This window comes from Linepithema humile, chromosome 5 (genome assembly GCF_040581485.1).
Source record: "Linepithema humile isolate Giens D197 chromosome 5, Lhum_UNIL_v1.0, whole genome shotgun sequence".
Lineage (NCBI taxonomy): Eukaryota > Metazoa > Arthropoda > Insecta > Hymenoptera > Formicidae > Linepithema > Linepithema humile.
The window spans coordinates 11,346,300-11,410,012 of NC_090132.1; the positions used below are offsets into that span (position 1 = coordinate 11,346,300).

The 63,713-nt window shown below is 38.8% G+C and overlaps 5 protein-coding genes across 8 annotated transcripts in view; 2 read left to right on the plus strand and 3 right to left on the minus strand.

The window, feature by feature from the left end:
• Positions 1–39, plus strand: part of LOC136996872 (uncharacterized) — a 13,314-nt gene extending 13,275 nt beyond the window's left edge. For all 4 annotated transcript variants that reach the window (XM_067355311.1, XM_067355314.1, XM_067355315.1 and 1 more), the window contains one exon: positions 1–39. This exon is cut by the window's left edge and continues 1,120 nt beyond it. The gene's annotated coding sequence lies outside the window, so the exon portion shown is untranslated.
• A 30,406-nt stretch (positions 40–30,445) lies between these two features.
• LOC105675230 (uncharacterized) lies at positions 30,446–31,372 on the minus strand. The gene is made up of 2 exons (XM_067355575.1): positions 31,013–31,372; positions 30,446–30,790 (listed from the first exon to the last, which is right to left on the minus strand). Exons 1-2 carry the CDS (start codon positions 31,370–31,372, stop codon positions 30,446–30,448), a joined length of 705 nt encoding a protein of 234 aa, XP_067211676.1.
• Positions 31,373–33,745: 2,373 nt separating this feature from the next.
• LOC105675228 (uncharacterized) lies at positions 33,746–34,393 on the minus strand. The gene has a single exon (XM_012372222.1). The coding sequence runs from the start codon at positions 34,391–34,393 to the stop codon at positions 33,746–33,748; it is 648 nt and encodes a 215-aa protein (XP_012227645.1).
• An 8,355-nt stretch (positions 34,394–42,748) lies between these two features.
• On the minus strand, positions 42,749–44,904 carry LOC137000034 (zinc finger BED domain-containing protein 4-like). The gene is made up of 2 exons (XM_067355576.1): positions 44,824–44,904; positions 42,749–44,720 (listed from the first exon to the last, which is right to left on the minus strand). Exons 1-2 carry the CDS (start codon positions 44,902–44,904, stop codon positions 42,894–42,896), a joined length of 1,908 nt encoding a protein of 635 aa, XP_067211677.1. The 3' UTR covers positions 42,749–42,893.
• An 8,325-nt stretch (positions 44,905–53,229) lies between these two features.
• On the plus strand, positions 53,230–60,363 carry LOC137000035 (uncharacterized). The gene is made up of 6 exons (XM_067355577.1): positions 53,230–54,334; positions 54,553–54,804; positions 55,082–55,581; positions 55,900–56,608; positions 57,404–58,623; positions 60,337–60,363. Exons 1-6 carry the CDS (start codon positions 53,230–53,232, stop codon positions 60,361–60,363), a joined length of 3,813 nt encoding a protein of 1,270 aa, XP_067211678.1.
• Positions 60,364–63,713: the final 3,350 nt, after the last annotated feature.

Consider the following 63,713-nt stretch of genomic DNA (forward strand, 5'->3'; position numbering starts at 1 on the left):
AAACATTTACTGAAAGGTTTATAAAAGAATTTTGGAAGCATTACTGATAGATTAAAAACCGAACATATAATTATTTTAAAAACATTTTTTGAAAGATTTTTTAAACAATTTATAACATACTTATAAAAATGTTTAAAGAATGGTTTTTAGAATGTTTCCAGATATTTTTTTGAAAGCTTTTACAAACTGCTTGTATAAATCTTTTTTAAAATGTTTCTATACACTTTGAAAAAACGTCTTTGAAACATTTATTGAAAGGTTTATAAAAGATTTTGGGAAACATTACTAATGGATTAAAAAACGGACATATAATCATTTTAAAAACATTTTTTGAAAGGTTTTTCAAACAATTTATAACATACTTATAAAAATGTTTAAAGAATGGTTTTTAGAACGTTTCCAGATATTTTTTTAAAAGCTTTTACATACTGCTTTAAAAAAAGGTTTTTTTAAATGTTTCTGTACACTTTGAAGGAATGTTTTTAAAATGTTTATGGAAAGGTTTATAAAAGATTTTTGAAAACATTACTGATAGATTCAAAAACGGACATTTAAACATTTTAGAAATATTTTTTTGAAAGCTTTTTTAAAGGTTTCAATCCTTTCATGAAACCTTTCAGAAACCTTATAGAAACCTTTCGTGCTGTGTGGGTTGTCACCTCACTCATTCGACGACCATACTACTGCGGTTACGCGTGTACGCGACGTGTCGTGCTTCGTCGGAACTTTGCTGGGGATAAAAACCCGCGGCGCCTTGTGTGCCGCCTTTATTTATACGGATCAGTATTCGAAACACAATGAGACTTGAACAATACTGGTCCATTGTATTACCAAAATGCTGATCTGTTTAACCTACTTTAGACGCAAGTGACACTCGGGCTTCTAAGAACGAGTGCTCGCGTCAGCGCCTAATTGTTTAATAATTAAATAACTTTTGTCACATGATTCTCGAGAAGTGGCCTCGATTAATGGCCTTCTAAATGTTTATTATTGTTATTGCTTAATTAACCTATACTTATAGCGTTGTGGTCTTTCGACACACAACATCCCTCCCCCGTTAAAAGGAGAAAACGGAGGTACGATGTTTTCGTTTGTTTAGTGCAATTATTTTAGTAGTAACCTGAGTAGTGCATGTTATAATGATTTACAATTTTACGCATTCCGGAGTTGCGAGAGTTTTCGAGTTTTCCTTTTTCTTTTCGCTAAAACAATTACCATTCCTATTAATATGGTTAACACAATAATTACGATGGCTACAGAACTAGTGACCATAGGATAAATAAATATTGGCTTTTTGAATTGCACAACATTACTTTCTTCTAATTCCTTGTTAATTTCTTTTAGTTCTCTTTCTAATTCCATGAGTTTCTTAGGGCTCTGAATAATTTTCTTTAAAAACACTTGTATTGGGGCCAGAAAAACTCTTAATAAGAGTTGATAAGTTTTTAAAAACACATGTGGACCATTTAAACGGCGTAATAAAGTTAGCCGAAGCAGCAGGACAAAATAAAAAAGTGCTAGAAATATTGGAAAACAGCGGCGACTGGCAGCCTGAAAATGAACGTGCAGATTTGCCAAATTTTGAAAAGATTCCGCTACCAGCATGCCCTCTTTGCTCAAAAGGAGACGAACCTGGAGGCGCCCATACGTGCACGGTATATATTAAAACTATATATATAATACCGATTAAAAATATAGTGTTACCTTTTTCAAAAACCTTATAACAAAGTTAAGTAAGTATTGAAGAAACCAAGTATGATAAATAAAAAAATAAAATATAATAATTAGTATTACAAAGTCTCTGTACAGTTTCATCTTTAAATTATTTTTTATTTTATGCTATTTTTCATGCAATAATTCAATTCATTGTGAAAATTTGTATTGTTTGGGAAACGTCTCATACTTTTACAATATTAAACTAAAAAATGCACGTGTATCCGGTGGAACGGCGAGGGTTTAAAAGTGCAAATTAATAAAACTCTATTGCTTCAATATTGTATTGTACGGTATTGTACGTATTTTTAATGAAGTCAAAGTATTATTTAATCTCAAAAAATAACCTTTTCAAAAAAAAAGGTAAAGAAAAAGGCGCCAAGTACACGCTCTTGTCACAATCAAAACAAAACAGTATTGTTTTACATTTTTTTTAAATTGCCGTATATATTAAACCTATCAAAAAACCTGTCGTATATATTACCCTTTCAAAAAAAGCTGTCGTACATATTAAAACCTTTCAACAAGTAATGCTGTTGTGTATATTAAAACTATAAAAAAATATGATATCAGGAAATGACGCCAAGTGGGATTAAAGAACTATGAAAAAAGTTGCACACTATTTCTATAAAACTCTTCTATAAAACTTTTGTACATAAAGCTGTCGTATATATTAAAAAAAAGATCTAAAAAAATGCTGTCGTACATATATTATTATATTGCATACTATTATTCACCATATTTTACATATACTATACTATATATATTATATATATTATTACATATACTATACGATATATATTATTTATAATATTACATATACTATATATATTATAAAAAATTAAATTCATAAATAAAAAGAATAAAAAAAATATTTTACCAAAAAAAATTTTTAAATATTAAAAAAATTTAATTAAAATAAAAAAATATTTATTAAAAAACGCAAAAAAACTTGGCGTTGCTACAGTAAACTACATGTTAACTTACATGATGTCAACTTATTACATTATGTCAATTAATCGTCAATTGTTATATTATTACTAATTTTTTTGCTTTATAATATTTTGAGGTGTAGCAACGCCAAGTTTTTTTGCGTTTTTTAATAAATATTTTTTTATTTTAATTAAATTTTTTTAATATTTAAAAATTTTTTTTGGTAAAATATTTTTTTAATTTTTTTTATTTATGAATTTAATTTTTTATAATATATATAGTATATGTAATATTATAAATAATATATATCGTATAGTATATGTAATAATATATATAATATATATAGTATAGTATATGTAAAATATGGTGAAATATAGTATGCAATATAATAATATATGTACGACAGCATTTTTTTAGATTTTTTTTTAAATATATACGACAGCTTTATGTACAAAAGTTTTATAGAAGAGTTTTATAGAAATAGTGTACAACTTTTTTCATAGTTCTTTAATCCCACTTGGCGTCATTTCCTGATATCATATTTTTTGATAGGTTTAATATATACGGCAATTTTTAAAAAATGTAAAACAATACTGTTTTGTTTTGGTTGTGACAAGAGCGTGTACTTGGCGCCTTTTTCTTTACCTTTTTTTTTGAAAAGGTTATTTTTTGAAATATTATTTTTTTTTTTTAGTAATTTGTTTTGATTGTGACAAGAGCGTGTACTTGGCACCTTTATTTTACCTTTTTTTTTAAAAAAGGTAATTGATAGATATTTTTTTTTTAATGATATATATACGACAATGTTTTTTAAAGCTAAAATAATTAAATATCAGTTAGATTTTGCTAAAGACGGCCCATCATCACCCCCGTCGTACTTTCAGTATACAGCATACGACGGTCCTCTTTAATTAATTAAGTTACAAAAATACAAAATTCTATAAATATCATATTGTTTCTAGGCCATTGTGTTTTTCTAATTTAAGCATCATCAGCTTCAATCCAATCATTTTCTTCTCTATACAGGATGTCTCATTTAACTTGAGACAACTAAATATTTCGAAAAATAAGCATTGTACGAAAAAATGTCCCAAATAAACTTTTAATATTATCAAGGGGGACGTCTGTCTGTATAAAAATTCTCGCCTCCACCGCCCCTTGAGGGTGGGGCGGGTGGCAACTTTGAAATTTTAAATGGAAACCCCTTTTTTTTATTACAGATTCGGATTCCTTGGAAAAAAATACGTAAGTTTTGTCCGAGACATTTTTTGGAATCGTGATAGATGGCGCTGTAATCAGTGAAAATTAGTTTTTGCCATTTTCTCTCACCATCGGGGTGCTTTATTTCGGTGAGTTCCCTCGCCTCTCACTGTTCAATTACAATAAATGCTCGAAATGATGACTTTCCATTTTGATGCATTTATTAACTCGAGCTTGGAATGCTTGTACACATATAGAAAGTGTATCTGGCGTTATTTGTGCGCAAGCATATCTAATACGTTCCACCATGTTTTCTCGAGTATTTGGTACTTTTGTATACACTTTTTCTTTAAGGTTGTAACATGGGTTAAACCCATGTTACTAATCGCGTGATCGGCCGCAATGATCGTCCGCGCATCGGGCCGCCGGCCGCAACACGTCATCGGAATGCGGCCGCCGAGTGGGGCGAGCGGGTATATAAGGCCGTCGCTCCGGCCAGTAGAGACCTTACCCGGTCTGCAGTGAGCACGCTGCAGACCTTCCGAGCCATCAGGGCGCACTCTGACTTGGCTCTTCCTTTCCTAAAAGGAGCAGGGAGCAGTGCTGCCAGAAACGAGCGGCAGCATCACACAAATACAACCGAGAACCGATGACGTCACCCTATCCGTGTGAGCTCGACCCGGTCGACCAATGGAAGAGAACGCACGTCCCCCTTCCACCGAGCCGACGCAACAGACGATAAATGCTAAGAAGTAAGTGTTTCTAAGGCAAGTGGCTGGAATATGAAAAATCCCGTGTTCGAGATTTGCTTCTCGCAACTTTCTTTTCTTTTTTCCGCATTTGTTTCTAACAGTGTAAATTATCAAATAATCTTTTTTTTGCTTAAAAAATAATAGTTTATATTTATTAATAATATTCGCATATGTTAAAATTAACAATTTTTGAAATAATTCAGATTTGCTATTGTCAATAGAAAAATAAAATTATTTTGCAATATTGTAATAAAGTGTAAATTTAACATATGCTATGTTCTTGCCACTCGTCTTATTCGTTTAGCCATGCTTGCTTTGACATTTATGTCTATCGACTCGAAAGATTTTACATACCTGTAAAACTTTTATTTATTATTTCCCAACTTACAATTATTTTACAATTATTAAATTATTTCCCAACTTACAATTAGTCACTCGCGTCCTGATATTTTTTTTCCCGTTCAATAATTTTCTATTCATACATTCGGAGAATCCGAATAGTGACATCAATAATGTACTTAATTTTCGTACACTCTAGTATCTCAATCCGAGATCGGTGTACATTTTAACGTCTCAAATGTAGACGAATTATTTCTATATGAAAAATAATTAAAATTTTCACACCAACAATCTATGATATATGCTCCATATGCCATATTATATTTTATTCCATTTTCAATCATTTATTTTAAACTACTGCATATTAGCAAAAGTTACTGTACTATGGAGATTAGTGGAGGAGACGGTAACATATAATATAAATGCAGTCAGATTTATTGTACTCTTGTTAGTATTATTAAAATATTGTAAAAATAATGTATTATTAGTTTATTAGTAATTATAATAGTATTATTAATAGTGGTCTTCCACACCACCTTCGAGGTTCCACTAACGGCGCGTTAGGTTTTTTTAGTGGACCTTCGCCAGAAGCCCTATTATACCACATTTCATTATTCTTTCTATATTTTTTTTATACATATGTGATGTCATTTGCAGACAAGATACTCTTTTTATTCTTGTCATTTACAAGTGTGGTGTCATTTGCAGACAAGATACTCTTTTTACGCTTGTCATTTACAAGTGATGTCATTTGCAGACAAATAACTTATTACACCTCTGTAATAAAATTAGCAGTTACTTTTTTGTGTTATATAAAAAATACTATTTATTTGTAACATTATTATTGCGTATCATTAGATATTGAGGGACCAGCTATATCATCAACGTCTGTAGCATGTAGATTAAGACAACTTTTATGTTTTTTAGGACATGTAGAATATAATTTATTCGATGACATGAGAGACAAATGTTTTTCATTAATCTCCATCTCTAAAATAGATTCTTGTCTTGCGTTGAAAGCTGATTTTAAAACGCAAATGGCATTTACAGAGACGGATAAAAGGCTATTTTGTTTTTTCGTTTTTATATCTGATAAAATTGAAAATATTTTTTCTGGATCGGCATTAGAATTTGGAAGTGATCTAATAGAATTTATAAGGGATTTAAGATTTGGATATTTTACAAGATCTCTGGAGCTTTTACTTTGTAAAATCTGTTTCCACATGTCATCAAAACTTAATTTTTTAAGATTTGTTTTTTCTGTTTCTGTAAAATTGAGATGTACAATAAACCATTTTTTTTTTAAACCATTTTCGTCAAAACCACCGAGAGTTTGAACGATAAAAAAACGTCATTGAATAATGTTTCTCGGTCAAAATCAAATAAAACAACGTCTGAATCAAAAACTTTCAATTTTGACAAAAATTTGTCATTAATTGGTAATCTTTTATTAATTTCCTCGGCAGCTGTCACATAAAATTGCAAACAATTTTCTCAAACATTTGCAACTATGTCTAACAAGGAAAGGGACCCAAGTGTCCTTCTCCGATTTTGACGAGCTTTAAATATGTTGTAAAGTAGCTCAAAATAAGAGACACGTATTTTTTTTTTATGTGCTTTCTCGCACGTTTAGGGTTGAAACAACCCCTACAAGCTAAAACGGTTTTTTTGGTTTTGACTGAATATCGTCAAAACTGTAAGAGATATCAAAAAATGTTTCGAATAAAAGTTGCATGGTCTTTTATGAGCTTTATAACCGCGTAGCTCGATTTTTAAAAAATTTTATATTTTTTAATTTACCCTCACCTTTTCTTATTATTTTTACAAATTTCAAAATTTTTGTTATGACAAAAGTTGTAGCATTTTTTACGCTGAATACAACCATATATGATTTTATTATGTTTCGAAATCGCATCTTTCAGAAATGAGCTGTCAATGTCGCACTATATGCGTCGCGCTGCGATATATGCATATATATGCATAACGCATCGTTTGTGCCGCTTGTGTAATCGATGTTTGTTGCACATGTGTAATTGATAAGACGAATAAAATTAGAAATAAAGATTAGCATGTTATGAAGTATTCGGAAAAATGTTCTGATCAAAGAACAAAGTAAAGTTGTTGCCAAGGCATCTCCTCTATATTACACTTTTATAGTCGCATTTCGAGTACATTTATAGCGCAGCGCGTTGTCATATCCCGTCAGTGCATATTACGCTTTAAAGTTGTGCGCTTGTTAGTGATTACAAAAAAACAATATATAAAACAGCATCACACAAAGAACAGCAAATTCACTATAAAGTAAGTATTATTTTTTTGTACACAAATAAGGAGAAATATTTAATTGTTATATTTTTCAGAATGGTTCAATTAAATCCATTTAACGTAATAATGTTAGTATACGTAACTTTTTCGGCCCTTAATCTATCAACAAGTCCGATAACATCTGAAGAACGAGAAATGGCACATAAAATAGAATCTATGCTGAAAGAAATGCGCGATGAGAGATACAAAATGGAAGTAGAAGAATCTTTAGATTATGAAAACGATAACGATATTCCAACAGCAGAGCAATTCGAACTAGGAGATAAAAAGGAAGAAGGTGAGCTATGGACGCAAATCCTAAAGTTATATGTACTACAGATGGACGTATTCCGTATGAATATAAAAAAAATGCAGTCGAATTTTGGAAAAGCAGTACAACAAGGCCAAGAACATTAGAAGGAGTAAAACAAAGATTTCGGAAAGTATATTCATTACGTCAATTACGACAATGGGAAATTCAAGTGAATCAAGGTGGCAGTAGATTCGAAAAATTAAAACAAATTTTGGAATATACATTAAATAATTTTCATACAGCTCTTGAAAATAGAATTATTGTTCACGACGCTGATTTAGCTCGATGGGCTATTCGGGCACAGGAAAATTTAAATGTACCAGAATTTACAGCTTTATCGCGATAGATACGAAAATTTAAAATAATACATAATATTGTATCTCGTAAAATAACAAAATTTATAAGAAAAACATCTATATTGTCTAACATCAATTTTGAAGAAAAATGTAACACATTTATTGAAAACGTTAAATATCAAATAATAGAATATGGAGTTGAAAATATTTACAACAGTGATCAAAGCGGATTCCAATTAGAACTTCATGCCGGTCGTACATTGGCATATAAAGGAACAAAAAAGATTGAATCTGCAGTACAATCCGTATCGGCAACTACGCATAGCTATACTATACAACCTACTGTTTCAGCCGATGGTAGATTATTATCGCCTCTTTTTATTGTACTGAAAGAAGTTAGTAGAACATTTGGTCCCAGAGTGCAAGAAACAATGTTTAAGGCACCTAATATTTTTGTTACGGCTTCGAAATCCGGAAAATTAACAGTGCATTATTTTAAAATTTGGTTGCAAGACGTACTTTTTCCAAAATCTGTTTTACTACTAGATTCATGGACTAAACTTTGGTCATTGTCCAAATATTATTCAAGAATCTAAACCAGAATCCACAGAAGATATTATTTTGTTGACTATACCAGCTGGAACAACAGGAAAAATACAACCATTGGATGTATATGGTTTTCGTTTGTGGAAGAATTTTATTAGACACTTTTCTGATACTGTAATGCTTTTAGGTCTGGAAGTCAATCTGCATGCAAGAAACACCATTTTAAAATTACAGTCATTGACTCAATTTTCATCGCCAAGATTCAGAAATTTATTGAAATACGCATGGTATAAAAGCGGGTACGTAATAAATAAGCCCGAAGAATGCGAAACACCAGTGGAATTTTGTTTCCATAAACAGTCAAAACCAACATGCGATATTTCTGGCGCACCTGCAATAATTACTTGCGCATGGTGCAAAAAGTCACTTTGTATAAATCACTTTTTTCACGAACATCACCTTTGTGATACGTTTGTTCCATAAATTCATCTGTTTTTAATATATGTTAATATATGTATTATATTCAATATATGTAGTATGTTATTGTTGAAGGTAAAGTTGTAATTGTTTCGATATATATTATTATAAAAGAAATAAAATAATAAACAAACAAATGTTTCTAGTATTGATTAATAGAAAAACTTGAAATAAATTGGATTTTTTTGCATTACCATTGAAAAACAATAAATTGCATTTTAATTGTAAGATTTTTATTTATTTATTTCTCTTTCGATATAATCCACTCTTAAAAAAGGGATGAAAAATCGATACTCGAATGTATCAAAAGTATTGTTGACGCTTATCCGCGACGCTGATTGGTTATCTCGATTATTCTGACAGTTTGATAGTTTAAGAGCAAAGATTATTTTGACGGTTATTTAAAATTTTAAAAATTTTATTAAAATATTTAGATTTCATAATTATTAAATTATTATAATAAGTGCACGGGCGCAGCGCGCGCTTGTATTGTTCTAGTATAACTATAAAAGTGTAATATAGAGAAGATGCCTTGGCAACAACTTTAGTGAACTTTGTTCTTTGATCAGAACATTTTTCCGAATACTTCATAACATGCTAATCTTTATTTCTAATTTTATTCGTCTTATCAATTACACATGTGCAACAAACATCGATTACACAAGCGGCACAAACGATGCGTTATGCATATATATGCATATATCGCAGCGCGACGCATATAGTGCGACATTGACAGCTCATTTCTGAAAGATGCGATTTCGAAACATAATAAAATCATATATGGTTGTATTCAGCGTAAAAAATGCTACAACTTTTGTCATAACAAAAATTTTGAAATTTGTAAAAATAATAAGAAAAGGTGAGGGTAAATTAAAAAATATAAAATTTTTTAAAAATCGAGCTACGCGGTTATAAAGCTCATAAAAGACCATGCAACTTTTATTCGAAACATTTTTTGATATCTCTTACAGTTTTGACGATATTCAGTCAAAACCAAAAAAACCGTTTTAGCTTGTAGGGGTTGTTTCAACCCTAAACGTGCGAGAAAGCACATAAAAAAAAAATACGTGTCTCTTATTTTGAGCTACTTTACAACATATTTAAAGCTCGTCAAAATCGAAGGGGGACACTTGGGTCCCTTTCCTTGTAAGTATCCGTTCTTTGTCATTTCGTCGAGGTATTCTTCGCATTCTAATCCTAAATTTATTTCATTTAAAGATTTTTGATTATTTTTGTCAGAAAATTGAATATTATTGCATACGTTTTTTAAAAACTTAGGTTTTAGAAAGTGTTTACAAACTGTGGTTAGAAACTCTACTGATTTATAAATACAAATAGCAAAATACAAATAAAAACATAGAAAACATCCAACAAGAGCAGCAACAGCCGGAGGAACAAACAAGTGGTAAATTATTTTTTTCTTTTATTTTTTGTAACTAAATAATTAATTTATATGCGTGATTGTTTTATTTAATATAGTACTTATCTGTAAATATCCTTATTTTTTAGAAAAAAGAAGAGGAGGCGGAAAGTCTCGCGTTCGTTGGTATCACCAGCGAGGTGGAAGAAATGAATGGAGAGGCAGAGGTGGATGAGGAGGCAGAAGTGGATGGAGCGGCAGAGGTGGACGGGATGGCAGAGGTGGATGGGGTGGCAGAGGTGGGTGGGGACAGAAAGGTTGGCCAGGGCGGAAGAGGCCCTATTATAATAAAAAAATATTATATAAATAAATAAGATATTAAATAGATATACAAATAATTTTATATATTAATTTAATATTAATATTAATTTTATTTTTTTAACAATGAAACTTTTATTTTTTAATATCTTTTTTCTATTTTTTATTTATATTTTTATTATTTTTTAACTATCTTTGAATTTTTTATTTATATTTTTATTATTTTTTAACTATATTTTTATTTTATATTTTTTATTATTGATTTATTATTATTATTAATAATAATTTTTTTAATCTAATTTATGTGATAACATTGTAATAATATATTGACTAGTCATATTGTGATAATTTTATATTAAGATTTATTCTACATATACAGGGTGTCCCATTATAAAACATCCACGCAAATTACTCCGAAGATAAGGGTGATAACAAAAAATGACCTTAACAAACGTTGTAGGATTAAAAAGGAGCCAACTGAGGGTGACCTTGACTTTGACCTCGCAGTTGATTTTCAAGGTTATTTGAAGGTCAGAGTAATTTTTTAAAATGAAAACTCCTATTTTTGATTCTAAAATCTAATAGCTGGTGTCAAGAGCTTTTCAAAACACTATAATGAAGTTATTTTTTATTAAGTACTTTTTGAGTTATGAGGCTTGTAAATTACAGTATTTTGACATAAAATACAAAATATCTTGTAAAACATTCAATTTTTGGGAATCTTACCTTAATACTTTTATGCATAAAATAATGAGACGAATCAATTGGTATAAAGAAAACACAGTTGCTTAAAAAAAAAATATGTAATTTGCAACTGCATACTTTTTTTTAAAACCAATGTGTTTTCTTTATACCAATTGATCCGTCTCATTATTTTATGCATAAAAGTATTAAGGTAAAATTCCCAAAAATTGAATGTTTTACAAGATATTTTGTATTTTATGTCAAAATACTGTAATTTACAAGCCTCATAACTCGAAAAGTACTTAATAAAAAATAACTTTATTATAGTGTTTTGAAAAGCTCTTGACACCAGCTATTAGATTTTGGAATAAAAAATAGGGGTTTCCATTTAAAAAAATTACTCTGACCTTCAAATAACCTTGAAAATCAACTGCGAGGTCAAAGTCAAGGTCACCCTCAGTTGGCCCCCTTTTAATCCTACAACGTTTGTTAAGGTCATTTTTTGCTATCACCCTTATCTTCGGAGTAATTTGCGTGGATGTTTTATAATGGGACACCCTGTATATTAAATAAAATTTAAAATAAAATCAATTATCTCGTGCTAACTCTCTATCCCGTCACATATTTATAGATAAATAAAATGTTACTAACATGTCTGCAAATGACATCACATATGTATAAAAAAAATATAGAAAGAATAATGAAATGTGGTATAATAGGGCTCCTGGCAAAGGTCAACTAAAAAAACCTAACGCGCCGTTAGTGGAACCTCGAAGGTGGTGTGGAAGACCACTATTAATAATACTATTATAATTACTAATAAACTAATAATACATTATTTTTACAATATTTTAATAATACTAACAAGAGTACAATAAATCTGACTGCATTTATATTATATGTTACCGTCTCCTCCACTAATCTCCATAGTACAGTAACTTTTGCTAATATTCAGTAGTTTAAAATAAATGATTGAAATAGGAATAAAATATAATATGGCATATGGAGCATATATCATAGATTGTTGGTGTGAAAATTTTAATTATTTTTTATATAGAAATAATTCGTCTACATTTGAGACGTTAAAATGTACACCGATCTCAGATTAAGATACTAGAGTGTACGAAAATTAAGTACATTATTGATGTCACTATTCGGATTCTCCGAATGTACGAATAGAAAATTATTGAACGGGAGAAAAAATATCAGGACGCGAGTGACTAATTGTAAGTTGGGAAATAATTAAAAGTTTTACAGGTATGTAAAATCTTTCGAGTCGATAGACATAAATGTCAAAGCAAGCACGGCTAAACGAATAAGACGAGTGGCAAGAACATAGCATATGTTAAATTTACACTTTGTTACAATATTGCAAAATAATTTCATTTTTCTATTGACAATAGCAAATCTGAATTATTTCAAAATTTGTTAATTTTAACATATGCGAATATTATTAATAAATATAAACTATTATTTTTTAAGCAAAAAAAAGATTATTTGATAATTTACACTGTTAGAAACAAATGCGGAAAAAAGAAAAGAAAGTTGCGAGAAGCAAATCTCGAACACGGGATTTTTCATATTCCAGCCACTTGCCTTAGAAACACTTACTTCTTAGCATTTATCGTCTGTTGCGTCGGCTCGGTGGAAGGGAGACGTGCGTTCTCTTCCATTGGTCGACCGGGTCGAGCTCACACGGATAGGGTGACGTCATCGGTTCTCGGTTGTATTTGTGTGATGCTGCCGCTCGTTTCTGGCAGCACTGGCAGGGAGCACTCTGTCTCCGCCGGGTGCACTCGGCATCCTTACTCTTTTCGTTCCTCCAGGAGCAGGGAGCACTCTGTCTCCGCCGGGCGCACTCGGCATCCGTATACCGTTCACCGTCCCTCTCAAGGCAGGGAGCACTCTGTCTTCGTCGGGAGCACTCGACATCCCGTACACACCGTCCGTTCCTCCGTAGGTTTAAGTATTATTTAGTTCGCGCTTCTTAGTTTAGATTCTCTAGTTTGTATTCATTTAGGTTTTCCTTCACTAGTTTATTTTCCGCTAGCATGTATTCTTTCTAGCTTGTATTAAATAGTTTATATTCTTTCGCGGTAAATTCTGTTCTCACTCTGGCGTTACGCTTGCGCACCGCTCTCGCTTACAACCGCACTCGCTTGCTTTATAACTACCGCTTGCTCTTCATAATAATTACTGTGTGAAATGTATCACTAACTCTTTGCATAAAAATATATTTATTTTTACCTCCTAATCTGGTCTAAGTTTATTGGTGTCTCCCCGTCTGACCGCTTATACCGAATCCTGGCACCGGCGAGCTATTCCGCGCTTAACAATAGAATCGCGAGATAAAAACGCACCGTTACAAGGTAACATAAAATTATTTCAACTTTCAAAATTATTTCAAAATTATTTCAACTTTCTTCTCTAAAGATAAATAATCCATTATTTATTTGCTGAAATAAAGAACGCGTCCGTAAAAAAACAAGTAGCTAGCGTACCAAAACTATGAGGCATCTACATATATAGTAAATTTCTGAAATATTGAAAATACTGAAAAGGAGAAACAAAATAAATAAAAGAAATTAAGTCAGAACAATTCTTCAATAACTGGATTCTTTAAATTTCAAGCCAAGTAAATTTCAGTAATACGTACGCTAGCTTGTTTTTTCGGACGCGTTCTTTATTTCAGCAAATAAATAATGGATTATTTATCTTTAGAGAAGAAAGTTGAAATAATTTTGAAATAATTTTGAAAGTTGAAATAATTTTATGTTACCTTAAAGAAAAAGTGTATACAAAAGTACCAAATACTCGAGAAAACATGGTGGAACGTATTAGATATGCTTGCGCACAAATAACGCCAGATACACTTTCTACATGTGTACAAGCATTCCAAGCTCGAGTTAATAAATGCATCGAAATGAGTCATCATTTCGAGCATTTATTGTAATTGAACAGTGAGAGGCGAGGGAACTCACCGAAATAAAGCACCCCGATGGTGAGAAAAAATGGCAAAAACTAATTTTCACTGATTACAGCGCCATCTATCACGATTCGAAAAAATGTCTCGGACAAAACTTACGTATTTTTTTCCAAGGAATTCGAATCTGCAATAAAAAATGGGGGTTCCCATTTGAAATTTCAAAGTTGCCACCCGCCCCACCCCCAAGGGGCGGTGGCGGCGGGTTAATTTTTACACAGGCAGACGTCCCCCTTGATAATATTAAAAGTTTATTTGGGACATTTTTTCATACAATGTTTATTTTTCGAAATATTTAGTTGTCTCAAGTTAAATGGGACACCCTGTATATATTACAATGTTTATAATTATCCATTTCATTTAGTCTCTATTAAGCCCTGACCTATTATCATCTCTTTCAGTTTAATAAATAGTTTAATTATAGTTGTTATAAATAGAATTACAAACTCGTATTACATAGTTAAATTAAATTTGCAATTTATAAGTGGCATTCAAAAACGATATTCAAATATGTTGTGGAGATTCGTAATGCGCGCGGATTAGTCTACTATATAGATATGTGTAATTGAGAAGCCGCAGCGATCATTAACGCTACTAGGCGGCGCGTCATGTAGCACCGTCGGAAGGAGCACACTTGTTCCTTAACGTGCGGATCACTTCTTACCTTACCCTCACTGAGGAAATACACAGTTTATATATTACAAGGTCTTACAGTTATTACAAGCCTCAGAAAAACCCACACAGTTACAACAAGTGGCGACGAGGATCGGATAAGTAATTATACGAAAGGGAACGTGTGAGCCGTCGGCAGATTACGATACAGTAATCGGAAACACAAACCACGTGGCGAGCAAGGAAATTATTTTTTTTTTTTTTTCTTTTCCGGCCAATGGTCAAGTTAAAGGAAGAAGCACAGAGGGTGAGCATAGAAATTATATAAAACAAAAATGCCATTGCCCGAAGGGCCGGGGACAGCTGGAAGTTCCAGCGCACTGCGTATACCCGCAACGGCAGTACCAAATTCGTTGACGATAGAACCATTCGATAACGGAAATACCACGTGGCGAAGATGGCTGCAAAGATTGCAAGGAGCCTTTATAATTTTCAATATTAGAGGTGAAGAACGAGTGCCCTATCTTTTACATTACGTGGGACCAATAGCATTCGATATTTTGTGTGATCGACTTGACCCAGAAGACCCTTTTCGGCAAACTTTCGAAAGACTCACTAATACATTGGAGGAATTTTACGATCCTCCACCACTGGAAATTGCTGAAAATTTTCGGTTTCATCAACGTCGACAGGAGGGTAACGAGAATGTGCAACAGTTTGCTGCCGCATTACATAAACTCAGTATCCACTGTAAATTTGGTGAATATCTAAAAACTGCACTACGAAATCAATTGGTGTTTGGGTTATCCAGTAAGAAGATTCAAACGCGACTATTAGAAAAAAAGGACTTGACGTACGAGGAGGCATTGAAAGTAGCTACAACAATGGAACTTTCGGAGAAGAGTTCAGCGTCGCTTCAGGTAGCGCCGGCCCAGCCTACAGCGCAGGTGGATGTCGTCCGAGCAGGAACGAAGCAGCAGCGAAAGACGGGAGCGAATAAGCTACGGAATTCACAAAAAGGGAAGTCTACTAACAATTCTAATAATTTTCGTTATAATTCAGCGCCGAAATACCGTTCTAATGTAAACCATGCAGGAAATTCAAATTACGCGAAAAATAATCAAACAATATGTTATAGATGCGGCAGAGGTCACTTAGCCTCACAATGTACACTAAGCAGAGAAGTTTGTTGTTCTGGATGTGGTGGAAAAGGGCATCTGAAACGAGTATGTTTCAAAACAAAAGAGCAAACAAATCAATTAGAGGAAATACTCCAGCTTGAGCATCCACAGTTTCGGAATAAATTCTACCGCACACTACAAGTAAATGGCAGGTCAGTTAAGTTTGAAATAGACAGCGGCTCAGCGGTGTCCGTGATGAATCGGTATGATGCACGTCGGTACTTTCCAGGTTCGATCATTTATCCTACAAATTTAAACTTAATCGCGTATTGTAAAACAGTTATAAAAATAATTGGATATATTACGGTAGCGATCGAAGACGAGCGAAATAAGCGCAAATTGAATATCTATATCACAGAGGTAGATAGGGAACCACTTTTAGGGAGAGAGTGGATTCGCCAACTCTCCGTTCCCGGAGATGTACTCGGGTTCCTGAATTGCAATGCTATAGACAATATAAATCAGAAAAAGTTTAACTTAAAACATGTATTAGAAAAATACAAAGATTTACGTTCTAAGGATTGGGCGAAAATAATAGGAGTACAGGCAAAACTAAAGTTAATTCCAAAGGCAACACCCGTATTCCTTAAGGCAAGAGCCGTGCCTTTTAAATTAATCTCTCCGTTAGACGAAGAATTAGATGAATTATCGCGGGCCGGAGTACTTACAAAAATCGAAACGTCGGAATGGGCAACTCCAATTGTACCAATTTTGAAATCTGACGGACGAATACGAATATGCGGTGATTACAAAGTTACAGTCAATCCCAAGCTAGTGGTCGATGAGCATCCGCTCCCGACAATTAACGAAATATTAGCAAAGCTGGCAGGTGGGAAAAAGTTTTCAAAAATAGATTTACGTCAAGCTTATCTACAAATGGAGGTAGATTTGAAAAGTAATGAGATATTAACCTTAAATACACACCGTGGATTATATAAAGTAAATCGATTAATGTATGGAATTGCTTCTGCACCTGCTATTTGGCAGAGAACAATGGAAAATATATTACAAGGAATTCCAGGAACGGCAGTATTTCTCGATGATATTGTTGTTACAGGCGATACAGAGATAATGCATTTACAAAGATTAGATTTAGTCTTACAGCGTTTACAAAATTATAATATAAGAATAAATTTAGAAAAATCGAAGTTCATGATGGATGAAATACAGTACTGTGGATTTACATTACGCGAAGAAGGTATACTCAAAGAAAAATCAAAAATGGAAGCTATAAGAAAAATGCCGCGTCCCCGAAATGTTTGGGAAGTTAGAGCATTTATAGGAATGGTTAATTATTACGGTAGATTTATACGAAATTTAAGCTCAATACTTCAACCATTAAATACACTGTTACACGTGAACGTTCCGTTTATTTGGGGAAGAGCACAAGAGCAAGCATTTATGAATGCAAAACAAGCTTTTCTAAGCAATGAAATCTTGGCACATTATAATCCGAAATTACCTTTAATTCTGGCAACAGATGCGAGTCCTTACGGAATAGGAGCCGTCCTATCACAATTATATCCCGATGGTACGGAAAAAGTAATACAATACGCGTCACAGACTTTGTCAGCAACACAACCAGAACACAAGACAGATCGAAACTTAGTAGATATAAGGGAAGATATACGTCGTTCGGCGAGAACACGTAAACCTCCGTCACGTTACGGGGACTTCCTAGAACCCTAAAGAAAGAATTATAATGTTAAGAGAATATTTTCCATTTATTGTAACCGCAACGTAGAAAGTAAGCTTCTCCTTGAAGGGAAGGTGTTGTGGAGATTCGTAATGCGCGCGGATTAGTCTACTATATAGATATGTGTAATTGAGAAGCCGCAGCGATCATTAACGCTACTAGGCGGCGCGTCATGTAGCACCGTCGGAAGGAGCACACTTGTTCCTTAACGTGCGGATCACTTCTTACCTTACCCTTACTGAGGAAATACACAGTTTATATATTACAAGGTCTTACAGTTATTACAAGCCTCAGAAAAACCCACACAGTTACAACAAAATACATTGAGTACATGAGTTAGATAATTAATTAAATATGTTAGTACGTATTATTCATTTGATTAGTTATTTAAAAACAATATACTACATATTATTATTTTTAACATGTTCACAATTTATACTGACAATAAGGACAATGAAAAATAGAAACTAGCAGATATTACATTATATTACCACGATTTGGCCGTTCTGCACATGCGCGACGTCTGTAGCCTGCGTACGGGATATATGTATAGGTATAACGCTTGCGCACAACGCACAGAGTCTGTTCTAGAGTGAGAAACAAATATCATCCGCACCGTAATATTTTTCGAAACTCTCAAGCACAATCAGCAATGTAGGAGTATTACATGTATTTTATTTCACACACGTATACGCTGTGTGGCCAGATTTGAGACACAAACAGCAGCAGCAGCAGCAGGAATGGAAGGATTACCGCATATATGCGCAAGTCACATTGTACATGTGAGCTCCGCACTTCGCATGTCATGGCTTGCGCATGCGTTGCCGGCGATACATGCCGATATGTGTACATCTGAGATACTAGCCATCTATCGGCAAGAATTTATAAAGTACATCCGACGACTGAAATAATTTTCATAGTTTTCATGACATTTCGACTTTAGACTTTAATATCTTTATTTATACAGCATATAGAGCAAAAACAAGCATACTTTTATTATATATTTTGGGTATGCGCTATCGATTAAGCCAATTTTTAAGTCGATCGGCTCAGCATTACTGAGATCCGATAATCTCGGCTTGTCTCAACTCTCGGTCTCGCGTAAAGAGACACGGTCGGTCTTGCGCTGCGCGTGAACTTGGCGCGAGACACTGCCGTGTCTCTTGATTAATCTAAATGTTTCATAATTATTACTAATGTAAAAGATCAAAACATAATTGACATTTTTATTTGTATGTAAGTTGCGAATTCAGCGACTTAACTAAGGAGGTAAATTTGTAGGTTAATTGAATAACAACCCGTGTGGATGCAGTTTAGAACTGTAATTAAAAACATATTTACAAACTTATAAACTAACCAAATAACTCTAGGTATCTTTATTTACAAACCTGAATCAACACAATTGTCGAAATTCAGAATAAACAATAATTAAACTTATTTAAACAAAGGTTTACTCGAGCGAGTCATTCAGCTGCGAATCTCAACTTAACCTCTCTGCCCACGGCTGTCCCATGATACTCGTCACTGTAGGTTATCTGACGTCTGCGTCAGATGACTAAGTTTGGCGCCAGTATTCAAACTTACATGTATATATTTGTTCATAAAGTATTTGTATCTTTATATAAAGTAATACTAAAAACAGAGATCTTTTAATATGAGGCAATGCGAGGGATACATTAGTTACGTTAGTTTTACATTGGATTTTATGTGCTTAGTTTTAGTGAACAAATTTGTATAAATACTATGCTTATATAAAGTGATAAAATGTAATAGTGATATATTTGTATCATATATTTCACTATAGGTATGTGGAAAGCCTGTCCTTGCATTGGATTTCTGTTCATTGACTATTGATGGTGAAAATGAAGGCTATGGTCAGAAGCATTTGTGCTTGCAATGCCATACCCAAGAAAATGTAAATTATATTATTGTCTCACAAGATTTTGAAGATTGGGGTGGTCAAATTTCAGCTGCACAAAAATCAAATAAGCCGAAAGGTATATATTTGTAAAATAGTTATGCACAGAATGCGCTCCTGTTGCATTCGAAATTTATAGACATACCCATTCTAAAGAATGGCGGAGATGTGCAGCTGAAAGACGTAAAAAATAAGCGGGTGATGGTAACATTGCAAAACACGTGTAGTTTTGATAGCTTCTTTCAACTGTTCTTGTGTGCGTCATTTGATTACAAGGAACTTGTTGATGAACTTGACAATCACCAATGCAATAATTTCTTTAATATGGTGATGTACGTGAACAGAAAAGGAATTAATAAATCAGCATATAAGCAAAGATGCGATATTTTATATGAAATATTTGAAAAGACCGAACCAAAATTAGGCTGTTCGTCACTGTTATGCAATACAACAATTGGGCACATAAGTCGCCAAATTTTGAAAAGCCACAGCCCCACATTTATAGAGCGAACTGGTATATGCGATCAACATTGCATCAATGAACAACACACATTTGCGGTACTTTCTGTACGACTAGCATCATTAATGCACAAGTCTTTTAATAAGGAAATCATAGAAGATATTTGCTTCTCAAAGAGAATGTAAAACCGCAGGATGTGCTGGATCCATCAAAAAAGAACTGAGCTTACAAGGTAATAACTCATTAAATAGAAGTTAAAAGATTATTATCATACGAGTAAAATTTGTTTATATTTATGTGCGATATCTCTTGGTGGTGCTTGATATCTAAGACTCTGATAAAGATGGCAAAATATGTGCATCTATAAATTGCACTAGTACTTTTTAAATCTTTTCTTGAACTCTCTCACGCTGTAGATACACAAATTATTTCATTGAATTTAAAAACCCATACTTAATAGTCGGCGATTAAATATTAGTGATAATAGAATTAAGTAAAAATAATATTTTGTTATATAAAAATGTATTTGAAACATAATGTGTTTCAAAAAACTTTTCTATAACAAAATATTATTTTTACTTAATTCTATTATTGCCAATCGATTTACCATTAAATTTTAACCAGAAGAACACTTAACATTATTATTTGATTTTTTTAAGATTATTTGATTTTTTTTATTTAAACTTAAAAACTATTCTCTTTACCTATCTAGGTGAGTATATATTATTTGAAATATACAGCGATGAATTGGAGAATAATGAAATAACGCTTATAAGATTGCCGACGACGTTATCGTTGTCAATGACAAAACATGAGTACAAGCTCCATGGCATAGTGGCAATGAAATTACCAGCAATTATCACCCGCAGAAGTAATGACGAAAACATAGCGCATTACACTGCCATATGTTACAGGCAAGGAACCTGGGTAGAATATGATGACATAGCGAAATCACCTAAAAAATTAAATAATAACAAAAAATTCTTTCCACATTTAATAATGTATGTCAAAAATGAGATAAAGGATATTTGAAGGCTTATCATTTCTTGTCATAAAACCCTAACCATTAAACCCTTAAAAATATTAGTAAACTTAAGGTTGGAGCACTTAATTCGCGAGTGGTATATATCTTAAAAGCACCTAATTCACGCGTAGTTATTGCGTATTTTATAAATTTTTTATGCCATTATTTAAAGTACTTCTCTCTTAGCATCACCAGCCTCAAGGATGGATTTTTGATTAAGGGGTGGAGCACTTTATTCGCTGGTGATATATTTATAAAGCTCTTAATTAATACCTATTTTTTGTATATGAATTAATTTTTTATTCCAATTATTTATAGCACTTTTCTCTTAGTACCAATATCGTTGAGGGCTGGTTTTGAACGAAGAGGTGGAGGTACGACTCCATGAGCTTTGTCATTCAAAAGCACTTAAAAAGCACCTAATTATTGAATCCTTTTGGTTTATTTTGGGTTCTTCCTTCAGCGATATTAGTTGAATGCGCTGCTAGCTTACGTTAAGCTGGCAGTACAACTGCATAATTTAAATTTCTGGAAAACGGGAAGAGCACCTAATTTTTAATAGGGCACCTAATTAGCACCTAATTCTTATATTATTGTTTTTCAATTTCGACAACCTTGTTCTGCCAACTTGATAGACGTCATATTGTGCACTAAACTAAAGGGAAAGGTCATGCTCGATTTCCAGACGCGAAACATACAAACGTTCGCAGAACTGAAGCAAGAACTCGAGGTATGCTATACGACCCGTAAAAGCATTGCTCACCTGCAGCTAGAGTTTAACACACTCAAGCAAAAGCCGGGGGAAGGCGCTCAAGCATATGGCCTGCGAGTGGATCAGCTCGCAATAAAACTTTATGAGTCAACGATCGAAGGCAAGGGACACACCGTGACCGAAAAGAACACGATTAAGGGAACGATACAAGGCCAGGCCCTGCAAAATTTTCAATTAGGATTGCAGGAGGACATAAAAATAATAGTCCGATCGCGGAACTACAGCAATCTGCAAGAGGCGATAGCAGTGGCTGCCTCAGAAGAAAAAATAAGAGGCCCAAACGTGATGAATAAGCCTAGTTACAAAGCGGTAGGTACCACGCGAGAAAAACCACCGCAATGTGCAAAATGTGGCAAATGGGGCCACCACGGACGCGAATGCCGCACAAGTCGCTTCGCTAACCGATTTAACTTACCCAAGGCAGACGGACAAAGAGTAAACGCCCTTGAAAGATATTGCAAGCATTGCAAAAAGGCAGGACACTTGCGCGACGAGTGTTGGCTGCTAAACGGCTGATCCGAAAAAGGGGCCAACTCAAATAATGTACATACGTCCAAGAGCCATTAAATACACTAAAAGTGATAAGGGCAAGGGCGACGATAGCGACAACGAGAGCGAGGTCACTGCCAAGAGAACAGCTTGACCAGCAAAAACTCCACAAGTCGCGCATATTGATAAAATAGCGCAAACAAACACGGATTTGGATCTGATTAAAATCCCTGTTAAAGAAGTAAAAGGAGAAATATCTACCATGCTGGTGGATACCGGTGCTACATTAACATTAATAAAGTTAAAACATCTGAAGGGAGAAACGCTAATCTATGACGAAAAAATCACATTAATTGGCGCTACCGGAAGAAAAACTTTGGGCCTTGCGCACTAGTGCACTGGCACGTTTATTTGCCATCAGATCGCCCAACCAAACCGGTGCCCCGTAAAGGGCCACCGATCAGACGGTGTTCATGTACAGGTGCCCTACTTTGGCACCTGGATAATTGAAGGCAATATATTCATGCGCAACAAGCGCATAAGACACAAGATACATGTGGTGAAAGATATTTCCCCATAACGCATGAAGGAATTCTGGGCGCAGATTTTTTTAAACGGTATGTGACGCATTGGGAGTACCCCACTAAGCGATTAATCATAGGAGAAACTACGTTCAAGATGTTTCCTTATAAGAAAATAATATTGGCACCACGAAGTGAAACAGTCGTGCAAGCCACGACAAGCGAAAACGCTCTAGGAGTCGTGCATGTATTAGAGATACGACCAGGGGTGATCATCGGCGGCTGTTTAGTAAACGCTAGTGACTATAGCTGTCCCGTAAGCGTAATAAACACCACCGACGAAGAGATCGAAATACAAGCTCCACGTCGATATTGAGCCTATAGAAAATAAGGTGGAAGCACAAATCTTAACCACCGGAAAATGCGAGGAGGGGGATACAGTATCTTTATCGCGCATTGAAAAAATAAAGAAGTCAATAAGGACCGAGCATATGAATTGCGAAGAAGAAAAAGCAATATTCGCAATCTGCGAAGAATACAGTGACATATTCCATTTGGACGAAGAACCCCTGACCTGCACCGAGGCACTGCAACACGAGATCGTAACTCGAGCCGGTACGGCACCCGCGAATACGCGACCGTATAGATTACCGGAGAAGCATAAGGCCGAAGTAAATAGACAGGTACAGGAAATGTTAAGAAACGATATCGTACGCCCAAGTTCGAGTCAATGGAACGCACCACTTTTGGTGGTACCGAAGAAAACAGACGCTTCGGGAAAACCTAAAATGCGAGTCGTGGTCGATTTCCGAAAATTAAACGACCTAACAATTGGAGACTCTTTTCCACTGCCAAATATAACAGATATTTTGGACCAACTAGGGAATTCGAAATATTTTACAACGTTAGATCTGGCATCGGGCTATCATCAAATACCCATGGCAGACAAAGATAAGCAAAAAATGGCTTTTTCAACGCCCTACGGGCATTATGAATTTAATCGGATGCCGTTCAGGCTAAAGAATGCCCCGGCAATGTTTCAAAGATTAATGAATACTATTCTGGCAGGCATACAAGGAATACGATGTCTGGTTTATTTAGACGACATCATGATATACGGCGCTAGCTTAGAAGACCATAACCGGCGACTATTAGAAGTATTACAAAAAATACGCGACAATAACCTGAAATTACAGCCGGACAAGTGCGAGTTTCTTAGAAAAGAAGTGGCATATTTAAGACACATAATTACCGAACACGGAATTATGCCTGACACTGGAAAAATCCAGGCAGTAAAGAATTTCTCTACGCCAAAACGAGTCAAGGATGTGCAATCATTCATAGGACTGGCGGGCTATTATAGACGGTTATCGAAAATTTTTCGAAAATAGTCAAACCACTCACGAAATTGACTAAAAAGGGAATAAAATTCGAGTGGACACAAGAGCAGCAAGGAACTTTCGACAATCTAAAAGAGAAACTAATTACCGCTCCCGTCTTGCAGTATCCGAATTTCAACGATGAATTCATACTGACTACCGACGCATCGAATTTCGCGATAGGAGCTATCTTGTCACAAGGAGTAATAGGACAAGATCGACCAATAGCTTATGCTAACAGAATTCTTTCTCGTGCGGAACAAAATTATAACACGACGGAAAAAGAATTACTCGCGATTGTGTGGGCGGTCAAACATTTTCGACTGTACCTATACGGGATCAAATTTAGAATTGTCACCGATCATAAACCATTAATTTGATTGTTCAACGTGACCGATCCCGGATCTCGTCTAATTAGATGGAGACTAAAACTGTAAGAGTACGACTATGAAATCGTACACAAAGCCGGAAAGTACAATACAAATGCTGACGCACTAAGTCGCAACGTCGCTCACGATATACATATAATCGACAAGGAGAAAGAGAGTGACGAAGAAGAAGAAAGAGATAGCGAAAAAGAGATAAAAAGGTACACGGAGGAAGAGAAACAGCAAATACTATATGAGTATCATGATGCACCAATAGGCGGGCATCAAGGCGTGCAACGCACCATAAATCAAATCCGTCTAACTCACAATTGGAGAGGGTTAACAAGAGAATGTAGAACGATACATTGCCAAATGCGAGCATTGCCAAAAGAATAAATTAAAACGGCAAAGTAAAGCGCCAATGATTATTATTGATACCCCAGATAGGCCATTCGAAAAATGCGCACTAGATATAGTAGGACCGTTAACCGTAACTCTAACCGGAAACAAATACGTACTAACATTCCAAGATCATTTCACGAAACTAAGCAAGGCAATGCCCATTGAAAATCAGGAAGCTAGTACAGTAGCGAAGGCATTCGTTACAAAGATAATTTTGGAATACGGAGTGCCTGATAAAATTCTCACCGACCAGGGAACAAATTTTATGAGCGAAGTGTTTAAGAGCACTTGCAAACTGTTAAAAATTGAGAAGATTCGTACAAGCGCGTACATCCCGGAAAGTAACGGCGCGCTCAAAAGATCGCACAGGACACTAGCGGAGTACTTGCGACACTACATAAACGGAGATCAGATCGATTGGGACAAATGGCTGCCCTACACGATGTTTACATCCAATACTACACCACATACAGCGACAGGTTATACGCCATTTGAACTGTTGTACGGACACCAGGTTACGCTCCCTACGGTCCTGACATGTCCTCCGAAACTAACGTATACGTATGATGACTACGTATCCGAGTTTAAAGAAAGATTGCGCGCAGCACACCAGGTAGTGAAAGCGAACATGCAAGAGGAGAAACCAAAGTTAAAAAAATACTACGACAAAAAGGCTAATGTAAGCACGTTTAGGGCAGGTGACAAGGTATTGCTATACGATGAAGCACTGCGCCGCGGACGCTCTAAGAAATTAGAATCTTTATGGAGAGGATCGCATACAATAATTAAACAAAATTCCGACGTGAATTACACTATAAAAACGGGGAGGAAAAGCATTGTCGTTCATGTAAATCGTTTGAAATTATTTGTGGAACAATAAACACTTACCTCTCCGCCTCTCCTTGCTTTTCCGCTTCTGCACTTTATCATATGGGATACCGGCATGCCAAACCGGAAAAACCCTCGGAGAAAACCGGGGGGGCAACTCCCCCTCAAACTTCGCCGTCACGTCTACCAGATCTTTGAGGAGCGGGAAAGGCTTCCGCGGTAGACGGAGACAAAACACACGCCGCGTTCCCGCTATCAAATCAGACTCGACAAGGAAGGTTTCGTTCATCTTTGCGAGTCGAAACCGTATTAAACAACGCGCCACTCGCTCTCTAACGACCCACCGGTAAAAATGTTCATTCATATCTAATGTAATTTTATAACCACCTGATAATAGGCATCTAATTCTCCGAGAAGCGATTGCGACGCAACCTGAAACAGACCTACCCGTCACCTTGGACCAATTCCAGCAAGAGCCTAGGTTATATTTCGAAGAGATTGGAGACCTGAACATAATAGACTCTACCTGGAAACTAGTGATTAAACTCGAAATATCGTCGTTAGATCAGCGCCATGAGCATATCAGAGAATGGGTTGAGCGAGCCGAAAGCGCGTGGGACACAATACATCTTACTCGTCCAGAGAAGAGCAAATTCACGAATCTGTTAGAATTAATAAAGAAAGATGAAGTTAGATTAGCTGCACTAATAGACAGATTAAACAGTATCTATAAGGATTCATTAAATAGAAAGCGCGGACTGATTAACGGAATAGGTTCGCTAGCTAAATCGCTATTCGGCACTATGGACGCCGACGATGAAAAACAAATAAACGAACAACTGACGTTAATACAAAGTAATTAAAAGACGCTTATAATTGGTTACGCATGCAACGCGTGACCACTATTAACGCGTATTATGCGAACGACACTGTGTACATTATATTAAGATTTCCGCTTGTATAAAAATAATTCCTCTACCTGTCCATAACCATGGCGAACTATTCACCTTTACGGAAATAAATCAACATGTAATTGCCGTTAATCTGGAATTACCCTCCTATGTAACCATGACAGTAGAAAATTTAAGTGTGTAAAAATCGTAAACCAGTATATTTGTAAACCAGACAGTCCAGTATACTCTATAAATCCGAGAGCACTCTGTGAAGTACAGTTGTACGCGAGACTAGCGAAAGAAAATGCGTGCGACGTTAGATACAATAAATCTAACCAAACAATTTGGATAGCTCTAAGCAAAGAAAATTCATGGCTGTATTCGACTAATAGAGAACAAGAAATAATTATACAGTGCAAAAATAAAAGGGACATGCGAATCAAAATTGAACGCACAGGTAGAATTACATTAACAAATAATTGTAAAATAATTACGACGGACATGATATCAGGGCTTTAACGTCAACAAGCGACACTAGCATGCAAGCCTTTTTGCCGAAATTTAATTTAACTCTAATAAAAGAGACGGTCATAAATAAGCCAGAGGAGGCAATCAGACCAATAAAATTAAGTTCTTGAACTCGCACTCGACCGGAGCACTCGACGCGGGTTTTTGACCATAGCTGAATTTGTTTGTGCATATACATGACCATAGAGGCAACATTTTGATGTCTGCGAGTAGTTTTGCAGCAAACTGCGGAAGATAATAAGCGTTAGCTTCCTGCTCCTCCGACTAATTGATTTTTTCTTGGACGTTTTTATTAATTTGAGCAGCCCAGTTTCCCCACTATAGGCGTATTGCCTAAAGGATTGTGTTCGACTTGGTTGAAATATTGAGACCAATTTCTTAGAAAAATATAATTTATTTTTCCTCGTCAGAGAAGTAGAGTAAAGTACAAGTTTTGTTTGATTTGGTTAAGTGCGCCAGAGGCGCTTTCTCGGCAAGAGTGTAAGGCCGAGAATCAAAAGAAAAATTGACGGGCGCGGTAAGAAATTACCGGCCGCGTCTTAGTGTGTTGAACGGGTCCTAAAAAGGACGGTTCAATTGAGTTAGCTCGTTGCAGCCCCTTTCCCGGCGTCGGTGGAACTCCGTTCGGGAAGTGGTCTTCCGTCTGACAACTGCTCTCTGAGCAAGCTCTGAGCGGTGAAGTCTGTACTGCGATGGATCGAGTCTCTGATGTGCTGGTGGTGGCAACCGTCTCGGCTCTCGGAATTGCGGATTGCTCCGTGTACCGAGGAGAGAGAGGTCTCCGAATTCGGATGTCGCCTTGAGTGAGCGTGTCCCTTGGTGGTCGAGTCAACCGGACGCAGAACTCTAGTGGAATTAATTTCCACACTAGAGACTGAGGAGGTGACGGCGAAAGTGGAGTATCCGCGGGCCGCTTGGTTGAAATGTGCGGCCGATGCTGGGACTCTGTTTTCTTTTTACGCGCCTTGCGAGGCAGCGTGAGAAAAACTGCGAGACTAGGTGTCTCTGGTTAGCTTCTGCCGAGGCAGAGTACGACTCAGTTCAAGGGCCCTGGAGAGAGCTCGCCTTGAAGCGAGTGAGTGAGGAAAGATCTGCGGAGCAGCTCTTTTATATCTCGTCGATCGAAGCTTGATCGCGAGAAGGCTCTTCACCGCCTGCGCAACCTGGCGGTGGGTCCGCAAGCTTGTAACTGGTAGAAGGCCTGCGGCGCGTAGCGGCGCCGCGGTGTATTATACCGCGTCAGTGCAGCGGTGTGGCGGTGAGCCGCCACACCCACATACTAGGCTCTGCATCTTGTGATACTGTTGGTGATTCGTTAAAATTGTTTTCATTTTTGGCAGCGTTAAATAACGCAGTTGCCTGAGAAGTAACAACTTGAAACAAATATCTTTACTGCGTTCCACAGAAAGACGACTCATTTGTTACTTCGCTCCGTGAAAGTGCCAGTAGCGCCGTAATAATTTTTTCTGCTCTTATCACGTTGTCGCACAATACTAATTGACCAATAGAAGCGAGGTAAAACTTGCGAACTGCCGCAACCGATTTTTTTAGCAAATTCGCGTAAGTTTTAATAAAATGTGCAACATCAATTCTGATGTAGCAAGATGGCATAGTGCCATCGTTGCACGCATCGGCGTATTCGTAGATCGTCGTATTTTTTATAAAAGCTCTAATGGCAGCCGTAATCAATGCCTTAGCTCACAAATAACCTCTTTTGGAGGTGGAAGGCCATGTTTCTCCGTATGGTCTTTTAGCCAAAAAGCTAAAGGATTGGTTCTATGCTCTTCGCTAAGCATCTGAAAAATTGACACCTGGCCTTCCACTGGTGACAAAATGGTAACTAAATATAAAAATATCGCCCCTGATTTTAGTCCATTTTCGTGGACAATGGGTTTTACGATGGATCCTGTCGCATCAATTAGCCACGTGGATACCCCACGATTAGCGTAAGCACGCGTAATTTCGTGCTGATGATTCGTCGAATAATGAACCACGAAAGGGGAAAATCCGATCCTATGGATAACATATTTCAATGAAGTGTCTTGCATGAATTTTAATTCTTGGACGGGATTTTTGTGCAGATACCTCGAGCTTTCATCCTCGTATCGTGCGGTTCTTAGTACATTTGAATTAGGAATAATTGCTGATACTGGATCTCCTTCATTCATTAATTTGTCAGCTTTTTCCGCACGGTAGACAAACACTGACTTGTGTTTTAATTCCTTTACTACCGTCTTCCTAATCGGAGCTCGCAGATAAATTTTCTCGCATGTTCCATTTTTTTTTGCAACTCGAAAATTCATTTGTAAAACTTCCTCTCCTACGGAATCGATAATACAGTTTAAATCGGAGCCACACTTCCAATAACCAGTTATATGTCCTGAAAGTCCATTTTGGTTAATATTATTATTTTTTGCGTTGAATCCGCATTCAGACCGGGTTTTCTCCAAAATTTTCGCATTTAAAAAATATTGCCATGCACCTATAAATTTAAACGAAAATAAAAACAAATAATTAAGTATAATGTAAGTATAATGATTATGTAAGTAATATTGGAAAAATACAAATAGATATACAATTCGTGTCTCAAAACATACTGATATATTTTGACAGTATTTACCTGTAACTATGCGTATACTTTTTTTTTTTTTTTGGTGTGGCAGGGGAAATTCTTTATGGATACCCACGGGTTTTGGGGGGACCCGTGGGTTATGTGGGAGTCTCCTGGGGATAAAGTCCCCAAGCATACCCACTAAAACCCCTGCCGGTAGCCTTCCTAGACCGTTTAGAGGGAGGGTGAGGCATCACCAGAGGTATTCTTTTCACCCTCCCTCAGGTCTGACCGCTTTGCGGTCTCTTCTTGGAAAGGAGGGGGGGATTTAATTCTCCCCTTTCATGTTTCCCGTCTTTATCGGGAAAGGCCGGACTACCGCGATTTTTCCCCGCCCTTCCGTGTTTGTTGGGGGGCTGAGGCCAGTCAGGAGCCCCCGCTCCTGGCTGACCTCCCGCCGAAAGGTGGATAGAATTCCACCTTCCGGCCTGTCCGAGTTGGGAGGGCCTTGTTCGGGTCCTCCCACGGGGTCCCCCCCGGGGCTTGGTGAACATCACCGCCCGGGGAGGCCCCATTTATCACCTGCCCCCTTGGGGGTGAAGGGGTTAAGATGGCAGTGGCTGAGGAGGAGGAGCATCGTCTCCCCCCCCCACCGCTTCCTCTCTCCTAATTCTTTCCGCTTCCTCCTTCTGCGACATTACTCTGTCGTAGAATTCGGAGGCGGCTCTCCATTTGTCCTCTCCCTCCAGCATTGCTCTCACCAATGCCGGTAGGGAGAGGTCCTCGCCGACCACTGCGGTCAGAACCCGACGCTCCCCCTCCCACGCTTCACACTCTGTGAGAGTGTGCTGCGCCGAGTCTCGACCGGCCGCACAGTGGTGGCACTCGGTCGTATACTCCCTTCCTATCCTACACAGGTAATCACCGAAGCATCCGTGCTCGGTGAGTACCTGCGTAAGGTGGAACTCAATTTCGTGTCCCCTCCTGTCCGCCCATTCCGGGAGACAGAGTTGGATGGCCTGGGTGGTCTATCTGCCCGCCGTGGAGCCAATTAAGGAGGCCTGCCACGCCTTCATGGCTCTTTGACGGGCATCCCTCCTGAGCCTGGCCACGGCTCATGGTAATAGGCGGGCGCTCCCGTGCCGGTCCGGGTCTCTCGTACGCCGATATACTTCGGCACACGAGGTCGCCAGAAACTCGACCGGGAGGAGGCCCGCTAGAGCCGTGGCCGCCGCGAACGACGTCGTGCAGTAGGCCCTTATTAGCCTAATGGCCAGCCGGTGTTGCGGGCGATGTAGCATCGCCTTTATTCGCCGGCTGGCCACGGCCCTGTCGGCCCACGCCGGCGCTCCGTAAAGAAGCACCGACTGCACGACGTTCGCATAGAGTCTGCGGACTCTATTGTTCGGACCACCCAAGTTCGGTAGGAGGCGACCCAAACCCGCCGCCATCCTATCCGCTTTGGGGGTTATCCCAGCGAAGTGCTGCTCAAACCCCCAAAGTCTATCCAGGGTGAAGCCCAGATATTTCATCTGGGTCCCTACCCGAACACGGACTTTCCCTACCCACATCTGAGTAGGGGGAGGTCGCCCTATGGCCCTGTTGTGAAAAAACAGGGCCTCTGTCTTCTGTGGGGCGACCTCGAGTCCATGGCTCTTATGGAGTATACGACCGCCCGGGTAACGGCATTCGCCGCATCCCGGGCCTTCCTTCAGTCCCTCCCCCGGGCCACCACCAGCGTGTCGTTTGCGTAACACAGCAGACGATAGCCCGGGGGAAGCGCCGTGCGGAGCACTCAGTCATACGCGAGGTTCCAGAGCAGGGGCCGTGTACCGACCCCTGAGGAACCCCGCAACAGACTCCCCTTCGGCTTACCTGCTCCAGCTGGTCTTTTAGCTAGAGCGTCCTGTCGCAGAAATAGTCCCAAAGGACCTCCCTTATGGGGGGAAGTCATGGAACTTCATGGCCTCACATGTTCCCAGGGGAGAGAGTTGAAGGCGTTGACGATATCCAACGACACCGCCAACGCCACGTCTCCCTCCCCTACAATCTGGTCCGAAAGGGCCCGCAGATGCGTAATCGCATCCGTCGTCGATCGGCCCTCCCGGAATCCAAATTGGTCCTCTAATAAATTGGGAACATCCTGTGACAGGTGCTGAACGATTCGGCCGGCAATGATTTTCTCAAACAATTTGCCGACCTCGTCCAGCAGGCATATCGGCCTGTAAGCCGAGGGTTGCTCCGCCGGTTTTCCCTTCTTGCGAAGGAGCACCAGGTTCGCTCTCTTCCACAAGGAGGGGAAGGCGCCCGTCCTGAGACATGTATTGTACATTCGTCTCAGGCGGGCACCCACCACGCCGAAGGCCAAGGCCCACGCTCGACCGGGGACCCCGTCCGGGCCAGAGGCTTTGCCAGTAGCTCCCAGCCTTTTGGGCGCCTCGGAGAGCTCCCTCTCAGAGATTTCCAGGTCCCCGGACCAGGGGGGAGATCCCCCCTAGGGGGGATGTAAATATCTCTAATTAGGAATAAACTCCCCACCACCTGATCGAGAAACCCGGGTCCAGCATCTCCGAGATTGGGAGCGCCGCCGGTCTCAGCCTGTTGAGTACCAAGCGATACGGTCGCCCCCAAGGGTCCCGGTCGAGTTCCGCCAACAACTCTTCCTAGGCCTTGGCCTTGGCCTTGTTGATGGCTGTTCGCAGAGAGCACCTTGTGGCCAGGTACTCTCCGCGCGCATCGACAGTGCTGTCGTTTTCTCTTCCCGCTCTTCGTCGGGCTCTGAGGAGATCGCGTCTGGCGGCGTTCACACGTCTTCGCAGATCCGTGATCTCCTCCGTCCACCAATATATAGCCCGACGAGGGGCGGGCTTTGATCGGGGCATAGCCGCGTCGCAGATACGCTCGGCCATGTTCCCGATCTCCTCGGCATCGGCCTCGATGTCGACGAGGTCGGGAGGATCCGACCACGTTTCCACCAAGGCCGCCGCTACCAATTTGTCCTGGTCTAATCGGGCCAGGGCCCATCTTCTCGGGGGTTTATCGCCCCTTTGTTGATGGCGGTGGATCAGCACCTCCTGGGGGGAGGGGGGGAGGTGGCAGTCAGGACCATCTCTATGTAGAGATGGTCCGAAAGGGACTCTCGGTCCGCCACCCTCCAGGTTCCTACCAAGTGTGCCGCCCGGGGGGATGCCCACGTCAAGTCAACGATGGATTCCCCCCGGGGGTAAACACAGGTGTTTTCGGACCCCCTGTTTAGTAACAGGAGGTCCAGCTCCGCCGCCCAGTCCAACACGGCCTGACCCCTGCTGTTGGTGTACCGGGAACCCCACGTCTGCGCCCAAGCGTTAAAGTCCCCGGCCACCAGTACGGGGTGGAAGAGGCATCGGCGAATGCCTTCCCCATTGCCCGCAGCTGCTCCAGAAATTTGGGGTGAGGCCGCTTTGGTGGGGCGTAAACCCCCACCACGTAGAAGGCACCCCACCGCGCCACAACGAATCCCACTCCCCGTTTCACAAGGGTAAGGGGGGGGAGGGGAACGCGGGGAGTGCCCTCTCACAATGACGACGAAACCGTTCGAGGCTGAGACCCAGTTGGAGTTGGAGTCCAGCACTCGATACGGCTCCGCCGCCACTCCCAATCCTGCATCACGCTCGCACAGGTCCGCTAGGAACAAATCCTGGGCCCAACGAGCGTGATTCAGGTTGGCCTGAAGGAGCTTCGTAGACATTATTGGTTCTTTTGAACCTGTCCCTCTTTCAAGCTAATCTTTCCTGCTTCATTGGCGACAGCCGGCGATGGATCCACGTCCATACTCTCTATGGGGGAATTAGATTCCCTCATAATGGGCGACATTGCCGCTGCCGCCGGTTTTTTCGCCTTCTTAGGGGGGATGGGTGCCGGTGTGGCTATCCCACCCTTTTTTTCGTGCCCCCTTTGGAGGGCTTGCACGCCAGCCTCCCCATACGGTGGGAGGCCGGACGACCCGCGTCTAGACACACGGCGCATTTTGCCTGCGCCGTGCACACACGGGCCTCGTGCCCCGCTTCCCCGCAACGATAACAAAGATCGCTGCGGTCCACGGTCGTATTGGAGCATTTCGCCCTGATGTGACCCTTCTCCAGGCATTTAAAACACTGGAGAGGGCGTACTTCCAGAAACTCTACGCGAGCTCTGAAGAGCCCGTTGATTGCAATGTGCCCCTCCTGGGCGACCTTATTGGCCGCCCTGAGGGGACACTTCGCCCAGGCCGTAGGAAGGTCTCTGGGAGTAGGGGAGGGTTTAATGTCCCCTACTTTAACCTCAGTGGGGGAGCATCTTCCCTTCTCCGCCACGGCCTGGGCAACGCTCTCAGCCGTGGCCGACGGCACCAGATCCCGGATACGGATCTCCCCCATTTTCTGGGGTCGGTTGATCCGTATCTCGGGTCTATCCGCGAACAGGCTGCACATTTTTTGTGCCAACCTGTTCGCGCGCTTCTGGCTATTGGGGCCCAATATCTCGAAGATAAAGGCCCCAGTTTGGCCCGCTTTGAGCTTGATCAGGGGGATCCCCATCTCTTTGATGGAGATCTCCCTCGTGATCTTTGCCGTCACCGCGGCGTATTATCTTTCTTCTGTGTTCGCGTTGGCGGGGGAGGGGGCCCTTCCCACTATGGGGTCGTAGTACCTCCTCTCCGCGCGTTCCGTCAGGGTCGCTGCGCCTGCCTCGAGGGAGGAAGCCACAACATAGAGGAGCTTTGCTAAGCTCTCCTTGAGGCCTTTCGAGACCCCAGCGACCTCAAGGATGGAGTCCGTGTTCACCCTGAGGTTGTCCAGGATCTGCTGGACCGGTGCCGATTCAAACTATACGACCTTGCTCTTAATCATTCCCACGTGCTTGTGGTATCGCTCGGTCGTACGGTCCGTCTCATGATGAGGATTCATAATCCTCTCGGCAACCTTGCGGTGGAGCTCTTCGATTCGCTCCACGGCCTCCTCTCTCCTTTTTCGGGCGGTGTGTTGCCCTACTTGAAGGAAATCCTTTGCAGGGCGCCCCTTGGGATTCTCCTTTTTGGCCCGGGCCTTGAGGACCTCTATGTCCTCATCGTCGGAGGACAAAAAGTCAGCCGTTTTTGTCCTCTTCTCCCTCTTTCTCCTCCTTTCGTCAGAAGAAGGAGAATCAGGGAGGGTGATGATCTCCTCCCTGTCTCTCCGAGGCCTCTTAGCCCCAGCTAACGACGTGCTCGCTCGGGTACCGTCCTTGTCATCCTCCGTGCCAAGGTCAATGGAAGCCCCACAATTGAGGCTCTCCTCCGACCCCGTACGGGAAAAGCCCCGCGAGCGCCTCGGCGACCCTGCGCGAGACGAATCTCACGAGGATACCGGAGTACTCGCGAGAGTGTCCTTCTTCGACCTTGGGCAAGGTCTGGTGGGAGGTAGAGGGAGAGAGGAGGGTAAATTCCCTCCCATCTCTCTCCCCACCATTTCATCATCGGAGTCCTTGCCCCCTCTCAGTCTCAGAACCGAGACCTGAGGCGGGACGCCTGACTCCTGAGACATCTTGGATGTCTCCCTACCCTGTCTCTCAGCTGAGAGACCTGATCTCGCTATAGCGAAATGATCCTTCCAATGGTCGTCATAAATTTTATAATGCGTCATTTTTGTGTAAATCCCACGACCCACTGCGGCTCCGCTGACCGGGCATGCTCTCCAAGTCCCGAGTTTCCCCGGGAGGTCAACATATGGCGCGGGCACCGGGAAAAAACATCCGGTGCACTGGCCTCCGGCCCCTTACTCACCCCTGGTTTTACCCAAGGGCTTTCGGAAGTCCCACACCTCCGACAATGTGGGCACCGCAGTGGGTGCAGCTACGCGGAGGGCCCCACGGACGGTTAGGGCGGGGAGTGTTGCGACCCACTCCGCGCCTTACCCGCCGTGGCGACCAGCGAACAGACTCCTCGACCGATCACTCCGCAACCGGTAAAACCGGGACGCACTCCGGTAGTAATCGGTCCTCATTGCTCGACCCTGCCTCGGAATACTTCCGAGTGGCCCGAGCAGCTACCCTCCGCTTTCCGACCCCGCCTCGGAATACGTCCGAGCGGCTCGGAATGGCCCAGCCCGACGAGCTCGGGAGTTTCGGGACATCGACGGCCCGTCGCTTTCCTTCACGACCGCGTGCTCGAGGACCACGTCCACGAGCCGTTATGTCGGAGAGGGAGAGCCGCAATTGTGGGACACCGCTTCTCCCCCATGTCAGACCGCATCCTTTCCTCTCCCAAAACCGGAAGAGGAAGAGTCGGTCCCAGACACAAGGAGGATCGGCACCCACATCCACCCCTTTAGACAGGTCACCGAAGTGACCCACCAAAGATCCGTTCCTCCGGAGCAGCAGCCCCAGCTAGGACGGGTCCAACCCTGGGAGGAGCACTCCCCTGACCAGCCGTCCCACAGGGCTAACAAGCCTGGCCGCCCGTGCACGGAGGAGAGATGGAAATCTTCCCTTAACGGTGCCGTGCCACCGGGCGATTGAAGTCAGGGCCGCCAACCCCTACCGGCAATTGGGACAAGTCCCTGAGGGAGTTGCCGAGCTCCCGTACCCAGTATAGAAGGAACTGTGCGCTCTTAGCACCGTGAAACGACTCCAACGAGTCGCCCCACGGTGAGCCTCCTCACCACGACAAGGTGGCGCACAACGAGGAGGTAACTATGCGTATACTGTAAATATTTAAAATATTTAAACATATTAAATGCATGCTCAAAATACTATCATTATGTTTATCATGTTTTACATTTTTTGTCACAACTATTAATAATTAATGCAAATTACCTGGTTTCAGCTTCGTGACGTTCCATGAAGATTTAGACGCCTTAGATTTGGAAGATGTGTATTCTTTTCTTACTAACAATTCATCTAGTTCCGCTTTTTGAATGAATATGTTAAATTTAATATCGTTCACTTCAAAAGAAGAATTTTCACTAGTGCTGTTTTGCGTACCTATATCACTAGTGATGTTTGCCGCGTCAATATTTTCATGCAACTTACTTGTTTGCAACCACGATTTTACGCCATCCTTGTTGCACGATACATATGTGTACCAGGCCAATGGTGTTTTTTTACCTTGTAATTCTTGCGATAAGTTATCCCAGGTCTATATAGTTGCCCCTCCCCCCTAACGCAAATCGTAAAAACATTTATATATTTGGATTGTACATCGTTTGTACATAAATGTACTATGATTTTTATCGTTTGTACATTCTTCGTTAATTTTAAAGAAAATTACAAAGTTTTCATAACAGTGCTAATGATAGTTAGCTCCCCCCTATGTCGCAATTACGTGACGTATACTATAATTTATGAATTTATCGTGCTTAATCGTTTGTACGTCGTTTGTACATTATTAATAATCGGTTAAATTCATATTCCAACATTTTGTTTTTGTTTAAAACGCAAAATAAATAATTTTATTTGAATATGGCGGGTACGGAGCACGGAGCGGGTGCGCATGCGTTTTAGTTACTTCCTGCTAGAAAATGGCAAATAAATCTTCAAAGTGCATATACATTAATGTCAATTTTACCAACATCAAGACTGAAATATGATAGTCAACTGCTGAAACGAAAAAAATCACTAAAGTATTTCATGTAAATGCTGCAGGCCATGGCGCTTAGAGAAACGCTAGCAGTAAAATTTAAGCGGTAAACAAATTGGCTAATCAATCTTACGTTTTTGAGAATACTGCACTGTAATTGGTTCATTTGTTTACTAATTAAATTTTACTTATGTTTCTTATGTTGTCATTGCACTCATTTACAAAATCATTGGTTAGGGCCTATCCGGACAAACTTACATAGTCGCATAAAGATATGCATAAGAAAATTGATTAGTCCATTTCCTTATGCATCTGCTTATGGACCAAATTTTATCATATGTTTATGCAATTATAGCAAGTTTTATATTTCATTTCAACAATGTCTTACCGATTTAAAAGCTAGAGTTTTTTGTCCACATATTTATTTTTAACTTGTTAGTTTTAACAGAAAGTTGGGTTTCTACATGTTTTACAGTTTCCTAATGCGATAAATTCAATAAATAAGTGTTGTTTTTGGTAGAGCAGTAGTAGCCGCGGGATGTCTGTTTTTTTGCACATTTATTATTGTTACTAAAGACATATACTAAAGACAGGAAAGTGGCTCTCGGTTAAATTCGCTTAAACTGTAATGTTACATTGGTGTTTTGATCAAAAGTCACTTCTGGGCACAAAGCTTAAAAATCAATAGTTTTTAGTCTAGAGATGTTGAAGTTCTAAACTTTTACTATGCCGAGATTACAGCCGTAATATCATGTCGGATTATGTGTGTTTTTGTGTGTATGTGGATGTGTGTGTGAGTGGGTATGTGTATGTGTATGTGTATGTGTGGTTGTGTATATGAGTATGTACTTGAGTGTGTGTCTGCGTATGTGAGCATGTGTATGTCTGTGCGTGCGCCTGAATGTATGATTGGCTTAGATCAAGTGCCATTTCAAAATCTACAATCAAGAAAACTGTACAGACCATCTTTATATTGGAATTGTAAGTACGTGCACACAAAGTGTGCTGTAAACGTAATTAAAATTAAAATTTTGATTAGACATATACAATCTATTTTTTATTTCAATATTTGTAATTAATGCCAATAGAACTAATTTTTTTATTAAAAAATCTAATATATATTTATAATTTCTTATAGCAAACGAAAAAATTATGAGCTTACGTTATTTAATGATCCTATGCCGAATCCTTTTGCATTGCATTTGAAAGCAATATTTATGATGGTATGTCACGAGACTGTCATATAGTTTATGTCTTATTAAAATATTTAAGGTCTAGTTTCAAAACGATTTTGCTTTAGGTCTGCCAACATTTTTCGTTGCCGATCCAGTATAGTCCAGGGCTTTAGCGTGGTTATCTATTCCATCATATCGATGTACACTAAACATCCAACGCAATATACTGCTATCAGAATGCTGCACTTACTGGAAAACATCCCACTCCTGGATTCTTCATAACATTGGAAAGAAAAACTATTTGTGAATAATATAGCTAAGGAAAACCTGAAAAAAACTAAAACAAAGCACATTTGAAATAATCAAAAGATTATGATTTATGTATAACTAAATTTTTCACCTCTCTCAAGCTAGCAGGACCAAATCAGCAAAATCAAATCGGACCTATCGGAATTTTTAGTACCCATTTTGTACTATTTTGTACCACAAAAAATAATTTTGTACCTTATGCCATTACAAAAAAAAATCGTGGCGCTGCTAACTTGATATCAAGCTAGCAGGACCAAAAAAAAAAAAATAATAAAAATAAAAAATATAACATATTCTTTTAGTGCAGAATTTGTACTAATTTGTACCATTCAAAAAATATCAAACAATTTCCATTAACCCCTTAAAACAACCCTCATTTCGTTTAACCTACAAAATAGTCCATTTCACTTTCAATTTCTTAGGAATTTAATTAGCGAAATTAAACTAAATTTGTCCCATTATTTACTACCCATTATGTATTACTTTGCACCACCGGAAATAATTTTGCACCCCTCGTTATTTAAAGAAAATTGTGGTCTTGCTAACTCGACATCAAACCAACAGAATAAAAATCTTTCAAAAACCAAAAATAAAAGGAGATTCTATTAGTATTTAATTTGTACCAATTTGTACCACCCCAAAAAACATTAAAATATTTTTATTAACCTCTTAAAACAACCCCTATTTTGTCTAATCTAAAAAATAAGTCTTTTTTTCCAATTTTTTCAAAATTTTATTATCAAAATTGAACTAAATTAATTGTATTATTCATTATTTGTCGTGTACTAATTTGTACCACCAGAAATAATTTTGTACCCCTCGTTACTTAAAGAAAATTGTGGTCCTGCTAACTCGACATCAAGTCAACAAAATAAAAATCTTTAAAAAACCAAAAATAAAAGGAGATTCTATTAGTATTTAATTTGTATCAATTTGTACCACCCCAAAAAACATTAAAATATTTTTATCAACCCCTTAAAACAACCCCTATTTTGTCTAATCTAAAAAAATAAGTTTTCTTTTCCAATTTTTTCAAAATTTTATTTCTTTCCAAGCTATTGAAAATTTTATTAGATGAATGGAATTAAATTTATTACATTATTAATTATTTCTCATACTACTTTGTACTATTAAATACTATTTTGTACTACTAAAAATAATTTTGTAACTTGTTATTTAAAAAAACCTTTATTAAATATGTTTTATAATACAAATTATAAAAGAATAATTATATCTTAAAATAGTGTAAAACTTTTAATTCGAAACGCTGTAAATTAATAAAGCTGGTGTCACGGAAGATTTTTCTTTAACATTTCTTTCTTTTTGTTCTAGATCGTTATATTCGATCCATGTCTGTCCTACTCTTAAACACATAGCTGTATAGTGCCCGATTGTTCGTATACCTCTTGTTCTAATGGGTTTTTTGTATACAACAACGCCAAGTAATTTATATTTTACTCCATTTAATGGATTTTGGAACGATTTATAAATATCGTTCAATTTAATATGGAAGTCCATATTTGTTGATGAGAAGATGTCGAAAATGACAATATCTCCTGAAAAATAAATATCGGTTTAATAATAAAGGTCAGTACTTTTATAAAAAATGTGTGGAAAAAGCTTTAAGTATAAAAACGCAAATGTGTCGGAACACAAAAATATTTTATTATGAAGAAAGAAAAAAACAAAATAAAGAAAATATTTAACCAAATTTTGAATTTCTTTCAGTCTAGCAGTACTACAAGTGACGCAATATTTTCCGTTCCAACATGTGCGTTTTGTTTCTTATAATCTTTCTTTTACTAATATTTTTTTAAAACAATGTACTACTTTATGTTTAATAATTCAAATCTTGCCTGTTTTAGATAGCGTTGTCGTTTCAACACCGGGACAATTTTTTGAGCAACAAGGATGTTCACCTTTTAAGTAAATGCTCTCTTTTATTATTTCATCGAAATTATTATTAATTGATGCTTCCGCAATTTTTAATTGATCTATTTGAATTATAGATAATTTCTTATATCGTGGCAAGCAACCAGAATTGCAACGTGATGTCTCTTCAAAACTTGGAACTGGATTGAACAGGATACCTGCTAGATAGCCTACATTTGTATAACAATCTACATATTTGCAATCACCAACATCAGAAACCGGGAATATTTCTAAAAGTATTTGCGCGCGCAATTTATATGAAGAGAGAGTAATTCCATTATTTATAGAATTAATAATTAATTTAAAGAATGAATTTGATTCTGCTATTTTGTTCATATATGTTAGCATGTTTTCAAAATCATGTCCTGCAGCAAGTAATATTTGAAATATACTATCAAATGCGCAAGTATTAGTGATAGTATAGTTATCATCATTTATACTTAAAGATTTTAGACATAAATTGTTACCGTTTTTTAAAATAGGTATCTTTACTGCTTTTTTACACGTCAAAGAATCTATTAATTTGTGTTTATTTTTACCCAAATACAATGCATTACTTTTACATGATTTTGTTGTTTCTAAATTTCGCCAATTCTCCACTTCACGGCTTGCCAAAATATCTTTTATATTTTCAACATTTTTGCACGTCATGCATATATGACGTTGACCGTGACCTTCTTCGTCGTCATTAAATGATACAGAACATTGAGGCAATGCATGAACATATTTTTCACATAAACAACAAATATGTGCACCTGTTGGCTGATCATTATTTTGGCATGCAGGACATGAAATATCTTTATCTAATAAATTATTATTAATTGTAGGCTCTTTTATAGACGTGTTAGTTAATGATACATGAAATTCATCATGTGCGTTTACAGGAGGATTCTTGTCACATGTATCAACTACTTTCATAATATCATGCAAATAATTAACATGCTTTTGAATAAAAGCATCAATACGCAAAAGTGGACAATTTTTTAACAGTAAAGATTTTATTTTATTAAATTCACTTTCCACAGATGCACTAGACGCAGGTGTGCGACCATAACCGAATTTATCAGTGTAAATATTCGTCCAAAGGGGTAATAATCTAATATCAATCATAAGACGATCAACTAATTGTGGAAAATAAAATGGATTTATTCTATTACCTTCGTCCGAAGTAAGTGACGATCTAACATTCTTTAAAATTTGCTTACCCCATACAGACTATAAGTTTTCAAATGGATTGCTCAAGCTACCTACTTCAGTCGAATTTTCTATTTCTAATAGAGTACTATTATTGTTAGTTTCACTATTATTGTCAGTTTCAAAATGTTCTATTTGTAATGTATCAGTCATTAATTTTGTTAATTTAATACGTGCTTTATCGCATTGCGTAAGCTCGCCAGTTTCTAAATTTCCATCCGTTTCTGCTAATGCTATTACAAAAATAAAATGTATTATTTCTATTGCATTTGTAAGATTTCTACATAGTATTAATTGGCCAATCGCACCAAGATAAAATATTTTTATTCTTTTATTTAATAATTTAAAAAAATTTGAATATTTTTTTATAAAATGTGCTACATCTATTCTCACATAGCATTTAGGTAAATTAGAATTTTTACATGCATCCGCGTAATCTTCGATGGTAAGATAGCCTGTAAATGCACGAACAATTGCAATTAGGGATGGGCGATACAATAGAAAATATCGATATTTTGTATCAATATGTATCGTAAATAAAATATCGATATATCAAAAATATCAAATGGGATATATCGATATTGGTGATATCGATATTATCAACTATTTTTCAATTAAATATATAAAGCCCGTATCAAACTACGTATTGAAGATTGAGATTAAAGATTGAAGATTCGGAAATTTGACCAATTAGAAAGAAGTAATATTTGTTTGCTTCTTCTCGATTGGTCAAATTTCTAATCTTCGATCTTTAATCTCAATTTTCAATGCATAGTCTAATACAGGCTTAATAATAATTTCCAATTAAATATATTTACATTTTTTTATTATACAATACATATATAAATATTTTACATAAAACAGTTATGCTACTTATAATAACCAATCTTCCAGAGAAAGAGAGTTTAAAAATAATAACTGCTGTAAATGTTCACTTGTTATACGATTTCTATCTTCGGTAATAATATTTCCAGCCCGTGAAAATAATCGTTCACTTGGAACGGAGGTCGCAATTATACTTAAATATTTTAATGCTATATCTTTTAATCCAGAATGCATGTTTATTAGCCAATATTGTAGTGGATTGTCATCCATTTTTATTGGTGGTTGATTCAAATAATATTTAAGTTCATCTGCTATTGTAGAATCATTATTTTTTGACATATGCTTGGATTTATTAATTAAATACTGATGATATATCCAAAAATTATCAGTTTCCATCGAATCATTTTGCGCGTTTTGATAATCGCATGTATCTGATTCTTTTGTATTTATGTTTATCATTTGTGTAATTTTATTGATAGAATAAGCGCACGCAATTTCATCAGAAAAATTAATATTCTTGAATCGAGGATCCAATATGGTTGATATTGCCAATGTGTGATTTTTTTCAATATCATTAAATCTTTTTGAGAACTGACGTTGTAACTCATGTTTAAAGTGAATGCCTATTTCAGTATTTGGTGCAAGCATATGTAATTTGTTTTTTAGCGTATTAATAATCGGAATCACTTTGCTGCCAGTAAGATAATGTTCACCGCATATAATTTTAGTGGCTTCGTTAAACGGTTTTAATAATTGAACAAATTCTTTTGCAGCTTGCAATTCGAATGCAGTCAACATTATCGGTGCTGTAGGTTGCTTCAGAAGAATACTACTTATTTTATCTGCCAATTCAATAAATCGTTCAAGCATGTCGTAAGTCGAATTCCATCGAGTTTCGACACTTTGTATTAATTTGAGAGTTGATTGAGCTCTCAATTCATCTGCAGCAACCACAGAATGTTTAAAATACGTAATAATATTTTTAACCTTTTTACAGAATTCATTAACAGTACCATCATTTTTAATAATGTTCGACGGAATTAAATTCAAAGTGTGTGCAAAACATGCTAAATGTTTTTCAGTACCAAACGCTTCTGTAATTGCCTTTTTCATATTGGCTGCATTATCGGATACAACAATAATAATATTTTCTGTGTCTATGTTCCATTCACGTATTATATTTAACAACCACATTTTTATATTGTCAGAAGTATGTCGATCATTTAATTCAGTAACGCCAATAGTTACAGTTTTATATGTTTCTTTTAATATATAATGAGCTGTTAAACCTAAAAAACTTTTTGTATTTATTGTGTCTGTCCAAATGTCGGTTGTTAAACATAAATTTTTAATGTTTAAAAATTGAGTTTTTATCATACCCGATAAAAATTCGTATTTTTCTTCTATGAGACTCGTAATTTTTTTCCGACTAGGAATCTTGTATAACGGTGCAACTATTTTCATAAAAGTTTTAAATCCTTGCTTTTCTACAGTTGCAAATGGCAAATTATCTTTTGCAATCATAAAAATGAGATTATTAGTGAATTCAGCCGCTTTTGTTCCTCCATCTACAATTAAGAAAAAAATATGAAGTAAAATAATTAATTTTGTAGTGACATATTGTTTTGAAATATTCAATAAATTACTACAAAGGCTACTTATAAACTTTAGATGATAAAACTTGTAAATATAAATACCATAAAATGATTTTTGGTTTTGAAAAGTAGAATCAAGTGTGATTTGTTTCTTTTTCACAATTGGTAATGACACAAATGTCTCTGATTGCGACTGTGACGTGACTGATAAAACCGAAGAACTAGATGAAGATTTCACTGTTAAATTAGAATTATCGTCTACATCAATTTTATCTTCTGTCTGAAATGCATAACATACAAAATGCATTAGTAATATTATTTTACATTATATTATAATAAACTTAATGTAATTAATTTTCTATACAAAATTCGACATTTATTACTATAATTTTTCTCTGTTTTATTGAGGATTCTGTAGAGTCTGTAGAGTCTATTATATCAGCTTCGTCTATCAGCTTCTTCATTTGAAGCTTTAACTGAAGTTTAGGATGTGCTCGAGTTAAATGAAAACGTAAATTGGTTGTATTTCCTGAATTTTTTATAATCTTTTGGCAAATATTACATTTGCTACCTTCATTGGTTCGAATGAAATATTTCCAATATTCACTTCTAGACGGCGGCACTAAAAAAACAGGCAGAAATAATATTTAAATGATGAAAAATAACGCTAAAATAATTCAATAATTCAAATAAGGAATAGGATAACGTATGAGATAATTACTGTTATAAAACAAGTGAAAACATAAGAATAGAAAGCAACGTAGGAAAAGTAAAATAAAGCCTTTGAGGATTCCTTTTCAAGCACCCAGTTTAATATAGCAATATATATAGCAATATAATGTACATGCATATGCATATATTATATCTGTAAAATTCAGAAAAATATTAAGATTACCATATAGTAATCATTATATACTGGACTATATACAAATAGTAAATAGAAAGTGCAAATTTTAACTAATCCAATCAAACAAACATGCATTTTAAAAGAAGTGAGAATTATTTAACTATTTTTTTCTTAAATTATACTTACCGCAAAATACCCAGCAAACACAGAATATTGCAACAATATTGCGGCAATGTTGCAATATTGGTATAATATTGCTACAATATTGCAATATTGTCGCAACGTTACTGCAATGTTCTGTGTTTGGGTATCATAATACATAATACGTAAATACGTAAATAAATAATAAAAAAGTACGTACCTCTTTGTACTACTACTTGTCTCTATTTTTTACTATTTGTGACTATATATTAATAATTAATATATATGTGACAGAACTGTGAATAGATCACGACAATGAGATATGTCACGTGGAAAAATTAAGGTCATGAGTAAATTCCTACTGAGCACTGAGCACTGAGCACGTCACGCATTGCGTCATTCATTAGCCCGGATCTACAATAGGTGTAGTAAAGGCCATACGTACGTACAAAAATTTTAGTCGTAACCGTAAGGGTCTATTCAGACAAACTTGTATAGTCGTATAAACATATGCATAAGAAAATTGATTTATCTATTTTTAAAGAAAACCAAAAGTTGATTGCTTTATACGACCAAAATAAAGAAACTAATGAACGCATTTGTCTGAAATTTTGACAGTAGCCCTCTGCGGGATGAATTGGTTTATTTTCTTATGCATTTGCTTATGGACCAATCAATTTCCTTATGCATATGTTATGCGACTATGCAAGTTTGTCTGGATAGGCCCAAAGTCATTAGCAAATCGACCAAACATAGTCAAGTATTCTTAGTTTCATAATGGCTTCTGCACACAGGACACAGTAATACGTGCTATAATATCGGAGATTCGATATTTCTGTTGAAATATCGATGCATGCTAATATCAAAACAAAAAATATCGATACAAAATATCGATAATAAAGTCTAAAAAAATCGATATTTTAAATATCGATATTGTATCGCCCATCCCTAATTGCAATTAATAATTAATACGATATTATTATTTTTTTCACAATATCTTTATATTTTAATATTGCTTTTTTCATTTTCTCGGGATGAACTTTTTCCGGTCTGCCACGAACGGGAGGCATGATAAAAATTATGCACTTCACTATTTGTTCGCTATAAGTTGTTAAAGAACGAATAATATCGTACTGATCTCTTGTCTAACAATAAGCTGTTACTAACAGTCACTTCTTAACAACAGTGCCACTGTGCAGTAAAGATACACTTAAAACAAATGCTTTACTATATTAAATCAAAATTTATTTTAAAATTACGCACTGCTTCGCTTTTGATATAAAACAGAAGAAAGCGCGCGGTCGCGCTGCGCCGTCATGAAACGCAAGAAGCGCGATTCTGCTGTGTAGCATTTATCGAGATTAATCGCACTCTCCACGCGACCCCAGGGCCACGCAACAGTCGTAAACTGTCAAATTTATTAGATCAGTGACCCAAGGCCTCACGAACTCATATACCGATTCTCAACCCTCCAATCCGAAAGCCAGGAATCGGGGCAAGCACCTCTATAGACCACCCTTCCGTCGTACGGTCTAAAGACTACGCCCACCTAGATCTTAAGACACTGAGATGCACCCCACTGTATACTAATTAACACCAACCGGGTTACGCCACCTCAGAAACCTACCCCCATTGCATATGGACCCGAAACGACGCTATTCCTTATTCGTTAGGGCCCCTTTTTTCCTACTCCCATTCCAAGTAATCTAATTACCTAAACTTAATCCTATTAGCTAAAAATGACGCCACCCTCCCCCACATTAAAAATCTTCTCACAAGATTAATTCCTATTCGATCCCCGCTTCAAAAACCTAAGATTTTCCAAATGGATCCACCCCAAGGAAAGGGTATAAAAACCCGTGTTTTGGTGGCTCCAAACGCAATTACACACAATTATTCAAGCAGTTTTTGCCAAGTTCTTCACACAGTTTTTCGAGTAGTTCGGACCGCGAATTAAAAAAGTCGATACTTTGTCGCGACCAAGTGGTGCATCTCAAGTAGAGGGTCCATCACCCTGACAACACCATCCCGCAGCAGGGTGTCCACACGTTTACAAAAGGGTCCGACATCTATACAACACCATCCCTCAACGGGGCGCTTGCTCAGAACCACCGAACATATTCAACCCGATCCAAAACTATCTTGCAACGAGTAAGTTAGTTCATTTGTTTTTCCTCTCATTAGTATTCTCTTTATTCTTATTATGTGCTCCGTCCCTACTTCGTTTAAAATTTTTTGTGTTATTTATCAGTGAGAACTGAACATTCGCCGCGACCCAACAATCGTCGGAACCGTTTGGACCTCTCGGCATTTGCTCTCTGCCTAGCCATATTTCTCCCACCATACATTAGATACGCGGCGAGGGTCACCGTAAGACCCGTTAGAATTAGGCGACACATCCCATGTAATAACTCTCGTACAAGCACACACACGCAAACCGACCCACCTCCTGTATTACCATCGATTCCTCAGGAATCTCCTCAACAATCTCCTCAATCCTTTCCCGTGCTTGATTTTTCACCACTTCCTACTCCCAGGTCTATCTCTCCAATTTTTGAAGAGCTCCTGGAGTACAGACCCCCTTCGCCTGTCCATTTCCACCCTCTTCCAGTAGAGGAACTCCCACATAACAATCCGGAGTTCGACAACATATCCGTCAACTTCGAAGCCACCACCATAGAATACGTCGCGCCTCCTCCGCATCTTCCTCACCCTGTATTCACAGGGTTCGACTTCCTAAACCTAGTCCTCTCCCCTGAGGAATAACCCACACACACACACACACACACACTTGTAAAGAATACACAAATAAAATTATAAACACATGCGAATAAGAGTTAAGTTTTTGTATCCTAATTATAAATTTAATCAAATTAAAATGTTAAGTCTTTAGTGAATTAAGCTTTTGTTCTTTTTCATTTAACCACACCCTCCTCATTCGTCACCCCCTCACACCTTCCTTCTCAAATTGCGCACAAAGGTTCCGTCCCGGGTAAAAGGGATTCAATTCCTTGACCCAAAAAGGGAATCACGAACGTTGACCTGTCGACGGAGTAAAAACGACTCTTCCAGTCGCTGACCCGTCGCAAGTTCTAAACGTGCCGCTCGGCTCGTGCGGTCAGGCCTGTTTACGTTGATCGCCGAACCCAACGAAAAAATTCTACATCTATCAGGACGTAACAATAGTATTAACGATGTCTTGTCTATTTGAAAGCTTAACTCCAAGTTTTTTTGTCCACATACTTTTCTTTCTAGCTTGTCGGAGAACATTTAAGTTATATGATCCAACACGATGTCCAGATTTATTAGTATCAACTGCAACATAACAACTTTTTTGCCAATTACCACATTTTTGATAAAAAAAACTTGTCCGATTTTTTGATATCTAAGTCTTCGAAGTGATCATTCTACATTTTCATGTTTATTATTCTGCATAGTGTCGCTAGTTTTAACTGTTATAGCAAAATCAGTATCTCCTGGATTTTTATTTAAGTAACAGAAAACTGGATTTCTATATGTTTTACAGTTTCGTAATGCATAAGTATGAAACCGTGTGAGCTTCGGCGGACGCGGAGTAGCTTGCCGGAATCCTGGTTCGGTCGGTTGGGGATATGTCAGTGAAATAAATAAATGCTCGTTTATAACAAAGTAACGAAACAGCGTTTATTAGAGAAAGATGTTGGTATGACTTGCTTCAAATGATCTGCTTCAATGTTCGTGTGTACATGCGAAGCGGGTGCGAAGCGATTTCGAAAGAACATATAAGCGTGAGATAAATAGAAAGTATCGGTGCGATCGGTGTACTAACAACGGTGAAATAATTAGTTAAGCAAACGGCGAAATGATTCGTTAAAGCGGCGGGAAATGATCGTACAAGTATCGGTGAGATTGGTATGAGTAACGGTGAAGCAATTATTTGGACGGACGGCGAAATAATTATCAAAGCGGCGTAAAATAAATCTGGAGTATCGGCAACGGTGTAACAGTTATTTAAACGGACGGCAAAATCTTATTAAAGCGGCGTAAAATAAGTCTGGAGTACCGGCAACGGTGAAACAATTGTTTAAGCAAACGGCGAAATAATTGTTTAAAGCAGCGGTGAATTGATCATTAGAGTTTGACGTGAAGCGTCTTGGTGCGATCAGAGAGAGCGCAAGCGCGGGCGATCGTGTCGCAACGGTTGGTACAACGCAACGCTCGTCGGTGAGTGCGTTCGTGACGGTATCGCGAGTCCGTTCGATCGTAGATCGTGACGGGTCGCTTGACGGCGCGGATTGGTCGACGCAGTTTGCCCGCTGGATTCTGCGGATGAATCCCTGGTGCGCGGCAACGCGAAATTAGGACTATGGCGTCGAGTAAGCTCGACGGGAGTACGAGGATGCTCGTACGAAGGCGGAGTTTAGAACGGCGACCTGGCTAGGTACGCGGGAATGCCCGCAATACGAAGTTCGGTGGCCTAGAGGAGCCGAGTACGCTCGACGGGGTATACGAGTATGCTCGTATCGGAGATAGAAACGGTATCGAGAACGCTCGTGTAACTGGAATAAGGCATAGAATCCGAGTATGCTCGGTCGGACTACGAGAACGCTCGCAGCAGGATTGTTCGCTGCCGAGGCAGCGAACCGGGTCTGGTGAAAAGACGTACAGCCGGGCCTCTTTTATACCCGGCTGGCAGCCGAATGGTTTCGAATTGGCAAGCATCGGCGGTTTCGGCGGCGAGTCCCCCACAAAACGGAATTTCGGAACAATCGGGTGTGGGGGATTTTCGGCGGTTGACCGCCGTTGTTACGATAAGAAATTTATCGGCGCTCGATGCGCCCTTGGTGGGCTACGGACGATGGACGGTCCGCAGCCGTAACGATGCAGCTTGTGGGCTGCACCGTTACAAGTAATAATTTCATATTGTAAGAGAAATTCTTCGTTCAGTTATACAAAAAATAGAAAAGTTTAGTTATACATAAATTACAAGTAATGGAAACTACCTGGACTTTCATAGATTTTAAATGTTTGAAAACAATCACATGAGGAATTTCCAAGGAGGAGGTTTTTGATGATAAAGAGTAAAAGATAAAATGTTTGTCTTCACACCAGTAAAACTATAAAACCGGTTTTAAAGAAATAATGTAAAACCATTTTTATATATATATTATATTACATATTATATTACATAATTGTTCCTTTGATCTTTTTCCATTCTTCATTTGCAATATAAATTTTAAACTCGTCTAAATTGTATTATTCTGTTTCAAACATTTAAATTTTCGTTGTAATGTTAACAAAATCATAGTGGATTTGCATGTGACATCAGTTAAAAATTCCTTTATTGGATAAAGTCGTGGATAAAATACTTATTCGGTTCTGACTTACATTTATATAAACATTAAAAGCAGACCATCGTCATTTAATTCTTCACTCATCAGTTTCCAAATATACGAAGAATTAAATAAAATTCGGTATCATTGTAAATAAATTTTTTTCAATAATTTTTAATCCTATTTCTGAACTTTCAATACTTTCTCGTTTACTGGGATATCTTATATAAACATATGACAAAATTGTAACGTTTCTCTTGTAACAAAATTATATTTTTCTCATATAAAATGACATTTTTTTTTATAACATACACACGCACGCACAAACCCACCACCCACTTCCATACACATTTGCACGGATACATGCAGCACGCACACGCACGTACAAGCACACGCACACACAGGCATACGCACGCACACGCACGCGTACACACGCATACGCACGTACAGGCACGCATACCACGCACACAGCGTAGACGCACGCACGCACGCGCACGCACGCAGGCGACTTACCCATCCAACAACCACACACATACACAGACACACACTCACATAAACATACATGTGTGCATGCCCTAATGGAAATATTTTGCTAAAAGTACTATGAAATTAATGAAAAGTAAAATAAAAGTTTTTGAAAAATTACTGAATATATTTTAAAATGAATCATAATTTTTCGTATGAAAATTTAATGTAATACTGTAAAATATAAGGAAAGTTAAAATATACTGTTGAAAAGTAATAAAAGAGTTTTAAAATATTAGACATGAAATTTACTGAATTAAACTGAAAACTGTGTTACTTTTTAATGAAAAATTGCTAAAATATTTCCATAAGGGCGCACACACTCATACATTCAGGCGCACGCACAGACATACACATGCTCACATACGCACACACACTCAAGTACATACTCATACACACAACCACACATACACATACACATACACATACCCACTCACACACACATCCACATACATACAAAAACACACATAATCCGACATGATATTACGGCTGTAATCTCGGCATAGTAAAAGTTTAGAACTTCAACATCTCTAGACTAAAAACTATTGATTTTTAAGCTTTGTGCCCAGAAGTGACTTTTGATCAAGACACCAATGTAACATTACAGTTTAAGCGAATTTAACCAAGAGCCACTTCCCTGTCTTTAGTATATGCCTTTAGTAACAATAATAAATGTGCAAAAAACAGACATCCCGCGGCTACTACTGTTCTACCAAAAACAACACTTATTTATTGAATTTATCGCATTAGGAAACTGTAAAACATGTAGAAATCCAACTTTCTGTTAAAACTAACAAGTTAAAAATAAGTATGTGGACAAAAAACTCTAGCTTTTAAATCGGTAAGACATTGTTGAAATGAAATATAAAACTTGCTATAATCGCATAAACATATGATAAAATTTGGTCCATAAGCAGATGCATAAGGAAATGGACTAATCAATTTTCTTATGCATATCTTTATGCGACTATGTAAGTTTATCCGGATAGGCCCTAACCAATGATTTTGTAAATGAGTGCAATGACAACATAAAAAACATAAGTAAAATTTAATTAGTAAACAAATGAACCAATTACAGTGTAGTATTCTCGAAAACGTAAGATTGATTAGCCAATTTGTTTACCGCTTAAATTTTACTGCTAACGTTTCTATAAGCGCCATGGCCCTCAGCATTTACATGAAATACTTTAGTGATTTTTTTCGTTTCAGCAGTTGACTATCATATTTCAGTCTTGATGTTGGTAAAATTGACATTAATGTAAATGCATTTTGAAGATTTATCTGCCATTTTCTAGCAGGAAGTAACTAAAACGCATGCGCACCCGCTCCGTGCTCCGTACCCGCCATTGTATAGAACCGTATGGGCATAGGTCCAGATACAGCTGCGAAGCGAGCGCCTGAGCCGTCGCGCAAGCGTATTAAAATTTGAGAAAAATCCTCAAGCGGGGAACGATGGTCTCATTATAAAAAGCGAGAAATTATCGAAAACTGCAGTCATTTTTGTAAGACTTACAGTCAATCAGATCTCTATTAGCGTCAATTTGAGTCTTACAGATTCACATAGTTATTCAGACAGATAGATGGAAATCACGTAGTTGTAATAAGTGTTAAAGTAAAGTAAGATCAAAATCAATCACATCGTTCTACTTATTTACCACGACCAACATACTTCTCAAACTATTCGTCTGAAATCCAACATTTATGGTCCTTCGAGCCGGATCCGCGCGTACAAGAGTCGGTGAAACAATTTCTGGTTCGGTCCGGGCGGGTTCGAGAACTAAATCAGCATTTTAATCAATTCGAAACTGAGTCGTGCATGCAATCGGTCAGTACATTCAATTAGCTGTATCGGTTAACGGCAACGTTGTTTGTGTTTATCGTTACAAAGACAATTTAAAGATTCAAGTTCAACGGCTATAGGCAGGCTATTAGCGTGAAAAAAGGTACAATAATTAGCAAGCAGAATGAGTGTCGAACAATTGAGAAGGCAAAGAGGAGCAATTAAGGCAAAGCTAACAGCGATAAGAAATTTCGTGAATAGAGTAAGCGAAGATTTGAATACTACCACGAAGGAAGAAATTGAGTCACGTATTCAAGCCTTGGAAGAGGCATGCGTTAAATTTCAGGCCATCTCGCAACAATTACTGAATGTGGTATCCGACGAAGAATACGAACATCGAGATGCGTCGGAAGAGACAGAGTTCGACGATCGATACTTTGCGATAAGAGCATCGTTATTGCAATGCCTCGAAAAATTAAAACCACCATCCCCAGTAACAATTAATAATGACAAAGGTCAAATGGGCAATGTTACGATGGCTCAAGTTTTGGAGCAGCAAGTGATGCTCATGCAACGTCTATCTGAGCGTTCAAACGACTGCAACGGCAACGATATGTTGCAGCGGATAATAGAGCAGCAGGGTCAGATGCTCGACCGGTTGAGCTCACAATCCGGAACGCCGCGAGAATCGCAAGTAAAGCTGCCGATTATCAAACTACCGACATTTAACGGAAACATCGAGGAATGGAAAAGGTATGCCGACACATTTAAAACACTAATCCACGACAGCGATTTGTCGAATGTGCAAAAACATCAATATCTGGTAGGCTCATTAAGCGGTCCAGCTGCACGGGTGATCGAGTCGATCGAGATATCGGATCAGAATTACGCGATCGCGTGGGAATTGGTGAAAAAACGTTACGAAGACGAAAAGGCTATTCGCAAGCGACACGTTCAATGTCTGTTCGAGCTACCGCGAGTGCATCGAGAGTCAGCGGGAGCGATTCGGGAACTTGTGGATCACGTTCAAAGACATTTACGAGTCTTAAACTCGATGAAGAGTCCCACGGAATCTTGGGGAGAATTGATTATTTGTTTGATCGAGAAAAATTTGGATAGCGTCACGAGGAGACGTTGGGAGGAACACGCCGAAAATCTAGAAAATTTATCGACAAACGCAATATTAGAATTTCTGCAACGCCGATGTCAAGTTTTGGAACGCGTATCTCTGAGTGAAAATTCGGGAGATAGCACGAATAAGATAAAATTCAATTACGAAAGACATGACGGTAAACAGAAACAGTCGTTTTCTTTGAAATCGCAAATAAAAACATTGTTATCGACTAACGTTCAAGGAGGACGATGTTACTTGTGCCAAGGCCAGCATCTTATTTATTGCTGCGACCAATTTTTGAATTCATCGGTTGAAGATAGAATTCAGACAATTATGCGCCTAAAGCTGTGCATCAATTGTCTTCGCAATGATCATTTCGTGGCGAATTGCAAGTCAGGCTCGTGTCGAGAATGCAGAGGACGACACAATACCTTGTGTCATCAATCAAGGGAAGCAGCCAACTCAATAAAAAATTTGAAGAAAGGGCCAATCAATGCTCCTGTGGGAACAGCAAGGAATGCGAATTCATCGACGGAGTCAATGCGAGAGGCAGCGGCATCTTCTGCCCAAGCATCGAGCGGACTGTCGGTGCATCATGCGCGAGGAGAAACGAGGCGGAAGCACGTCCTGATGTCAACAGCAATAGTAAACGCTAAGGGAAGTAATAATTACAATTGTCAATTAAGAGTTCTATTGGATAGCGCGAGCGAAACTAATTTCATAACTTTGGCCGCATGTAAAAAACTTGGCTTAAAATTAAATAATGTTCACGAATCCATTAACGGTTTGGGCGATATGAATTGTACAATTAAACACGGTTGTCAAGTACAGTTAAAATCGCGAGTCTCAGAATACAAGCTAAATCTCGATTGTTTAGTCGTTCCGAGAATAACGCGAGAATTACCATCGGTGTCTATTTTAGTTTCTAAATTGTCAATGCCGGAAAATATTAAGTTGGCCGATCCGTTATTCGGCAATCCGAGCAACATAGATGCGCTCATAGGCGGAGAATTCTTTTTTCAATTGTTAGAAACCGGAAAAATTGAGCTCGGCGACGAATTACCTGTATTGCAAAATAGCAAACTCGATTGGATATTAGCAGGCTCAATACCAGATCATCTAGTTGCAAATCAATTAAGAAATCAATCATCATTAAATGTTCATACGTGTTTATTCTTGAAACAAAGCTCAATTAACGAAATAATGTTAAAATTTTGGGAATTAGAAGAATATCCGGTAGAAAAACGCGTTATGATGTCTATAGAAGAGCAAGCGTGTGAGGACTATTTCGTAAACACGATGAGTCGAGACTCGTCTGGTCGTTTCGTCGTGAGGTTGCCCTTCCGAGAAAGCAGAGCGGAGCTCGGCGAATCGAAAGAAATAGCAATAAGACGATTGAAATATTTAGAACGCAAATTTCAAGTAAATCAAGAATTTTACGATTTTTATTCAAAATTTATGCAAGAATACATTCAACTAAATCATATGTCTAAAATAACCAAGGAAGCGAGCACTAGAACACCGATATATTTACCGCATCACGGTGTGTTACGCGAATCGAGCGTTACAACGAAACTACGCGTAGTATTCGATGGCTCTGCGAAAACCGCGTCTGGCATTTCATTAAACGACACATTAATGACCGGAGCAAATTTACAAGACAACATAATAAATATAATTTTGCGATTTAGATTACATGCGATTGCAATTGCTGCCGATTTGAAAAAAATGTATCGACAGGTTTTGATTGACGACCAAGATAGAGACTGTCAAAGAATTGTATGGCGAATTTTTACAAACGAGCCTATAGAAGAATTTAGACTAAATACAGTAACATACGGACTAGCGTGTGCTCCGTTTTTGGCAATACGTTGCGTAAAACATTTGGCGAGTCATGCTGGCTATCAATTTAGTCAAGCATCACAAGTATTGTTAGATGATTTGTACGTCGACGATATTTTAACCGGAGTTGAGCGCAAGGACGATGCGATCAATTTAATTTCGCAATTACAAACATTATTGACTAGTGGCGGATTTGAGCCTCATAAGTGGCGCTCAAATTGCAAGGAAATTTTAAAGGAGTTAGAATTAGTCGAGCAAGTCGAGGAATTTACAACTGTAAAAATCAATACGAATAGTACAGATAACGTAAAAACATTGGGATTGAATTGGCATCCCGAGCGAGATACATTTGAATTCTCAATTCAATCCATAACGAGCGCTAGCAAAACAAAGCGAGAAGTGCTATCAGCAATCTCAAGATTGTTCGATCCGTTGGGTCTAATTAGTCCCAATTTAATTAGAGCCAAGCTGATAATGCAAGGAACATGGGCAGCAGATCTGAAGTGGGATGACCCATTGACAAGCGAGCTTCAGCAGGCATGGAGCGCGTACGCAGAGGAATTAAAAACCGTAAACACTATCGAAATTCCTCGGAGAGTTATTTCAGGTACAGCGACTCGATTCTATTTACACGCCTTTTGCGACGCATCATTAAAAGCGTATGGAGCGTGCGTTTATTTGCAAACCGCGGACAAGGATAACAATTTCTACTCTGCATTACTTTGTTCAAAATCACGAGTGGCACCAATAAAAAATAAAACAATTACTTTACCTACACTCGAGCTTTGCGGTGCTATTGTGCTAGTAAGATTGTTGAAAAATGTTAAAGAAGCACTTAAAATCGAATTCGACGGAATATACGCATGGAGCGATTCTACCATTGCATTAGCATGGATATCGGGTGATCCATCGCGCCAAAAAACATTTGTATCGAACAGAACTGCGGAAATCCAGTCAATTATTCCGTCAAATTGTTGGTATCATGTGAGGAGCGAGAACAATCCTGCCGACTTGATTTCGCGCGGAGCTAGTCTTGAAAATTTGCAAAGATGTAAAATTTGGTGGGAAGGCCCCAAGTGGCTGGCGAAAATTAACGACCGTTTATCGATTAAAACGCGATTGACTAATTTCTCACAAGAAGAGATAAACACAATAAAATCCGAGCAAAAAACAGAGTTACGAGTATTTTCGAACGTCAAAAATTTAAATCAAACAATTTTAAATCTATTAAACAATTATTCGTCATTATCAAGGCTCGAACGTATTTTAGCATGGACTTTTCGATTTATATTTAATTGTAAATTAATTCAAGAGAAACGTAACTACAATAATCTTTCGATTGACGAAATTCATAAGGTGAATCAATTATTAATTAGTAAAACTCAAGAGATTCATTTCTCAGACGAAATAGCGGATCTCAAGGCAAAAAGACAAATCAGATCGACCAGTAAATTGTTGTCGCTCAGTCCATTCATAGACAAATTAGGACTCCTCAGGGTGGGCGGCAGAATTCAGAACTCTTTAGCAAGGTTCGACAAAAAACATCCGATTCTGTTGCCTTACGAAGGCAAGCTTACTCGATTGTTGTTTGAGCGAGAGCATCGCAGACTGCTGCACGCCGGCTCTCAGGCAACATTGTATGCAATCCGCGAGCGATATTGGCCGATTAAGGGAAAGAACTTGGCGAGAAAGACTGTACATGACTGCATGACTTGCTTCCGCAACAATCCAAAACCATTGTCACAAGCAATGGGACAGCTACCGGCGGATCGAGTCATCCCGAAGCGTCCATTTGTTATAACGGGAATAGATTTTGCCGGACCAGTCGTAACATTAGTTAATCGAGGACGCGGCAGAAAAACCAATAAATCATACATATCATTGTTCGTTTGCTTTTCAACGAAAGCAATACATCTAGAAGCAGTCAGCGATCTAAGCTCGAACTTATTTATCGCGGCGCTTAGACGTTTCGTAGGACGTCGAGGCTGTCCACAGCGTATTTTCTGCGACAATGCAACTAATTTTGTCGGGGCACGAAACGAACTCTGCGAAATGCGACAGTTTATTAAAGAAAATGCCAAGGTTGTAAACGATGAATTCTGTATTCCTAACAATATCGATTGGAAATTCATTCCACCAGCGTCACCTCATATGGGGGGTCTGTGGGAGGCAGGTGTAAAATCTTGCAAATTTCATTTAAAACGCGTAATAGGTCAAAATCTTTTGACATTCGAGGAACTTGCCACAGTTTTGATACAGATTGAAGCGTGTTTAAACTCACGTCCAATATGCCAATTGCCATCTACTCCCGCAGACTTACAACCATTGACACCTGGTCATTTTCTCATTGGCGAATCATTGACAACCATTCCGGAAACGGATTTAAGCGACGTGCCGATCAATAGACTTGACCGCTGGCAATTAGTGCAAAGAATGACGCAGGATTTTTGGCGTCGTTGGAACAGGGAATACTTGACGTCATTACAAAGTAAAACTAAATGGAGGATCGAGAAATCTAATTTAGCAATTGATGATATTGTTCTAATTCAAGATAATAATGTACCGCCTGTAAAATGGAAACTAGGTAAAGTCATCGAAACTCATATGGGTACAGATAACAAAGTGCGCGTCGTTACACTGAAAACCGCGAATGGAACTTGTAAAAGAGCAATTAACAAACTATGTAAACTCCCGACGACTGATTATCATGAATGTACGACTATGTAAAAATTAATTGATATTAATTGGTGGGCGGGATGTATAGAACCGTATGGGCATAGGTCCAGATACAGCTGCGAAGCGAGCGCCTGAGCCGTCGCGCAAGCGTATTAAAATTTGAGAAAAATCCTCAAGAGGGGAACGATGGTCTCATTATAAAAAGCGAGAGATTATCGAAAACTGCAGTCATTTTTGTAAGACTTACAGTCAATCAGATCTCTATTAGCGTCAATTTGAGTCTTACAGATTCACATAGTTATTCAGACAGATAGTGGAAATCACGTAGTTGTAATAAATGTTAAAGTAAAGTAAGATCAAAATCAATCACATCGTTCTACTTATTTACCACGACCAACATACTTCTCAAACTATTCGTCTGAAATCCAACAGCCATATTCAAATAAAATTATTTATTTTGCGTTTTAAACAAAAACAAAATGTTGGAATATAAATTTAACCAATTATTAATAATGTACAAACGACGTACAAACGATTAAGTACAATAAATTCATAAATTATAGTATACGTGACGTAATTGCGACATAGAGGGGGCTAACTATCATTAGCACTGTTATGAAAACTTTGTAATTTTCTTTAAAATTAACAAAGAATGTACAAACGATAAAAATCATAGTACATTTATGTACAAACGATGTACAATCCAAATATATAAATGTTTTTACGATTTGCGTTAGGGGGGTATTCCTCTTTACGAAATAATCGCGGTTTTCCTTGCCTGCGACATGGTTGATTTTTTTTCACTACCGACATTGTCCGTATCATTACTGTCTCTTTTACCACCCATTTCCGTATTATTATATTATTTAAAGTACTTCTGTCTTAGCATCACCAACCTCAAGGGTGGATTTTTGACTAAGGAGTGGAGCACTTTATTCGCTGGTGGTATATTTATAAGGCACTTAATTAATACCTATTTTTTGTGTATCAATTAATTTTTTATTCCAATTATTTATAGCACTTTTCTCTTGGTACCAATATCATTGAAAGCTGTTTTTGGACGAAGGGGTGAAGGTACGACTCTGTGAGCTTTGTCATTCAAAAGCACTTAAAAAGCACCTAATTATTGAACCCTTTTGATTTATTTTGGGTTCTTTCTTCAGCGATATTAGTTGAGTGCGCTGCTAGCTTACGTTAAGCTGGCAGTACAACTGCATAATTTAAATTTCCGGAAAACGGGAAGAGCACCTAATTTTTAAATAGGGCACCTAATTAGCACCTCAAAAGCACCTAATTCTTATGTTATTGTTTTTTAATTTTGACAACCTTGTTCTGCCAACTTGATAGACGTCACGATATGGCCTTGAGTAACTGTGACTCTTCTGTAGGATTTATGCTTTCCATTGCATATGTGCTTGCGCTTAAAAATTCTTGAATCTTGTGCTGCGAGATACCGTCAATTTCCGGTATTATACTCCGCGCCTCTTTTAATTGCATGTAGCTGGTCGCGGGTAGGGATCTACTCCGTATATCGGATGGACCACATCCGTATGTCACATTCGTCTCTGTTACACGTCGTGGTGAAACCTGTGCCCTGTTATCAGACCCGAACGTGACTGGTCGGATTGTGTTTCTTATATCGCGCTGCTGTTCTTGTAGATCGACGAATTGCTCTTGCAGGCGTAGTATTTGCGTATGGAAGTGCTCCTGTATCCTTTGTAGTTAGACTCGCATGTCGTTCATAAATTCGACCATTATTTCCATCTGCTCAGTTTCGCGATTTCTCTGCGTTCCGGCCGCTATTACGGTCTCTTCGCCCTCGTTACTTAGTTGCTCGCGTAACGATTCTATGCCTTCGTCTATCGCGTTGGCAGTTATGTTGCGCGGTACTTGAACCATCGTGCTCCCGTATCTTACCTCGCGCGGATCGAATATACTGCTGTCGTGTGAGATCAGTTCAGACTCGCTATTTGACGCGCGACTTGGTGTTCTACTGCCTATTTGTCTGTTTCGACGCGTTTTCCTATCCTCACTTTCGGGTATTAGACTCGTATCTATTTCCCCAAAAGAGTAGTGTCGATTTATTTCTATATTTTCGTGGACTTTCGGATTTTTGCTCGCGTTTTCGGTACTAGAACTCTGTGTTTCGAGTTCGCGATTTCCGTGTGTCGCACGCTGTGTTCCCTGATTTGGGTTTATAAATGCGCTTATCACTCGTTGGCCCTGGCTGCTGAATAGCCAGGATTGATTAAGTTGCACGTTGGGGTTATCGCGTTCTTCGGACATTAACGCCGCTTACTTTTTAGTGTACAATTTTTGTCAGTAACTTACAGAATTATTATTGCTCGCATGTTGAATCGCTGCTCGTGCCGTTGTGTCGGGCTGTCTTCTGCGTCCGGCTGTTGGCTGGTTGAGGCAGGTCGCGGTCCGTCTTTGCGGTGAGGCTGCTCTGCTCAGGTTGCGCTGATTCAGCTCCTGCGGCGTTCTGCTAGGCTCATGCTGTCCCTCTGCTGCTTGTTGCTGCGGGTTGTTTCGGCCTTGTCACTTTTTTGGTCACCAGTTTCAACACTTGTAACGATGCAGCCCGCTGCATCGTTACGGCTACGGACCGTCCATCGTCCGTAGCCCACCAAGGGCGCATCGCGCGCCGATAAATTTCCTATCAAAACAGCGGCGGTCAACCGCCGAAAATCCCCCACACCCGACCGTTCCGAAATTCCGTTTTGTGGGGGACTCGCCGCCGAAACCGCCGATGCTTGCCGATTCGAAACCATTCCGGCCGCCAGCCGGGTATAAAAGAGGCCCGGCTGAACGTCTTCTCACCAGACTCCGTTCGCTGATCGACAGCGAACAACCCTGCTACGAGCGTCCTCGCAGTCCCGACCGAGCATACTCGGACTCTACACCTGTGCCAGCACACGAGTATCCTCGTGTACTGCCGAGCGTCCTCGGTATTCTTTGATTCCAGGATACGAATATATTCGTATACCCGCCAAGCGTACTTGGTTCCTCTAGGCCACCGAACTTTGTATTGCGGGCATTTCCGCATACCTAGCCAGGTCGCTGTTCTAAATTCCGTCTTCATACGAGCGTCCTCGTACTCCCGCCGAACGTAATCGGCAGCCTAAGTCCGCATACCGCGTTTATTCGCCGAGATTTCATAATTGTAATCCGTCCGGCAGGCAAAACCGCGTCGACCAATCCGCGCCGCCGAATAGTCCGCATCGATCTATGATCGAACAGACTCGCGATACTACGAACGCACTCACCGACAAGCGCTCCGTCTTGTACTAACCGTTGCGACACGATCGCCCGCGCTTGCGCTCTCACCGACCGCACCAAGACGCCTCACGTCACACTAAATAATTATTTCGCCGCCGCTCAAATAATTATTTCATTATTATTTTCACGTTGCTTTCGCTTTTATTTTGCGCCGCTTTAAAATAATTATTTCACCGTTGCTCAAATAATTATTTCGCTATTGCCGATACTTCGCGTTTATTCTCACGTTACTTTCGCATTTATTTTACGCCGCCTTACATAATTATTTCAACCGCCGCTCAAATAATTATTTTACCAGTAACGATACTCCGCATTTATCTTCACGCTACTCTGTATTCATTCCACGCCGCTTTAAAGGACTATTTCGCTATCACTTGTTAATTATTTCACCGATATTTGGCTATTTTGTATGCTATTTCAAATTCATCTTGCACACGCTTCGCATGTATGCACGAGCATTGAAGCAGATCATTCGAGACAAACCATATCTACATCTTTCTGAATAAACACTATTTTGTTACTGTGGCGGCTCACCGCCACACCGCTGCACTGACGCGGTATAATACACCGCGGCGCCGCTACGCGCCGCAGGCCTTCTACCAGTTACAAGCTTGCGGACCCACCGCCAGGTTGCGCAGGCGGTGAAGAGCCTTCTCGCGATCAAGCTTCGATCGACGAGATATAAAAGAGCTGCTCCGCAGATCTTTCCTCACTCACTCGCTTCAAGGCGAGCTCTCTCCAGGGCCCTTGAACTGAGTCGTACTCTGCCTCGGCAGAATCTAACCAGAGACACATAGTCTCGCAGTTTTTCTCACGCTGCCTCGCAAGGCGCGTAAAAAGAAAACAGAGTCCCAGCATCGGCCGCACATTTCAACCAAGCGGCCCGCGGATACTCCACTTTCGCCGTCACCTCCTCAGTCTCTAGTGTGGAAATTAATCCCACTAGAGTTCTGCGTCCGGTTGACTCGACCACCAAGGGACACGCTCACACAAGGCGACATCCGAATTCGGAGACCTCTCTCTCCTCGGTACACGGAGCAATCCGCAATTCCGAGAGCCGAGACGGTTGCCACCACCAGCACATCAGAGACTCGATCCATCGCAGTACAGACTTCACCGCTCAGAGCCTGCTCAGAGAGCAGTTGTCAGACGGAAGACCACTTCCCGAACGGAGTTCCACCGACGCCGGGAAAGGGGCTGCAACGAGCTAACTCAATTGAACCGTTCTTTTTAGGACCCGTTCAACACACTAAGACGCGGCCGGTAATTTCTTACCGCGCCCGTCAATTTTTCTTTTGATTCTCGGCCTTACACTCTTGCCGAGAAAGCGCCTCTGGCGCACTTAAGCAAATCAAACAAAACTTGTACTTTACTCTACTTCTCTGACGAGGAAAAATAAATTATATTTTTCTAAGAAATTGGTCTCAATATTTCAACCAAGTCGAACACAATCCTTAGGCTATACGCCTATAGTTACATTTATTATAAACGAGCATTTGGTTTATTTGACACACCCCCAACCGACCGAACCTGGATTCCGGCGAGCTACTCCGCGTCCACCGAAGCTCACACGATTTCACACTTTAACTTTCGTTTTGCGTTGTTTTAGCTCTGGCGCCTGTGCTTCTAACTCTTCGAGTTAGGCTTCTTGGTCCAGCTGCAGCCGTGCCTGGGACATCAGGGTATCCAGAACATCCGGTTAAACGGTGAAGATAGCGAATCCCACCGCTGCCACCAATTTATTGCGCCTACTT

Bases quoted from the DNA above. Each gene is read 5' to 3' on its own strand.
- LOC105675228 (XM_012372222.1), bottom strand. From the start codon at position 34,393: ATGGGGATCCCCCTGATCAAGCTCAAAGCGGGCCAAACTGGGGCCTTT.
- LOC137000034 (XM_067355576.1), bottom strand. From the start codon at position 44,904: ATGAAGAAGCTGATAGACGAAGCTGATATAATAGACTCTACAGACTCT. The intron at 44,721-44,823 runs GTAATAAATGTC...TATGCATTTCAG, and splicing joins TAAAACAGAGAAAAATTATA to ACAGAAGATAAAATTGATGT.
- LOC105675230 (XM_067355575.1), bottom strand. From the start codon at position 31,372: ATGAAATATCTGGGCTTCACCCTGGATAGACTTTGGGGGTTTGAGCAG. The intron at 30,791-31,012 runs GTATATCGGCGT...CACCTTACGCAG, and splicing joins TGGCGACCTCGTGTGCCGAA to GTACTCACCGAGCACGGATG.
- LOC137000035 (XM_067355577.1), top strand. From the start codon at position 53,230: ATGAGTGTCGAACAATTGAGAAGGCAAAGAGGAGCAATTAAGGCAAAG. The intron at 56,609-57,403 runs GTACAGCGACTC...TTCATTTCTCAG, and splicing joins TCCTCGGAGAGTTATTTCAG to ACGAAATAGCGGATCTCAAG. The intron at 58,624-60,336 runs GTGCGCGTCGTT...CTGTTCTTGTAG, and splicing joins ATATGGGTACAGATAACAAA to ATCGACGAATTGCTCTTGCA.